The 65,961-nt window shown below is 38.3% G+C and overlaps 1 protein-coding gene and 3 long non-coding RNA genes across 6 annotated transcripts; 2 read left to right on the top strand and 2 right to left on the bottom strand.

Annotated features, from left to right (window-relative positions):
* Nucleotides 1-12,238: 12,238 nt before the first annotated feature.
* LOC105357298 (uncharacterized) lies at nucleotides 12,239-18,199 on the bottom strand. 3 transcript variants are annotated; one of them, XM_023949707.2, is made up of 11 exons: nucleotides 18,065-18,199; nucleotides 16,934-16,994; nucleotides 16,526-16,627; nucleotides 15,930-16,079; nucleotides 15,715-15,851; nucleotides 15,535-15,628; nucleotides 14,104-14,227; nucleotides 13,623-13,843; nucleotides 13,367-13,544; nucleotides 13,051-13,169; nucleotides 12,239-12,895 (listed from the first exon to the last, which is right to left on the bottom strand). In XM_023949707.2, the coding sequence occupies exons 3-11, from the start codon at nucleotides 16,565-16,567 to the stop codon at nucleotides 12,464-12,466; spliced, it is 1,497 nt and encodes a 498-aa protein (XP_023805475.1). In that variant the 5' UTR covers nucleotides 16,568-16,627; nucleotides 16,934-16,994; nucleotides 18,065-18,199; the 3' UTR covers nucleotides 12,239-12,463. The 3 variants fall into 3 exon arrangements, with proteins under 3 accessions (XP_023805475.1, XP_023805474.1, XP_023805476.1); XM_023949706.2 differs by lacking the exon at nucleotides 18,065-18,199 and adding an exon at nucleotides 17,476-17,925; XM_023949708.2 differs by lacking the exons at nucleotides 16,526-16,627; nucleotides 16,934-16,994; nucleotides 18,065-18,199 and adding an exon at nucleotides 16,274-16,387.
* A 6,720-nt stretch (nucleotides 18,200-24,919) lies between these two features.
* On the bottom strand, nucleotides 24,920-26,294 carry LOC144987998 (uncharacterized). Its single transcript, XR_013651695.1, has 3 exons — nucleotides 26,190-26,294; nucleotides 25,748-25,809; nucleotides 24,920-25,115 (listed from the first exon to the last, which is right to left on the bottom strand). It is a non-coding gene; the product is annotated as an uncharacterized LOC144987998 (long non-coding RNA).
* LOC144987999 (uncharacterized) lies at nucleotides 25,199-26,846 on the top strand. The gene is made up of 2 exons (XR_013651696.1): nucleotides 25,199-25,964; nucleotides 26,653-26,846. It is a non-coding gene; the product is annotated as an uncharacterized LOC144987999 (long non-coding RNA).
* Nucleotides 26,847-37,453: 10,607 nt separating this feature from the next.
* On the top strand, nucleotides 37,454-38,726 carry LOC144987895 (uncharacterized). The gene is made up of 2 exons (XR_013651582.1): nucleotides 37,454-37,887; nucleotides 38,531-38,726. It is a non-coding gene; the product is annotated as an uncharacterized LOC144987895 (long non-coding RNA).
* The last annotated feature ends 27,235 nt before the right edge of the window (nucleotides 38,727-65,961 follow it).

Genomic DNA, 65,961 nt, shown 5'->3' with positions numbered 1-65,961 from the left:
AAACTAACATTACTGGAGCAAAAAAAAAAAAAAGAAATCAATATTGAACCTATACAGCCTTACAATATCGAGACAAGGAAAACAAAGACGTACATGGAGTCGTCTACAAGTGGATCCATTGGAAATTGAGAAGGGCAAGGAGCCTGTGAACCAACCAGTGTATTTTCTACTGTACGTCACAAAAATATTTTCATTTGCTCCTGATTCATTTGAATAGAGAAACCCCCAGAAATGCAATTTTAAGCTAATTTTCTTTATATACGTCCTCCATCATCAGAAAAATGCCACAAGAACATGTAAAAAACACCATTTTCATCAAAGTGGGCCTTTAAAAAATAAAGTCAGCAGAGTTATTCTAATATAGAAAGTGTTTGTTTTAGCCTTCAACTGCATATATGGACACAATAGTAAATAAAATTAGCCTGCAATTGTTTTTTTTTTAATTTCCCTGTGCTGCCATCACCACAGTGTCTCTATCTGAGAGGGCTGGATGTGAGGGTTCAAACGGAGGATCGGCTCAGCTTCACAGATTACAACAATGACCATGCTCAGTTTAGCGAAAGCCTTCTTGCTAAAGCAGGGATTTGCTTGCACAGCGAAAAAACCTCGATCCACGGCGCCAAGCAGCTTGCAGAAAGCCCAGCCTGACTCCAGGTCTGCAGCACAGTTTAGGTTTCCTGACAGTAGAGGGCAGTGAGCGCACATGAAAATGAAAAAAAAAGAGTCGCTTGGTGAGTTATCCTCTCTGGTGGCGTTGGGAGACGCTCTACATCAACAGATCAGCTCCAGCTCTTTGTGTTTTGAAAAAAGGGAAACACTGAGGAATAATTGGTTTTTTTCTGCTCACTCAATCATACAAATATGTTTGATGGTACATATGTATCGCGTACATAGCTCCACACACGAGGCCCCGTATCGTCAGGCTGTCATAAAGTTTCTCTGTTTTATGTCACAAGACATTTCATGAAAATCTGTTCTGTATTCCTGCGTAGCTCTGCTTTCTTTCCAAAATTCACAGCTTACAATCTCCTCTCCACTGGAGATGGATTCAATAAGCTCGCGAAGGCCAAATTTAATTTATTTACACAAGCGTGGCGAATTCATTCTGAACTGAAATATACTTTTTTTTTTTTTCAAAAGATACCTGGATTTGGAGTAGGTTTCCAGAAAAACCATAATCCGCTTTTTGTGTAAAGGTGGTAATTGGTATCAAGGCGTGTCCCCTCAGGCTGAGGGATGCTCCGTAACTTAGCTGCGGCTTATTAAAAAGGAATATAAGTAAAAAAGAAAAAAAACTATCTGACACTTACAGATCTGTTTTAACTGCAGCAGAAACACAAAGCGTGGATGATAGAATTTCAAGAGCTTCAGCACAGACATTACTGGTAATGATACACATCATTTCTGCCTGCAGGCCTGCACGGCAGGCAGCATACCTGAGAACTAATGAGCAATGCAGCAGCAGGTTCCAAATATTAATCACATTTTGATCCACTTTATGGCTGAGAGGCTCTGAAAGATCACCTGAGAGTTTACTGAGCTGTACTTTGATCACAAAGTTAGTTTAAAATGGCGGTTTTACAAGAATGTGTTGGAAAAATGAATTGGACCGAAGCTTCCAAGAAGTTCTGGAGAAAACGTTTAGTGAGTCACAAAAAACGTCATTGAGAATGCACTAAAACTCTCTCTGCCTCGCTGGTTTTCTTATCTCCCTAATTATTGAACAGATTGATTTATTGATCCCTGTTCCTGCGGCCTTATCAGAGGGAAACTTGTACATCTGCGGATGAGAGGAGATTATTAGAGAGTCTGCGAGTTTACGCCGTCAGAATCTCAATGTGAGCGTGCTCGGACTTGTCAGAGCAGCCCAGAAACTGTCGAGGAAATTAACTGTGAAGTTCCCATTTATCGCGTTCAAAGACCCGAGCGCCGCTGCAAACGACCTGTCCGAAAAATCAGTGCAGCTTTTTGTCACGACTCCCTGCCAGTCGGGCCTGTTCAATCAAAAAAAGGCATTGCACAGAGGGTGGGAGCTAGAGGGTGGGGGTGCTTCTGCACAGGTTACAGCCCAATTGCAGATTTTAATTCTAAGAAGTCGTGCAGAAAGCGTCCCAGTCGGCCACAGGGACGACTGACACTAAAAGGTTGCAGGGGATCATTTCTGGGAGGAAATTTAATCGCTGTTATATTAGATAGACAACCTTTTGACACCTATTTCATCCAGTTCATGCGGCCATCGATCCCACTTGTTGCCCTCGAGCAACCTTTTCAACTTTTCAGCTCCTGAGGCTCACTAAAAATGATCAGGCTACTTGAGAATTATGCTGAAATTCTTTCTGGAGTGTTAATGTAACTATGTTGGGATTTATACTTCTACTCCCATCATATTTTGATCTATTTTGAAACCTTTCCCAGTGGTCTTTTCGTTTAGATTTTTACTGTTTTTAGCCAAAATCTTAAAAACTTGTGTCATTTTCTATGGCAAAGTTAAAAAAGCGGCAGTAATTCATTAGAAATTCGCCTCTGAGTTGTGTTCAGCATTGTTGGACAGCGTGAGCCTGCCTCCTCATCCCATCATCTATCTGTTTACACTCTCTTATGTTTCCTCAAAGCCTGTCACACCCCCAAGCTAACATTGCAAAAGTGCAGTTTTAAGCAAGATGGCGGCTCGGATGAGGATGCATCAACATGGAGTGGAGCAAGGAGCCTCTATGTCAAAAATAAGCTCTTTTTCTTTTAAATTGTATTTTTTTGTTGACAACAATTTGAATAAATAAATACTCAGAAATACAATTTTAAACCTAATTTTCTTTACATTTGTCCTCTATCATCAGAAAAATGCTGCCAGAACATGTTAAAATAACAAAAACATTAGATTGCTTTATGAAAGGAGCGAAGGAGAGGTTAGAAATGCAGGAACAAGTACAACATTTATAGTTCCACATTAAAACAAAGTGTGGGTGTTGTGCTTTTGTGCTCATGACATTCTCTGTTATCTGAAAGTTTGCACATACTAACGTTTGCTTTCATGCCCCGGAGGAGGCAGAACTTGTGATCTGTGCTGCACAAACACATTTTCTGATTCATCGTCTGAACAACAGAGAAGCACAATTAAAAACACATTTTTCAGTGTCGGTGTCAAACGAGGCAAAGAGACATTTTTCTGTTAAGGAAATAGAATTTTAGGAAAAAAAGTTTGTTTTGTGAAGCTTTTTTTTTTTTTTTTAAAGAGAGACAACTGAATGAGAGAGCAGTCTGACAAAAATGTCAAACGAAGAAGTGAAGACAATTTATCTTTTCATTCTCTTTTTACTGTGGGTTTAAAAGTATTTTGTATTCTTTTCAAGCCTGGAATCAGAAGATTTTCCTTAGATTTTCACCATAACTTCATTTTTCTATAGAAATGTTGAATTGTATTCACACTGATAGGTGATGTTTTAATGCCTCTGCACTTCCCTTGACAGTAAAAGTATTAAGACGAAGACCTACGAGCGGTAAACGTGACAGTTTTATGGAGTGTCAGTGTCGTCTTTGACCCCTTCTGTTATGAAGAAGTGGTTGATGGAGGGCTCGAATGCAGGAAATCAGAAGGCCAAGAGATGAAAACAAATGTATGGATTTGAACACAAACACAAGGAGCTGCTGGGATTACAACAACAACAACAACAAAAAAAAATTTGGATTAGAAACCAGAAAAACTGATTGGAACTCCCGTGACAGCTACAGTTACTGAAACAAGAAGGTCAAAAACCTTTAAAAGTAAAAACTGCTCTACTAAGAAACAAGTTTAACAGTGAATTCATGGGGGGAGCTACAGGGGAAAAGGGGGGGGGGCAACAACCCCCCCCCCCCCCCCAGTAAAAAGTATTGCCCATCATTGCCTCCCCAATTTATGAGTCAAAATGAGCCTAATCATTGACAAATAATACAAAGTAATCAATACAAGCCTATTTAAGCATAGCAAACAATGACAAATAAAATAAAAAAGGCATTAAATCAAATTAAGATTTAATCAAAATACCATTTTCTCATTTGCCAACCTTCCAAAGTTTTTTGCCTCCCTCCCGACCCCCCATATAAAAATTTTTCACTCGGCCACTGAGTAAACCTATGTAAATGTAGAAATTATTAACTTAAAAAAGGCTTATTATCAAGTCAATAAACATCAACTAATTTTATAGCCAAGATAATGACACATTGTAAAGGTCTTCGACCTGAAACGAGTTTCAGACAATAACAACCCCTCCCGAAAGAAAGGACCGCTCCCAGACGTCCTAAAAGCCAGATGAGGAAGGAGGATGTGGGCCACAGCAGAAGTGAGAAAAAGGGGAGGAGGTTAACTGAATACAAAAAATGGGTAGAGTGAGTGTGACATCACCCATAAAATATGGCTTACTTTGGGCTCCAGCCAAATGAAGTCAATCAAGTTGCCATATTTTAGCGATACTGACTGTGTCGTCAACAAGCAGTGATTGGTTCCAATCGGTCTGAGTCAACGTTCTTATGGTCTCTCCAATCAGGAGCAAGCTTATTACATACCCCTTCAATGCAAGCTTGGTAGAATCAGTCAAACATTTCAAATGCGGGGGCCAATGGGCAAGAATGGTTATTTTGACAAATATAATGACAGGTGCGAATAGCTGTTTACTTCTCAACAGAAATCTATAGGATTTTGACTTCTTGGAGCCAGCAGGTACTTCCTATTTGGAACCTCACAAACTTAGTCCAGTTCTCATACAGTCATATAATTCACAAAGAGGAGGGATCCGTCCTGGAGTTTGTTTCGGATCTGGCCTTTAGAAAGACCAACAAACTGAACAGAAATAAGAAAAAAAAATTGACCATCACACTTTCTACTTTCTGTTGAAGAAAAAAAAAATTTGAAAAAAATCGGATGGCATTGACCTTTAGGGAGAACCAGCTGGTCCCAAATATGTTTTTTTTCTCGTCCTTCTGAGTCAACCAGAGTTGATATAGAGAAAATTGTATGTGAAATGTTTGTTTTTTGTTGTTTTTATGCCATTGACAGTAATGGGTTAGCCTGTACAATGTAGCACACTTTCTGATCTAACTGCTTGACTGGACAGTCTTGAAAAAAGACGCAACGCAACTAATTAAAATTTTGGCATAAAGTACCTCAAAAGAAACCTTGGTAACACTTTATATTAAGATTCCTTAACAAGCTTTGTTAACACATTAACAAGCATTATAAATGAATTTATAGGGTGTTAGTAAGACATTTATTAGTACAATAAGTCTAATAAGGTTTATTAAATTACTTAGTTAACACATTTACAAGCATTATTATTAGGATGTTTTTAAGATGCTAATGATGCCTTTACTGATATTATAGGTGCCTAACAAATGTGTCAGTGTTAATAAGCTTAATAAGATTTATTAATAACCTTTGTTAACAAATTAAGAAGTATTATTATTGTTTGGGGTTCTAGTACGATATTTATTAGCATTATAGACGCCTGACACAAGCCTAAGTGTTCATAAGCTTAATAAGTTTTATTAACTAACTTAACAAATTAATAGGCTTTATTAATGTGTCAGATGCTAGTAAGATATGTATTAGCATTATAGATGCCTTGCAAATACCTGAAAGTGTTAATAAGATTTATTAACATTTAAAGTCAGACCATTGTCTTCTAAATCCATATTACTAAACTGCTTATAAGCTTTACAAATGTATTAATTAACTTTGTTAATAGTTTATTAATTGTTTTGCAGCACCTCATCTAAAGTGTGGACGTATTTTACCACAAACAACCACAAAGCATAAAGATTGTAAAAAGAACTTTATGACATTAAAACAGACTAAACATACACAAATCGTTCTGTAAAAGATATATAATAATTTAATTTAGACAAATAAAAAATATTAAAAAACATATAAACTGGTGTTGGATGACTCTAGCATCATAGCTAGTAATAGGATAAAGTATTAGCATCTATCCTGAGTGAAACATTCATTGCAAATCCCATCACCAGGAGACAGTTCTCTGCATTCAATGCCAACTGCATTCAACCACTGTTGCCTTGCTTCAAAGTCCACAAGAAAGTTGTACAAGCCAGTAATTTTTGAAGAACGAAGACAATAAACCTACAGGAGCCATGCTAAAGCTAACACGCTAACCTGCCCATCTTTGATTATGAAAGGAATCAAAGATGGGCAGGTTAACTAATGTCCCCATTGGCTAATGAATCTGTCAATCAAACTCATCAGCAAAACAGGCGTGCTCACTTTCAGCCAATTGAATGGCCTCTTAGACTTTGCTTTCACACAGGTGACGGAAAAAGCCCCGCCCATCTTTGATTCTGTACCGGTCGGTCGTTAGCGTGTTAGCTTTAGCATGGCTCCTGTAGGTTTATTGTCTTCGTTCTTCAAAAATGACTGGCTTGTGAAACTTTCTTGTAGACTTTGAAGCAAGGCAACAGTGGTTGAATGCAGTTGGCATTGAATGCAGAGAACTGTCTCCTGGTGATGGGATTTGCAATGAATGTTTCACTCAGGATAGATGCTAATACTTTATCCTATTAGCTATGATGCTAGTCATCCAACACCAGTTTATATGTTTTTAACAAAAAAAATCATTTGTCTGAATTAAATTATTATATATCTTTTACAGAACGATTTGTGTACGTTTAGTCTGTTTTAATGTCATAAAGTTCTTTTTACAATCTTTATGCTTTGTGGTTGTTTGTGGTAAAATACGTCCACACTTTAGATGAGGTGCTGCAAAACAATTAATAAACTATTAACAAAGTTAATTAATACATTTGTAAAGCTTATAAGCAGTTTAGTAATATGGATTTAGAAAACAATGGTCTGACTTTAGATGATAAAAATTTTTATTAACACTTTCAGGTATTTGCAAGGCATCTATAATGCTAATAAATATCTTACTAGCATCTGACACATTAATAAAGCCTATTAATTTGTTAAGTTAGTCAATAAAACGTATTAAGCTTATGAACACTTAGGCTTGTGTGAGACATCTATAATGCTAATAAATATCTTACTAGAACCCCAAACAATAATAATACTTCTTAATTTGTTAACAAAGGTTGTTAATAAATCTTATTAAGCTTATTAACACTGACACATTTGTTAGGCACCTATAATATCAGTAAATGCATCATTAGCATCTTAAAAACATCCTAATAATAATGCTTGTAAATGTGTTAACTAAGTAATTTAATAAACCTTATTAGACTTATTGTACTAATAAATGTCTTACTAACACCCTATAAATTCATTTATAATGCTTGTTAATGTGTTAACAAAGCTTGTTAAGGAATCTTAATATAAAGTGTTACCGAAACCTTTTGGAACAAAAAGTATATTTGATAACCAAAAATTGAAAAATTTGGTCTAAATTTTTAGTGGTTGGTCTGGTAAAACCCTGACACAACCTCTAAATCTGACTTTTTTTGTAGTTGCTCTGATAATTTGTTTTTTTTTTGTTAGTCTCTTACTCTTACTCTTACTCTGCTTTGTTTAAAGGTTCTAACTGAAGTTGGAGTCAATAAGGACTCTAGTACATCGTGTCCTCTGGCCTGGACGAGCCCACTTGCCATTTGGGACTCATAAAGCCATCAGTTTCCACTTACTCCCCTGCAGGCACCGCTCTCACATTCACCTGCCAGCCAGCGGTGGCAGTGCCAGCGTGTCTGCTGTCCTCCATGCCCTCAGTCAAATTGCCCTTGCCTGCTCTGCTTGTCACCCACAGTGTCAGTCTTGGCCGACAGCAGGTCTAAATCATCCAGCGAACATTTCCTGGCCCTTGTCTGCTCAGCGTGAGCGGAGCGGTTGGCTTGCATGCTGCACTGTGTTCACGTGTTTGCATCGGCGTAGCTTGTAAATACAGTTATTTGGCTCTCAGTGGAAACTCTTGAAAAACTTTGCGTGAATTGTCAGAGGGCCATGTTTGCAACTTGTTTTTTTCCCAGGTTAGCAGGTGTGTGATGACCAGACTGAGTTGAAGACCTTTAATACAGATCGGAATGTAGCCAGAATGAATCACCTCATTGCTTAATAATACAAAGCAGTGAAAAATAGAGAAGCTGTAGCTGCAGATGATGGCAGGTCTGGAGGGGTTTGAAAGATAATAGCAATTTCCAAATTAAAACAGCTTCATTTGGTCTTAAACAGCAATCAGAGCCAGGCTGGGATGCATAGTCAAAAGAGCTACACCAGTTAATGCCTTAGTCACGACTGCCCTTACAGGTGGATACAGGCTATCTGCAGGGGAAAAATGGGCAAACATGCGGTGCATGCTGGTGGTCCACATGAAATATCAAAATCGTAGGCTACTTGGTGAACCTGTGGAAGGAAAATGTTCACATACTTTTTTCCATGTAGGCATGCTGTGGTTGACACTTCTACAACACATAAGGAGAAGTACAGGGATACCGTCGAACCCTGCACACTTACAAGGAGCCCGTTAGTGCTGTTCAAGTGATAAGTGTGTGCTTGTTGTGCATCCCCTCTAACATCTTAGCTGTTAGAAATGAGGAAATTAGATAATAAGAGCATAGTTTGTGTGGAGATTGTATGGAGACTTTCTGTATGCATCACCTACAAACCCCATACATACAGCATTGTCGTTAATGGACCTTATCATTGGAGTGCTGCGTAAAGAGCACCATACAACAGTATCCCCCTCATGCCATAAGCGTGTATTCTACATTATCCTTGCAAATACATCACAATTTACTTACCACAAGCTAGCCAATCGTGAGTTCCATTTTCAATAATGTCCCTCAAGCTACTTTTACAACCCCACCAGCAGCACGTGTTCGTGCAGCCTTTTACAACGAAAAGCATGCAATGAAAACATGCAAACAACCCCAAATGCGTAATAGCGCATTTGAAAAGCTCACATTCACATGTTGCTACGCAATTTTCTACATTTGAACGCACTGAACGCACGTTAAAAGCTAACCAGGTCAACTGGACAACCCAAAAACGTGCACGTATGGACCAACATGCGCTTAAGGCATAACATCAGGAGAGAGAAGTGTGCTACGGTTCATAACAGGGTGTTATTTTAAAAATAAATATATACCAGGTGACTAAAAAGTAAGATACTGAGCCTTTCTCTTGATCTTCTCTGAGTGATATAATTATTTTCTGGGCCAGGTTTGTTCATTTTGTTTTCTTCACATATCAAAGGCTTCTGTGTAACTGGAGTGCAGTTGTGAAGTGCTTTTGTTAATTCTGCGCTTTCACATCTGTTTGCAATGTTGTCGCCTTCTTCCCACATGTACACAAACAAACAGTTGAACTGGTTTTGACACCACCGTGCAAAAGAGAGCACTTTTTAAAGAGAGATGTAAAGATCAGCTGCAGCTCAGAAAGAGTTTTTTGTACAAGACATTTAATGACAAAATGGATGGAAAACACCAACCCTCAGGTTCTGCAAAACCTGTCATTTTCAAAAAACAGTAGAAAAGCCGTTTGGTTTTGCTGATTTGTACACCTACCAAAAATATTTTTTAGTTAATTTTGAAATACATACATCTCTACAAGTGATATATCTGTGAAATTTATTGCATCGTCTTGCTTATTCCTCTCCACATGAGACAAAAAACCTGATTTGACATTTTAAATAATAGCTTACTTAGCAATAACACAACTGGTTTGATCTAAGCTTTAAAGTTTCAGTTTGAAATAAAACTTGAAAACATCCTAATAATAATGTTTGTAAATGTGTTAACTAAGTAATGTAATAAACCTTATTAGACTTATTGTACTAATAAATGTCTTACTAACACCCTATAAATTCATTTATATTGCTTGTTAATGTGTTAACAAAGCTTGTTAAGGAATCTTAATATAAAGTGTTACCATAAAAGGTTGCAAACAAAGAAAAAACATCCTTTCTTAAAACAAAAATAGTCCTGTTTATCTGCTGACTGTTAAGAGATCCACTGATGCAAATTGTTCTTGGTTTTTTTGTGTGTGGCATTTTTCTGATGATAGAGGACATGTGTAAAGAAAATTAAGGTCAAAATTGCATTTCTGAGAATTTCTTTCTTCAAAATTCTGTGAATCAGGAGTGGACAAAAAAATGCAGTTTCAAAAAATAGCGTATTTGTTATGGAAAAAATATGCTGGGCGGGCGAACTCTGCTCCAAGCTCTTAGCAACGGGGAGGGGATGGGGCGGGGTTGCCACGCACCATTAATCACACCCACAACTCAGAGTCAAATTTGTTATGAACTCCTACCGCTACTGCAAAAAATATCTTCTAGAAAGCAACACAGGTTCTATGATTTTGGCTAAATAGGGCATAGGTAAGGGTTAATGGCCGACGAAGTGTGCGTTTATTACTTTTTAAGAAGCCTGAACTGTCCGACGCAAAGCAGAGGACGGTTGCTTCCGCGAAGTGCGTTAAAAAGTAATAAACGCACACTTCGAAGGCCATTTACCCGCTTATACCATGGTCACTTACTAAATCAAAACATATTTACCAGGTTTTAGTCTTTAATTCTTGTTTTTTTTCCCGATTTGGATCGCTTTCCTCACAAAAAGCGGACTATATGTTACGTGATGCTGATCGTCCCGATGGCTTGAATAAAGCATCAGTTCAGAGAGAAAGTTCACCTCTTACCACTTGTTTTTGTCCAGATGATGAAGCAAAAGGTTGTTTTAAAGAAGCCGGCGCAGTGATACAAAACATTTAAGCTAGCTGACCGAACTCCTTTTTTCACTGTGCGGTTATCAGGTTTTAATGCATACCCAGCAGCCAATCAGAATCGAGTATTCAACCGGACCATGGTATAAGTAAGAGTTAACGGCTGACAAAATACGCATTATCACTTTTTAACGCACGCCGTGGAAGCAGAATGGTCACTCACAAAAGAAATAAAGGCACGCGCCGCACCACGAAATAAATTCTCCGCATCGCGCCGCACCTCCGCTGGAGTAAAGATTCAGAGATATTAAGCGAAATGTATATGCTGATCTTTCCAATGGTTTGAATTAAAGCATCAGTTCAGAGAGAAAGTTCACCTCTTACCGCTTGTTTTTGTCCAAATGATGAAGCAAAAGGTTGTTTTAAAGAAGCCGGCGCAGTGATACAAAACATTTAAGCTAGGTGACCGGAACTTCTTTTTTCATCGTGTGGTTATCCTGTGGTATATCACTTTTTAATGCACACCCAGCAGAATAGAAGATTCACCCGGACCATGGTATAATCATAATTAAAAGACCACTGGGAATGCTTTGAAAATAGATCAAAAGGTGAGCAGAGAGGATCTTTGGTGTTCACAGATGCAGAACAGTTTATTCTTTTTCATTTATACACAGCAAAAAGTGGAGTGTTGATTCAACTCCCACAGAGTTAGTTTCAACACTTTTTCAGGGTTTATATAGCTCCACACTTTACGGAGTTAAATTAACCTTTTCAAAATAGTTAAATCATTTAACACCGAGTCAGAGTCACTTGTTTAACTCAATAAATATGTTAAATTAACACTGAGTCAGAGTCACTTGTTTAACTCAATTAATATGTTAAATTAACACTGAGTCAGAGTCACTTGTTTAACTCAATTAATATGTTAAATTAACACTGAGTCAGAGTCACTTGTTTAACTCAATTAGTGTTAAATTAACACCAAGTCAGTCACTTATTTAACTCAATTAATGTTAAATTAACACCGAGTCAGTCACTTATTTAACTCAATTAATGTTAAATTAACACCGAGTCAGTCACTTGTTTAACTCAATTAATGTTAAATTAACACCGAGTCAGTCACTTATTTAACTCAATTAATGTTAACTTAACACCGAGTCAGTCACTTTTTTAACTCAATTAATGTTAAATTAACACCAAGTCAGTCACTTTTTTAACTCAATTAATGTTAAATTAACACCAAGTCAGTCACTTGTTTAACTCAATTAATGTTAAATTAACACCTAGTCAGTCACTTATTTAACTAATTAATGTTAAATTAACACAGAGTCAGTCACTTTTTTAACTCAATTAATGTTAAATTAACACCAAGTCAGTCACTTATTTAACTCAATTAATGTTAAATTAACACCAAGTCAGTCACTTGTTTAACTCAATAAATATGTTAAACTAACAGTCAGAGTTCCTTCTTAACTCACTAAACTTAGCTAGACACTTAAACTATCCAAAAGTGTTTTTTTAATCCAATACTATAATACGATACAACAGTTGAAATTATTTAACCGAAAATGAAATACTTCCCAAAAGATGTAATTTAAAAAATATTTAATATTTCACTCTCATGCAGTTAAATAAAACATATTACATGACAGAATAACAAAAAGACTTGGATGGGAGTGGGAAAAAACAATTTGTTCAATGCCTCTATAAGCAGTGATGAGGTGCTTTCTAAAGCCTGCATAAGTTTGAAGCTGAAGCCTATAACTTGGCTGACAACAAAACAACTTGAACTTTGGTCATGGATAATATCCATGTTCAACTCATATGTGTAATCAACTGCTGGGATAAACTTTCTTGCACAAAAAACATGAGCATTTTGATCAAAATGCCTTTAATTGCCTTGACTTTAAATCTGGGTTGTGAGAAGCACCTCCTGGATAAGGAGTTTGGCTCATGTCTCGAAACTTTTGGTGACACCTTCATTTTACCCATATCAATATTATAAACTGTTGTCTGCAAAAAGGTGTAGAAATTCAGAAGTGCACCATCATAAGACACACTGAAAACAAAATGAGCTTTAAAAAGTTCATCAAATGCCCCAAGGGAGCGGTTTGCCTGGCATGGGATGAGATGGTTGTCAATGGAGATGTAGAATCTGTCGATGTTCCTCTTTTCACGACCAACGGCAAGGAGGTACAGCTGATGGTGGTGCTGATTCTGAAGATGCTCCTCCAAACTGCAGTAAGACTGAGGTTTAAAAGGGACATTGGACACTCAAGTCAGAAATAGCACTGCACAAGTTAACACAAACATTCTATGTTAAAGGAAACTTGCCTAAAATTTGTTTCATTTATCTATTTACCAGTTTTACACATGATCAAAATTAACAAATATAAAATTACCTTGAGAAAGTCAACTTTTTCAACTGCATCAGAGGCGCTGATTTTTGGATACTTTGGCCCCCCAGGTGGTGGTGGAAGGTATAACAGCAACAAAAGCGAGGCCATCTCTGCGTCATGAGCTATGGAACAAAGAATGAATTAATAAAGACTTAAAACAATGATCATTAAAAGTGCAAAAAGCAGTTACTCTGTTGAAAATTTTTAAAACTCTGCATGTCTGTAGAAGATATGTGCCGCAATAAATAATACAATGACAGTACAAAGTACAAAATGTTAATAAAGTATTGAATTGTAAACACAAGAGAGCAAAACTCACTCATTGTCTCATCACTGCCTTGTGGACTCTCTGCTGAATGCAACAGCTGACGAAGCTCTGGAGTTGAAGTGAGCTGCTTGGCCTCTTTGATAATGTTGCATCTAAAGATCGGGTCCCATTTCTGAAGCAGCCGGTTGGATACCTCGTCATTAAACAAGAGAATGAAGTCTTGATTCGCCTATGAGAAAGAAAATATACCACAAACACATTCAGCACAACACTTCAAGTAGTTCTCAACATACCACTGCATACTTACCAATCCTTTGGTATCCAGGAATCTTGGGAAGCATGACAGGATGTCAAGCGCTTTGTCTGAGTCATTGACGAGTTTTTGCCGATGCTGAAACGTCTCTCTCATCTTTCGAAAAATTAGTGTAGTGTCTGTGGCATGGTTGAGCAAAGACATTGCCTCCTGACAAGCATCTCCATCCAGCTGCTGCTCTTCAACTACAACAGATCTCTGGAATTTAGGGCCCCCTGAAGAAAGGAACACATACACTTCATAGAAATCAGGTCCTAGTTGCTGATCAGATAGGTAAATGAAAAAAAAAATACATATATAATTAAAGTCAGTCCAAGAAAATGTTCAACCAATCTAGTTAGAGGAAAGTGGCTTTCTTATGTCAGACAAACAAAATACTTTTGTGAAAGAGGTGAAGGCATGCAAACCTAAAACCCTCTTTGTTCTCTTCTACTACAGTAGCTGACATAAGGTAACCAGTTTGCAGATGTATTACCTTGTCCTTGAGAAAGGCCAGTGAGGCTATTTGAAGTGGTACATTCTCGTCGAATCTTTCTCTGGATGGTCTTAAGACGCCAAGAAATGTATCCTGTACTGCTTGCAGCATCATAGAAGTGTTCCTGAAATGGAAATACATTAACACTTATTGTGCATTGTCTGTCATTTTTAAGAATATCAGAAATCAAAATGCCCACCCAGAACTAGGGTTGGGCGATGTCCCTTAAATAGGCCGTTGACGATGTTTGCTGTCAACCATCGGGATGGACGATGACATCGTCGGGGGGGGGGGGGGGGGGGGGGGGGTATTTTTACATTTTTCGTTCTTATACAACTGCTATTCGTTTTTTTGCTTTTTTCATTTTATTTCCCAATCTGCGATGATCCAGTATAAACTGAGGGAAGTGACTTTAACAAAAAAAAGTAACAAACAAAATAGAAGAGAAGTAGTCCGCTCCCGCACTTCCGGGGGAGTGCGGACTTACAGCTTTGTGTTTGATGGGAAGGGGGGGGGGGGGTACATGAGCGATATGTGTGGGAGATTTAAGACTGCGATCCGTCCCGCAGCTCTAGGGGTACAAGCAACCGAACTCAGAACCGGGTCTAAAAGTGTGTGTCTGTGCACAGCTCGGATCGTTAGCACACACACAGCGGTTTGAGCTTCAAAGCAGAAATGTCGCTCAGTCCTTAGAAAACATTCAAACAATCACGCGGATTTGTGTTTCCAGTCGTGTCCCGACTAAATAAAGGCTGATGTTATTCTTACATGTTTACGTGCAGCCAGCAAGCAGCACCATCCAAAGCTAATGTTGTTAGCCCGTGTTAGCATACTGCTAATCCTGGCTTCGTTCAGAAAAAGCACTGACCACACGGATTAAAATTCAAATGATGAGCGAACAGGTGTTTCATAATAACCGTAACATTATTAAAAGCACGTTTAGAAGATCATCTCGTATTTTACCGAGCTGACATGTCAATGTATATAGCCGCTCGGCGCTGTTTAACAATGTTTTGTATTGAATTGTTACATACAATAAAGTTTGAAGAAAAAAAAGCCGCTCGGCGGAGTTTATATGCTTCCGTTTTTCAAACCCTACTGCGCATGTGCGAATGATTTATTCCGACGGAAAGTGTGACCTTAGTGAACGTTTTTATATTCTGAAAACATTTTTCTGGGCCCATGTACACGGTTGGATTCTAATCCGACCATTGATCCCATCAAGATATTTTGTACATGTAACCGCGGCTTATGGTGTCGACGCGCAACGTGGCGGGGGCGTGGCATCACGATGGTGGTCTCTCCATCGGGATGTCAGTCACCCATCACGATGGACGATGATATCGTCCATCGGCACAACCCTACCCAGAACCCAACAACACAAAACATAAATACTATCTCAACAAATATTACAATTATAATTATATATACATAGCCTTTCTTGGAGTATGGGTCTTTCAGGGATGGAAAAAGTGTCACTATCCCAAGAGCATATTCTTCTCTAACAGCTTTGGTGGGGAGATGTCTGGGAAGAGATTCAATTGGGATTACTATAGTAAGCTAAACAGTTTTTATTCTTTTTTTAAGTGTAAAAAAACTGGGCACATTTACCTGTGTTTATCAATCATGTGGGCCACTATTGTATTGACCAGCTTTCTTCTGGTAGAATCTTTAAGAGTCTGTGATGTGTGATATTCTTCAAGGACCTCCTCACCACCTGAACTGGTTCCAAGTACAGCTTCGATCAACTTAAAGAAGACAAAAATTGTAATTAAACGGAAAATAACAAATGTTGACAATTAAAGATAAATGAGCTTTGTTCCAACCTTTTTTGCAGAAACTGCATTGATTGTTCCTTTAACTCTTGATTTTTTCCTTGGGATCTCATCTAGAAGTATAGTTGATGCACTTGCACTTGAACTTGAAGCTTGAGTCAGACCATTCAGATGGAGAGGACAAGGAGCAATCGGTAAACTCTAGGAGAAAAAATAAAATTCAGAAATAAAAAAAAAGACAGCTTTGTTCACATGTGGCAATTTTTTTGCATCTTGTTGGATTCCACATTATACTACAAATTGTTTTTTTTTCTTTCTGTAGACTGATTTTAGAATTCAGGTTCCACCATTTGACACTGAATTGCTTCATGTAACTGACCCTTTACATTTCTCACCATCACTTGGGAAAACTGTTAAAACAACGCTGCCTTGGCTGACAAGGTCATTGAAAATGTCTTAGTCAACTTCTGTCCCTGTTGCATCTTTGTATACTATTTTGCGTCAGGTGGCAGGCAAAACCTCTCGATGACTGGAAAAGATGAGATATTTCTGAGAGCACCTTTTAAGCCAGCACTATTCTCACTTCACAAATGATTAAACTAATTTGGATAAAAATCACCTACACAATCAAAATTTTAAAAACTAACCTTTTTCATGCAGTTGCATGAAATCAAACTCTCCAACTTCATCCACCTTCATCCACCACATATTTCTGCTGTTGGTGGTAGCGAACCTGAACCAGCAATTTACTGAACCATACCAAAAAGAGAAAACATGACAGAAATAAGCATTTTATAGCATACAACTTAAACAATTCATATGAACACAGTAAACCTATATCAACCATGTTATACACTAGAGGACTGAAACTTTTAATACACATTCAGCGGATTCCAGAATAATGTATGTGAGGCATGTAATATGCATAGTCAATTATGTAATCACCAACTCTGGTATATGTTAGAATGAGCCTTCCATAAAAAACAAGAAATAATCTGAGGGGGAAAAAAGCGAGTGGCCATGCTGACACTGCTAACATGACTATCAAGACTTACCTAAATCACTTTAGGTTTACCAGCTGAAAACCTCTGAAGCTGAAGAGCAACACCAATAGACCTACAAGAGTTAGATTATAAAATTTAGTTACATTTACAATGTGGTGTAGAGATTGATTAAAGCAAGGTTGCTTTATAAAATTAAATTATACTTAAGTAACACCCCCTCCCCCACAAAAAGTGACAGCCCATATCTTTCTAAAGGACACAAAGATTGACTTATTCGTAAATGCTAGCGTTAAATCATTCTCCATGGCTCGAAATAAAACAAACATACAAATTTTTTTTATACATTTTGCTTTTAAAATGCATTTCGCAACACATCTAAAGGTTAAAATATAAATATATTCCCCTATTTAATTTAATCATCTAGATAACGTGACATCCAGCTATTACAAGCAGGAAAGGCATACTTATTTATTAGATTATTTCAAAAAGGTAAAAATAATAATAAAACTAGAGGATCTTTTTTGATATTTTCGCGGTGGAAATAAGAAAATATAAAGCCGCGGCGGCTCTCTGTCTGCCGCCAACCAGCCTACCGAGGCGGGGGCGGACGTGGAGCACTCCATCCCCATCATGGGCCCTGGAACAAGCTGGTGACCTGTCTAGGGTTTTCCCACCTTCGCCCAACAGTATCCGGACGTGCTCCAGTAACCCAGCGGCCCCGAAAGGGATATAAAGCAGGTTAAGATGGATGGATGGATGGACGTTCGGGATTAAAATAGTGACATCGAGTCGCCATTTTGTATTTGTACTTCACCTGCTCATGGAGTCACTGAACACGTTGAGTCCCAGATTGCTTAAAACCTCGCCAACGTCTCTCTTTTTTTTAACTTAGCTGAAAACGTGCTGCGCTCAAATTGCGTCGCATATCCTCTACATTGAGTTGATATTGAAACTCAACGTCTGTGTAAATGAAGCATTAGCTGTTCGGGTAAAGCTGCATTTACACCTTCTGTTCTGCCTGTAACGCTTACATAAACATGAACGCCACGTCCCGCTGCCGGTGTGAAAGCAGCTTAACAGCAACAAAAAAGCGTAGAAAAGTTATACAGTTTTCCCTAGATACATCATGTATACACTAACTTTCATTTAATATTATCTTCCCCATAAATTACAGTTACTTACCACTTGTGAAGAACTTTTTCCAGCACTGATGAAACCTTCTGCAGCTCATGGAAAATTACCAGCACGATGCACTTTCTTCCACAGGGTTTCCGAGGCGGGAGCCCAGGGGCTTTGACTCTCTACAGTGTTCAATGAGCTTGATTTGGCTAAAATAACTCCAACACTGAACATTATTTGAATCACAGTGAGTTAAAATAACACTTCAAGAGTGTCAGTCCGTTGTACTTTCTTGCACAGGGTTTCTGAGGCAGAAGCCCAGGTGCATTAACTCTCTGTAGTGTTAAATTAGCTTGATTTGGGTAACACTGATAAATAACCCCAACACTGAACACCATTTGAATCACAATGTGTTAAAATAACACTTCAAGAGTGAAAATCAACTCTGGTTTGTTTAACCCCGAAATTTCAACTCTCCAGTTTTTGCTGTGTACATTTTGATTTATTTTTCCCCCTATAAAAAGCTTCACATTTCAGCAGTTTGTTTTATCGTCACTTTTATGCTACAATCATACCGTCCTCTGCAATGAGAGTTAAAGTGACCACTTACAATGAAAAGTCTATATAAACATGCATAAATGCGGCCTCTCGTGTTCAAAACTCTCACATTCCTACGTATTGCTACAGAAGTTTCTACGAACACATGTTGAAAGTTAAACCAGGTCAAACTTTGGACAATCAGGGTCTCAGATTTCGTGGTGATGCATGGATGGGGTCCTTTTTTAAAGTACACAAGTGCAAACCATTTAAAAATTGACCATGCAGGAGAATTTAATAATTATGGCTTGAACCCGATCAGAATTATGTGACACCAGGTCTTTTATATATCAGAATAGAGCTGTTAAAGAAAAAGCCTGAAGCAAAATTCACGAGATTTTCACCACTTCCACATTTCGCTCCAAACCTCTTTCAATAGGTTCCGGACATGCGCATGTAAACTGTAGAAAAAGAATAAAACCCCTCCCCTGCTTATCCAGTGATAAAAACCATATGCTAAACGCTCAAACACGCTCTTGAAAGCACGTCACATGCGTACCGTGAACGTAGCATTAGGTCTGTTGGATGGTGTGTTTTGATTTCTCCACCATCTAACATTAATCTCCTTCCATTACGTAACTAGAGACAACCCGGATCAGTACTTTTCAATTCATGCTTTTTGTGAGTTGTATAGATACTGCTTTTATGCAGTATTTATTTGACCTTAGAGTGAAAAAAAATTGAAATTTCACAGTACAATAACTAAAAATAAATGACTTTTTTTTACTTATTCAGCTTTACAAAGACATCAAAGCATCTCTAAATGTTTTATATAATAAATGTAGTTTTTAACTACATTCATTTATTTGACGTTAAATGTTTTTACAGTAATCCAGAACCTTATGTTTTAATCTTCCTTTAAAACATTTATACAGCTGATAAACAGTAAAAAGCAAACATTATTTAGTCGGAAATGGTTCTTAAAGCTGCATTTTTAAAATGCATAGAGCACACAAAGCTGTCTGATGGTAAAATCTTTACCAATCTCCCATATGACTCTACATTTGCTTCAATATTTCATAGAATTACTTAAAAGTGGTATGTCGTTAATTCCTTTAGGATAATAATTACATTCCATGTCTACAATACTGACTATATCTTAGTTGCTGATTTTATTACAAGTGGACCATTACATCCTTTAATGAATGTACCTTCCAGCTGTTCTGTGCCAATTAGGGGTTGGTCTGTCCCAAAAAAACGTTAAAAAGAATTCTGGGGGTAATGGGTGGTATTACAGAGTTAGACAAGTCTATCTTCAAATGCAGTTAGATGGCCAGGGGTGACTTTACAAAGATGGGGCCAAGAATCTATTTTCAAAGGCCAAAAACACTTCATCGTCAGCTGCCATTTCAGAGAATATTGCGGGGAGAATATTGCCACTGCTGGCACACTCTATTGCCTCATGGAGGCAGGCTGAAATCTCTCTCATCCCTGTTGAATATTTATCCAATCTCTCCACTGCTACACTGTTGAAATAAGGGGAGATATTTATGATCTCCAAAATAAAATGGGTCTATTTATCCATGCTGTAACTATGGTGCACTTACTGCCAGTCCAGGCATGTAAACAGATTTCTCTTTAGGAGGAAGTCTCAGAAATCGTCTTCATGAATAATGGGAACTGTGTGTCACTTCAGTGAATTCTGATGCTTTTGTTTACATTAAAATAAGTTGAATTAGATATGTTTTTCACATATTTAGGCAGATTAAGGGTCTTTTTAAAGACCCATTACAATAAAAATGGTGTTTTTGGTATTTTTAACATGTTCTTGTGGCATTTTTCTGATGATGGAGGACATTTAAAAAAAGAAATTAGGCTCAAACAGTATTTTTTTATTTCAAATTATTGGGAATTGGGAAAAAAGCAGTTTAAAATTGATGGTATTTGGGACGTAGAAAATACCGACACAAGCACTCCGCAACAGGGAGGGAAAGGGGGGGACAATTGTAGTCCTAAAGCGAGAAGATATGACACTTCTGCAATGTTTCTCAAACACGCTGGTTCACTTTAAAAAAGAAATGTTGTTCACCTTTTGGGACATCCCATCAGGCATGGTTTGATGGAGATTTTTATCCCGGATGCCCCTCCTGACACAATCATGTATTTTATCTGGGCTAGAGACATGCACAGGAAAGTGTTGATATTAGCGTTTTTTGTGGTGTCTTTTTAATCAATAATAGTAATTGTGATGTTTTTGAGCTCATTTATAATGATTTACTGAGAAATTGCTTTTGTTTAGAGCTTTTTCGTGTACTTTTGGACCAAACTTTGGATGCCATCATGCACTACAAAACAGGCTATAGTAAAAATGACAGAATGTGCCTTGGTACAACCCAGAAAACTTTTCTAGGCACTGCGAGCCCTTCCTTTTTCCAATCATGAGTGGATGGAAAACCGATAAAAAATAAAAATACTACACATCCCCAGCTACTGTCTGTGGTGTATGAAACAGCTGCATCTGCACTCAAGGCTAAGACCGTAATGGGCAGTGAGTGCAGACGATAGATAAATCAACAGCGATAATGGTCTGGCACACATCTGTGGGTGCAGGCTCTCATTTTACTGCAGGCAGATTTAGTGTTTGTAAATCACTGGTAGTTTTTTTTTTTTTTTTTTTTGTAGAAACACATGCTTCAGATTTCCTCGTCTGTTTTTTTAAAAGTCCAAACAAAAAGTGTTGACAGACTTGTCAAACTGACATTCATTTTTTTAAACCTTCTTAATTTATATTTTGTGATTTTTCTTTGGTAAAGGATGTGTAGTTGCACTTAACAAGTGTCTTTTTAAAAAATTGAATCACAAACAAGCATAACTAAATGATGCTAGTGCTGCTATTCAGTACTTATTACTGGCAAGGTCCTGATTTGAGAGAAGTGCTATGAAAAACAAACACTCAAAGGACCTGGAAACATGAGATAATTCCCGCATTACGTGCTTTTCCCTTCTGCCTTCCTAATTATTTGCTTTTAGCCACTGCAGAAATAAAAAGCACTTGATTAGATTGAGGCTCTCAGCAGTGTGTGAGCAGTCACAGCAGGAGGAAGGACGTCAAAAATTAGCACAACAGCGTACTTATAAAGGAAAAGTTGGGCACAAACTTTAAAAGAAAGTGTTTCAAAGGGTAGATGGAGAAAATTTCACAAGAAATAAGATTTGGGAAGGCCACGTTGATGTAATTGTGCAGCAATAAGTTGAATTAGATGTTGCTTGTCAGCTAAGCAGCAATTTAGGGCTTACCATCCATTCCATGACCAAGTCTATTTAATATTATGGTTTATTTGGTTGCTATGATCACTTTGGTGTAAAAGTCCAAATTTAACAACAGTTGGATTTAATACGACAATCAAACAAAGTTGCAGCAAATTCTTAAATTTTGTGAAATAGAAAATCTGAGTCGCGACCTGTGGTTGACATAAGGAAATACCAACAACAATGTACTACACTGGTGTCTTTGGTGACCGGGCTCGTAGGGTAAAGGGGTATTTTGTGTGCCAATTGTGGATAGGACCCTCCTTTCTTGTTGATGGACCAGTTTCGTAGCTGCGTTTCTATAAAAGAGCTAAGATTAATCATGGTGCCAGAGTCCAGGCGTTAAAAAAACGGCTCTTTAGGTGAAATTAGCAAAGTAGGCAGCTTTAATTTTTTTTACAATTATTATAGATGTTTTATGGTTGTTAACAACCCTCACTACTCACTTAATACACTTTTCTCAGACACATATGAACTTTTCTCTCATTTAAACTCTCAAAGTTCAAACCATCATAAAAATTAAATCCAGTATTATAGAATAAAAAAGCAAAGAAAAGAAAAATTACATTAAAAAAGCTTCAATGAAACTGTGAAGCTGTGAAAAGTGAACCATGTTAAACCGAGGGGCGACTATGCACTACTAGTGTGCTGCGAGGTCTTCAATTTCAACTAACTGGCATTTAATGCATTTACAAGTACCAGGATATTTGCTTGGTGTTCATCACAACAGGCTCAAGTTTTACACTGAGTACAGGTTGAAATATGAAAATACTTTTTTTCTTTGTGTTCATTTGATTCTTATTTAAGACACTTTGATAAGAATGACTGTATAATGTTGATACAGACTATTTATTTTTTAGTTTTTTTACATTTTCACTTGAATAGAATAGAATAAAATAGATTAAAACCTTATTGATCCCACAGAGGGGAAATTGCTCTATTAAAACAGCGGATAGATAATAACTAACAGTAAAAACACACTAAGAAAATTAATGACAGCAATAAGAATTAATTGTTATTAATTAATAGTAATGAATTAATAACAACAAACAACCCGTCTCAGCTACTGTTGGGCGAAGACGGGTACAGCCTGGACAGTCTGTCGCAGGGCGGATGGAGCTGGAGCGATCACGATCACCATTCCGGCTCCTGGGAGGCCAGCTGGTAGCCAGACAGAGACCCGCGGCCAGATGAGGAGCCAGCCTGCTCGGGCCTCCTGAACTTTATGATGCTTTTCTTATTTTCCTTGAGGCAATGATAAAAAAAGTCCCCTGATTTTATTCTTGTTTTTATTTTTACCCTCTCTGGTTAATTTGGGACAGCAAGCCTTCAAACTTGGTCAGAGCAAGAACACTCTAAATAAATAAATAAATAAATATGGATAGGATTTTCATTTAATGAAAAAAAAAAATCTAGCCTTGGACGCACTTAATTTACGTGAGGGAATTGCAGCAATGTGCCATCTTTTCTTTTCTCACACCTGAGCTTGTGCACACTGGACAGGGCAGATCGGGGAGCTTATGCAATGCTCATGCACTCTTGGGCCATTGTGACATCACAACAGCTCATTAGTTCAAACCGAGCGTCTTTGCCACTGTTTGATTTACATCTTTTTACTAACTATATAGGTGTTGTAGAATGAGTTTGTGCATGTGTGTCAGCGCGTTGCGTGTGTAAAAGGAATGAGCACGTCCCGCGCGAGAGTGAGTGAGAGCACGCACAAGTGTGTTGGGGGTGCGCTTTCATGTTCCCAGAAGCGCTTGAAGTTTGAACACAGGACTTGCAGAAAAAGTATTAGCAAAGATGAATGTGTATACGGTAACGCTTTCTTTTACAGTACAGTACTTACAGTGTACTTAAGTGGTATTTACATGTTACTTATTGTGTAACTACTGGGTACTTTCAGGGTACTTACATGGTACTTTTTATGGAATTTACTGGGTACTTACAGTGTGTTTACATGGTACTTTCTATGGGACTTTACTGGGTACTTTCATGGTACTTTTTGTGTCTACTCTGTATACTTACATGGTACTTACTGTGTATTTATATGGTACTATTTGGTTCAGACCTATGTGGTACATACTGGGTATTTATAATATTCTTGCTGGGTATTCACATGTTGTTCAAAGGTGTCTTTTATGGTACTTACCACATGTAAGAACAAGGTAAGTACAAATAAAGTACCTTGACCTTTAGGTCTGCACTCGCTGCATGTTTCATGGTATTTTCCATGAATTTACCACAGAAACTACCCCTTAAGTACACTGAAACTGTACTGTAAAAGAAAGTCAGCCCTATTTCCACTCAACTACATGGTACTTTCATTACTAAATACCGGGTATGTTCACTTGAATATTACTTGGTACTTACCCCTTAAGTACACTGAAACTGTACTGTAAAAGAAAGTCAGCCCTATTTCCACTCAACTACATGGTACTTTCATTACTAAATACCGGGTATGTTCACTTGAATATTACTTGGAACTTACCCCTTAAGTACACTGAAACTGTACTGTAAAAGAAAGTCAGCCCTATTTCCACTCAACTACATGGTACTTTCAGTAGTAAAGGCTGGGTATTTACACGTATTACCTTCCTGTGCAGTGTACATACATACACACTTGGTCGTCTGACCTCACCAAATGAGACAATGCTAACTTGTTGGTAAGGGTAAAGTAACTACATTCTAAAAACATGTTCTGGCCTGATTACTTCTTGTAACATGAGGCAAGTTTAAAGAGAAACAAGACAGCAGTGAAAACAACAATCTTTAATATGATACATGTCTGCAGCATACAAAGTTAATTAATCAATTATCCTCATTTATAAACATGATAATAAATTATTCAAAACTTAACTTTTTTTAAATATTACATGGTACTTTCAGTAGTAAATGCTGGGTATGTACACGTATTACCTTCCTGTGCAGTGTACATGAACACACTTTGTCTTCTGACCTCACCAAATGAGACAATGCTAACTTGTTGGTAAAGGTCAAATAACTGCATTGTAAAAACATATTCCTACTTCTTGTAACATGAGGCAAATTTAAAGAAAAACAAGACAGCAGTGAAAACAACAATCTTTAATATGATACATGTCTGAAGCATACAAAGTGTCATCACAATGAAACATGTTTTAAGTACAAAACAGTAAAAAGGAGCTTTCCAAAAAACACATTATTGGCCCGAGGGTCGTGCTTTTTGTCCGTCAAAATTCTTTCAGCTGAGTTTGGTAACAGTGCAGGACTTCTTCAGGGTTTATAACTGCAAGAAAATTCACAATAAAAGCTCAAATTAAAATAAAAAGCATAACGACTTTGATGAAATACAAAATAAATTTTACTTATTTAATCATTTCTGTAATGAGTTTGATAAATCTCTGTGTATTCTTTATCGCTTTGACTGTAATGCTTGAAATTAATCAATTATCCTCATTTATAAACATGATGGATTATTCACAACCTTATATTTTAGTTACATAAACAAGAACAACAAAAAAGAAATCAAAGAAAAAAAATCTTAATTGCCATAAAAAAATCTAATTTGTTTAGACAAAGAATGACAAAAGTAATGTTTTAATTGGCAATTGCTGTGTGTATTTCTTCTTTTTTAAATATTATTCGCACCTACAATTTCCATCAGCATGAAAAACATCGCAGTGTAAAAGAAAAGGAAAAAAGAAATAAATAGGCAATTTCAAATTCAACGCAGTTATTCACAAAAATATGTTTTAATCTTCAAACAGTTACATTCACTTTTGGGTGGTATTGTTGTCTCTATCATATTTCATAATAAATAAATACATAAAAATAAAATAAAAACGGAGAAAGAAAAGAAAATGCAGTTAAACTCTTCATTAATGTAAATAAAATGTCCACTTGGTGGATTTAACTTACTTTAGCTTACTCTCCTGTGGCTTCACGGATTCGTCTGGAATGTCTTCTTCACCAGAGCTGATCTAAAGCGGTAAAAAGACGGAAGTACGTCATCATCATTTTAAATAAACGCCTTTCTTTGATTTTCCCAGAAAGACGTGCGCTCAGTCAAAAGAGCACAGAACAACAGACTTTATCATTTAGGCTACGTGCTTGTTTTACAGGTGCCTCTCTCCTGGTAAGTAACAACAATGTTTGTAGATTTTCTTTACAAACTTCGAAAATTTAAACATTTTGAAATAACTGAAATTATTGCAGTAACGTAGACATGCTCTTACGTCACGTTTCAAACACAGAGATAGCGGCTTGAAATCACGAGGTTAGCTTCTTTATAAAGTTTGATCAGTTTAAATATTTACATGTAATTTATCCAATATTTAAAAAAACAAAAACACTGGCTTACCTGCCAGATGAAGAGAAATTCAAACTGTTGCACGCGCCTTGAGGCTCTCCGGATTAATGCACGTTCACTTTGGGGGTAGTTGTGCTGCATTCAAGTGCGCTGGGAATTTGCAACTTTACTCGCCCCGACCTACTTAACAAAAACACACACTCGGGGGGTTTTTAGTGTTAAAAGTAAATATTTAGCCTTGTTGTTTTACATATTTTCCTGACATTATATATTAAAACAAGTTCATTTTTAGAACAATATTTAAAAAAAGTTAAGTTTTGAATAATTTATTATCATGTTTATAAATGAGGATAATTGATTAATTTCAAGCATTACAGTCAAAGCGATAAAGAATACACAGAGATTTATCAAACTCATTACAGAAATGATTAAATAAGTAAAATGTATTTTTTATTTAATCAAAGTCGTTATGCTTTTTATGTTCATTTGAGCTTTATTGTGAATTTTCTTGCAGTTACAAACCCTGAAGAAGTCCTGCACCGTTACCAAACTCTGCTGAAAGAATTTTGACGGACAAAAAGCACGACCCTCAGGCCAATAATGTGTTTTTTGGAAAGCTCCTTTTTACTGTTTTGTACTTAAAACATATTTCATTGTGATGACACTTTGTATGCTGCAGACATGTATCATATTAAAGATTGTTGTTTTCACTGCTGTCTTGTTTCTCTTTAAACTTGCCTCATGTTACAAGAAGTAATCAGGCCAGAACATGTTTTTAGAATGTAGTTACTTTACCCTTACCAACAAGTTAGCATTGTCTCATTTGGTGAGGTCAGAAGACCAAGTGTGTATGTACACTGCACAGGAAGGTAATACGTGTACATACCCAGCATTTACTACTGAAAGTACCATGTAGTTGAGTGGAAATAGGGCTGACTTTCTTTTACAGTACAGTTTCAGTGTACTTAAGGGGTAAGTACCAAGTAATATTCAAGTGAACATACCCGGTATTTAGTAATGAAAGTACCATGTAGTTGAGTGGAAATAGTAATAGTAATAGTTCAAGTCATGCACCATATGCAGAACCTTCAAAAAAAAAAGAAGAAAAAAAAGAGGAACGTGTGGCTTTGTGCAATCTACCTGCATACTCTACCATGTTGCCCTATGCAACTGTATTTTATTGTAGAGTGAAAAGTTTATTTAATTTGTTTTATATTCACACCGTGCTTGCAATATGTCAAAACATTGCTGTTTATTTTTCTTAAAATAACTTCTTTGTTCGTGTATTTTACTTTTCAAGTTGGAAAAATGTATAATGTAAAATGGTTTGTTAAAAAAACAATGCTGTTGCATAATGAGGAAATAAAGCACTTTATGTTCTTAATTTGTTATTTATTTATTTGTTTTTCATCCTAAAAAAGTATAGATAAGAGTATCGTTAAAATACCGGATCGATAAGTAGAATCAATGAGTAGCAGTGCCCTTAAAACCTTACTGTTACGGCTGTGGCCGTATTTGATTTTGTTTTGTTTGTTTGTTCTGTGTTTTGTGTATTTTTGTATCAGAGTGGGACTTCTGTGTTTTTGTGCATCTTTGTTTCTGCTAGTTTGTTATTATTTGCAGGTGTGGTTCATGAAGGTGTGGCATCTAATTGGACCAAAGCTGGAGGAGGCAGCCTTAAATCACCCCATGGACCTCCACACTGGGGGAAGGGAGCCTTGCTGCAACAGTCTCCACTGCAGCTTGGCCCTCTTCTCCACTTTGTTTTTGATTTCACCTCTTGTTTAGTTGTGTGTTGCACTTCAGTATTCTGTGTTAGTTCTTTGTAGTCCTTCGTAGTTCTGTCTGTGCCCACTCTGATTAGTCTTTTGGTTTATAGTTTTGTTTAAGTGAAGCTGTAGGGGTGAACTGCCATTTTCTTTAGTACTTGTTTTCTCCTGTTTTTATTAGGTTAGGGAGGTTAGTATTTGTCTTTGTTTTCCCTTTTCCTTTGTACAGGTAAGAAAACAAGTTTCAGTTAGTTGTGGTTTTGTTTGTTATTTTGGCCTGGGTTCACCCTGAAGCCTTTGCTTCACTTTTAGTTCGTATTGATTGTTTGTGAATTTGTAAATAAATTTGATATATTTTGTTTGGAGACATTCGTTTGGTGTGTGTTAATTTAACTTTGGTTGCCAAACCTTTACTTTTTTATGTTATGCCCCCTCGTCGCCCCTAGACATACAAGGGGGCGTAACACTTACCGATACCCATCCCTAGAGTTGATTTATACCCTTTTCTTCATACAGCAAACTTGTATTGTTTGGTTTTATATAAACATATCAATGGTGCCATAAGAGTTGTGCAAATACATTCTAATTGTTCTTGTCAATCACTCCTATTTTCAGTGAAAGTCACTCCACAGACACTGTGAATACATGACTCCCACATGAATTATGGATGATCCAACAGTTCAAACAATGCACCGAAAATGTCGGGCGACCTGGGGGCCTTTTGAGTGGGACTTCCCTCACTCGACAAATTCAGTCAGAACTGACTTTAGATTGTCCTTGATATTTCAAATGTGAGTTCTTGTGTGAATATCACGAGAACGTGCACAACAATTCAGAAGTCTTTTTTTTTTTTTTAAATATCTTTTTGGGGCGGTTTAAATTGGAGCAGTCTGTAAAAAAGATGTGTGTTTGTCATGTGTGTTTGTCATGTCTGCTTGTTTTCTGAAGTGTTTGCCTTTTTCTCACTCAAGCGCTCTTTTCAACCAAGACTCTGTTTGTTCCAACCGATTTTGAAAGTTTGGAGTTGGGATTTTTTACTGTTGTTGGGTCTGAAAAGCTTTTTTGGTTTACAACAAATCCAAAATGTGTATATATATATTCGACCACGTGGGCCTATTATACTTGAACAGTTCGTGCCCGGAGTGGTGAGACGCGGTCGGAGCGGACTAAGAACAGTGCAACCTCGTCGACAGTTGTGCTGGTTTGTGGGGTCCCACGGACAGGAAAGAGGCCATAGTGATCTCTTCAGTCCATGGCCCCAGTACGGTGAGGTCGCTTTAAAACATGCGGTGGCCGAGCATTGTCGACCACGAGCCGGTCGCGACGTACTGCTGCAGAGGATTTGCAGCCGGTGGTCTTGGCCTTTTAATTTGATGTGCCCTGCAATTCAGAAAATATGGTAGATAGTTTTGCATAGATTATTAAACATTAATTACATTTTAATTGAATTAATATTGGGATATTAACCAACATAAACTGCTACAAAAACTATTTTTCTCATGCTCGGCCGTGACGATAACAGACCCAAGTGCTGAAACCCAAAGGACACGCACAGAGAATGGCGAGAAAAGATTAATTTAAGTCTGTGGAGGTTGGCGAGGAGTCAGTGGAATCATCAACGGAGGAGAGGTCTGCAAGACGAGGTGAGTCTTTCTTTGAGCGGGGACTTTGACGAGGCAGCTAGTGATGGAACTTGGTGCTGGGAGTAACGTGGCTTGGTGTGGTGTTGAACGAGGTCGTGGCTTGACTTGTAGTAGAGGAGGAGTCGTGGCGGACTCGTGGCGTGGCTGGTGGCTTGAGCAGGCAAGGTAGACTGGAAGATGAGGAGCTGTGACTGAACCCAGGTCGGCACCAGTGGCAAGGAAGTTCTGTAGGCAGAGCGAAAACCTGAATGAGGAAAAATAGCAAAAAACAAGACAGGCTTGGTAACGAGGTAACATTCAACCAGGTACTGCAACATAGAGGGCAACGAACTGGCGATGAATACTGGAAGGAGGCCACCATAAATACAGGACAGGAACAGGAGATGAGGGAAGTGCCAACAGCTGGGTTCAATCTGTGCAGGAAGCAGAGAGGGGAGGGGGGTGGAGAGGACTCCCGGAGGTACCATGACCTTTTTCCTTTAAATTAATTAACTAATTAATAAGGATTTCCTCACTTAAACTTGTGGAAATTGAAATTTCACTTTCTTAACCACTTATTACAAAATTGTATAGGCAGTTATCTGTGAAAACCACAATTTATACATTTAAGACACTACAAAAATATAGAACTTTTTTACTGATACTAACTCTTTTTTTTAACATATTTTTTTGACAAATCATTTAATTTGCATTCAAGTCTTCTCCTGCTCTATTCATGAGTTCCCATTCAATTTGTTCCCCCCAACTTAAATGATTTAAAATGTACAGCTCACATTCAGGCATTGGGAAGTGTTCTTTTATAAAGTGTAACAATTGCTTTGATTCTTGCCTTTTTGCAAAGTTTCTCCCACATTTATTGATAAGCTGGGCCTCCTTGACATCTAAGAAAAAACTTGAAGAAAGTTATTATTTGTCATATAATAAAGTACCACTTTTTGTAAGAAAAAAAAAAACATGCCGACTTAATCTTATATTGACAGGGTGTGTGGATAAAGCAGTGGTATTCAAACTGGTTGGATTTGTACAGGGACATTTTAATGAATTTGTCCTTTTCTTTCTTCTTTTAAAGGTTTGCAAACGGGAAAGGCTGCTTTCTTTCCCAGATTTTCTGCACTTCATGGTGTATTAGATTTAGTCGAGACTTGAGACTGTCGGAAACTCTTAACACTGACAGCCGTTGCTGCTCAGTTCTCATTTCCAAGGTGCATTTCACCCCTGCAGCTTTCAGTCAGTGTTTCAATATTTCATTTTATTTGTTAGAAATGCAATAAAAGATCCCATTGAAGCAGCTAAATGTTTTCAGCATATTCATATTACTCTGTGAACTGAGGCCTTCTGGCCTTTTCCCAAACCATTTCACTGTCATTTTAATGGTTTGGAGGATTTGGCAAGTCCTCAGAGCCGAACGTGAAACTCCACAAACCGCATACAAATGAAGCCAAGTCTCTGTAAGCTGCATTTTGAAGAAAATTACCAAGAGTTGACACTTATAGCATTTTCATTGTTTTGTCGTTTTTATAACCAAGTTGGCATGAGTGAATGAGCATGGAATTTGTTTGTGAGAGGAGGAAATGATAGATCAGCAAGGCAGGATAAATCAGGGACAGCCTCTCAGCTGTGGCGGTATTGGATTAATTCCCCTGTTAGTTACCGGTACTCTGCAGTCATGCTGGAGCGTGATCATCCACCATCTTTTCTTTGTTTTTTTTTTCTTTTTCATGGGTTCGACTTGGTTAAGATTACTGTAGAGAGTATAAGTTGCGATTTTTGGCAAAGTTTGGCTGAGGGTGCGACTGAAACGTCGAAGTATCTAAGTCTGTTTCCAGGCTCTGCGTACAAAACGCGCAGCAATTGAACGCACGCTAAAAGTTAAACCAGTTGAACTTTGACCAATCAGGGACTCGGCCTTGGTAATGACATAAGGGCGGGGTAGTGTCCTTTTCAAAAGATGGAAGTGCCAATCGTTGTAACCCTTGTGCTATCCTAGGCACTTTAATATTGGGAGTTGGGTCATCTAGACCCACTAGACAGTGCACTGAACCTTTTTTCTTCAGGGATTTGTGATCTTCACTGGTGTCCATGGATTACATGAAATTTTTCCACCTTTGTCATGGTAGGGAGAACACAACAATGTCAGAGTGGGATCATCTAAGATAGCACAAGGGTTAAAATTACCCAGATGGGATCCTATGACACCAAGTCTTTTATATATCAGGATAGAGCTGTGAAAGCCTGGAGTAAGATTCATGAAATTTTGCACCAAGCCATTTCTAATAGTACATGTGCTAATATTGCATGGCGAAGGACCAGTGTGAACACCATGCCAAAGCTGCATTCAAAAACCTGAATTCAGTGCATTCTTCAATGCATCACACATGCCTGTGTGAAGTTACAGAAAGAGTTTAGTTGACCTGTTAGAATGTTCTTTATGCTATGGTTATCGGAATAATTGTTGCACCTTCAAGCAATTTTCTGCGTTACATGAAGCATATATTTAGTCTATTAATGTTACCCATTCCAAGATTTGCCTTTCAAGATGTTCCTGTGTTTTCTTAAATACTTTTTTTCCCAATCATGTAGTTTTTGGCTGCTGCGACTTATACTCCAAAGTGACTTCTAGTCCGAAAGATACAGTACATCCCACTGCAACATGATTCTCTGGGCTTTGTCAGGAATGCTGCTGGAGAAACACACACACATACCGTATTTTCTGAACTATAAGCCGCTACTTTTGTCACCAACTTTCAACCCTGCAGTTTATTCAATGATGTGGCTAATTTATGCTTTTATTTATCGGCCGCCAGGAGCTCTCCGGCAGCCTCAGAGTGGAGACTGCCAGCATAATTCTATTTCCAGCAACAAGCGTGATTGCTTTGAAACACACTCAAGCAGCCAAACAGCATGGTCATGACTTCAGTTGTTAGACACTTAAGTCATGGTGCATTAAAAGAAACAGCCATGCCCAGCTGCATCCCACAATCCTTTGGTGCCATTAAACACAACGTGCACGTGACCGCCACTACAATATGACGCAGCTTTCAAGTTAAAAGCAATCGTTAAAAGCAGAGTGAAAAAAATCCACCATCACCAACGGGTTTTGAAAAGCCGGTCTGCTGCATGCCAGAAGTTTCCTTCACTGTTGTGGAAGGAAACTTCTGGCGCACGCGATGCGTAGAGCGCGCATAGTCGCGTGGCGCGCGCTTATAAGTCACCGTGCTCTCTTTTACTGGCATGTTTTTTTTAACCAGCCCTGTTATTTTCACATTGCTGCCATGTTACAGGCGGAAGGAGGGGAGAGCTGCTCTCACATTCTACAACACAGTGTGGCGAACCGGGGGTTAGCCCCGCCTTAAACCCCTAAGACTTATGGGAATTGAATTGCCTCAACATTGCATCAAGAATTGCCACAACATGCAGCTTGTATACAAGTGTGGCTTGTGTATGTAAAAAGTGGTAAATCCTCATTAAATTGGGAGGGTGCGGCTTGTAATCAGGTGCGCTCTATAACCCGGCAATTACGGTACCTACACACAAACACACACACACACACTTCAGGAGAGTCTGAATAACACTGCATGCAAAGATCATTAAGGCAAAGATAGAAGTTTCTTCACCAACAGTGTTGCTGTGAAAATAGTGGTTTTCAAAGTAATTAAAAAGCCATTAGTGGAATGACTCTCATAGGTAATTCACCAGGTAATAATTCACCACCCAGTTAAGAACAAGGAAGGGCTCATTTTGAAGAAATGGCTGTTATTAGATGAAGATATTATATCAAGTTGCCTAAATGAGAAAGCTCCTTCACAATCTCTTGGCTATAAGCTAAATTGCTGCCATTTGTAAAGATACGTTTTCATTTCTTTTGGCATTTTCTCATCAAACACGAGGACCTTCGGAGAAGAAGTTCTCCCTATTTTGTCAGGGAATGTGAATAAAGATGCAATAAAAAATGCCATTAAGTCTGTGTCATAAGTCAACAGCGACTATAATGTTAAACAGATAAAACAGAGAGAAGGAGGCACTGAAACATTTCAAAAGAGAGTAGCAGACAAGTGTTTGTAAAATGTTTTTTTTTTGCTCTCAAACAAATGAAGAAAATGAAAAATTAAAAAATAAAAGGCAGAAACTATTACTGAACTCTGAGATGCCATTATTTTGGTGTCATTCATGAGTGCTTCCTGGATAGTGCGCGGGATATGAGTTTCTAATGTACATTTGCACAAGATTGATCCTAAACTGTGCATCTGTTTCAAATTACAATCAAGATGTAAATCTATTTCCATTCATGCTTTATTGGCTTTAATTTGTTATATCAAGCTCCATTATTTTTTGAAGATTGCTTCTTTATAGGAGACATTGTGGTCTCACCAACCAGCCTTTGTAGCAAATTCAACAGAGGGATGCAAAGCTGGTTCCCAGAGATCAGGCGCACACTCTCTGCATTCAGCGGCTGTAATGCCCCAGTGTGTTCTCTCACCACCTGAATCCAAAATGTCCCCCCTTTTTTGCCTGTGCTTGGAGAATCTCAATTTTCACTTCCCGCCTTCATGTCGTGCAATTCAATCTTTTCGTCTGACCGGTTTTATTTGAAATGTGGATCTATTTCCCCAGACCGAGACGCACAACACTCATGCTTCCCTCGCAGATAGGAGGGCACATGGCTTCCAGGTGCTTTGATCATTGCTTTGACACAGTTGCTGATCAACCACAAGCGTGTCCACTTTTGGAAAAACCAATGAAGGTGGGGCGTCCTAAGAATTCACATCTTAAACTTACGAGGAGGAAAGAAGTCACAAGGGAATAAACTCTTGTGGGGTCATGAAACCGTGCAATCCTGAATCCATCATACGATGCAAAAGTTTGTTTTCAATTGAATTTTTTGAAAAGTTGCCAGTTTAAGCAGGAGAACTTATCAATTTATAGCAAAAATGAACAAATTTTGGAATTTTTTTGATCATTTAAAACAATACAATAGTGGTTCTTCAGTATCAACAAATTTATGTTATTTTTTAGTGAAACAGCACTGGAACATGACAGCAATTATACAACAAAATGAAACACCATCATCAGCGTAGGTCTGAAGTGGAAAAGCTAATTTTATTCCTTCTAAATCTTTTTTGTTGTAACAATGAGTATGTCAAATGATTTGAGACAAATAAAGTGTCTCAAATCAAAAAGCACAGTGGTGTAGTGGATAGCCCTTACTTCAGAGCAAGAAGGCCCTGGTTCAAATCCAAGCTGGGTCTTCTCTGTGTAGAGTTTGCATGTTCTCCTCGTGCATTCAGTGGGTTTTTTATTTCCAAGAACCCTGGATTTCTTCCCAAGACCAAGAAGGTGCTTCATAGGATACTAGATTATTTTATACTGACTGTATGGTCCTGGTGTAACCTGCCTTCACCCAAGAGCAGCTGGGATAACCTCCAGCATCCCTGTGACCCCAAAAGGGATTGAGCAGATTTAGCACATATTTCAACATTTTGTAAGCTTTATTTGTATTATTTTTGATAGAAGTACATGCTTTCTTGTTTGTGAACGTCACAGACCATCCGATTACTACAGAAAACTTTTTGATTGCAAAATTGTTCAAGTTTGGTCAATATGATAAAATGACAATAAAGATTCTTGATTCTTTGATTGATTTTTAGCTTTAAGGGAAATTGAAAAGTCCCAGCTTGAAGCAGACGTGAATATTTCTCTGGTAAATGGCTTTTTTTGGGGATCTTATGAGATTGGATAAGAGTGATTTCCTTCAGACCTCAAACTTTATTAATGTTCCACCGCTCGTTTTCTCTAAAGGATTCATGACTGAAAGACAAGCCTCCTCCTCCGATTGTCACTTGAAGAGTAAAAGCCAAATTTCCACCACAATTTCCAGACCTCAACATAGATACAGAGACTTAATTCTTGAAATGTCCTTATATTAACCTCCACTTTTCCTCCCATTGAGCTCAAGAGCCACTTTAATCAGCCAGATTCTTCTACAAGAGTAAGAAAACCATGATTGCAGATGGCTTTTAAACACACATCTTGATTATTTTAGTGTGTTTCACTCTGAATTTTTTCTCAAAATTTGAAAGTAACGATTGCCATTTTGTTCAAAGACAAATGGAGAAGAAATTATGTAAGTCTGCATCTGTCAATATTCAAATTAATGTCTTCAGAAAGTAAAACACAAATAAAAGAAGATATTTCCTTGGACAAAGAGTTTCCAATAAAAGACAATACCTAATTCTTTATCAGTAGTTTTTCAATTTACGACATTATTCAATTCTTCTTCTTACTAGATTTGAGTGGATAAAAATACAGTTTATCTTTTGGTAACGCTTTCTTTTACAGTACAGTACTTACAGTGTACTTAAGTGGTATTTACATGGTACTTATAGTGTAACTACTGGGTACTTTCAGGGTACTTACATGGTACTTTTTATGGAATTTACTGGGTACTTACAGTGTGTTTACATGGTACTTTCTATGGTACTTTACTGGGTACTTACATGGTACTTTTTGTGTCTACTCTGTACTTACATTGTACTTACTGTGTATTTATATGGTACTATTTGGTTCATACCTATGTGGTACATACTGGGTATTTATAATATTCTTACCTGGTATTTACATGTTGTGCAAAGGTGTCTTTTATGGTACTTACCACATGTAAGAACAAGGTAAGTACAAATAAAGTACCTTGACCTTTAGGTCTGCACTCGCTGCACGTTTCATGGTATTTACCATGAATTTACCACAGAAACTACCCCTTAAGTACAGTGAAACTGTAACTGTAAAAGAAAGTCAGCCCTATTTCCACTCAACTACATGGTACTTTCCTTACTAAATACTGGGTATGTTCACTTGAATAGTACTTGGTACTTACCCCTTAAGTACAGTGAAACTGTAACTGTAAAAGAAAGTCAGCCCTATTTCCACTCAACTACATGGTACTTTCATTACTAAATACCGGGTATGTTCACTTGAAAAGTACTTGGTACTTACCCCTTAAGTACAATGAAACTGTACTGTAAAAGAAAGTCAGACCTATTTCCACTCTATTACATGGTACTTTCAGTAGTAAATGCCACTTATTACCTTCCCGTACAGTGTACATGAACACACTTGGTCTTCTGACCTCACCACATGAGACAATGCTAACCTGTTGGTAAGGGTAAAGTAACTACATTGTAAAAAAAATATACTGGCCTGATTACTTCTTGTAACATGAGGCAAGTTTAAAGAGAAACAAGACAGCTGTGAAAACAACAATCTTTAATATGATACATGTCTGCAGCATACAAAGTGTCATCACAATGAAATAGGTTTTAAGTACAAAACAGTACAAAGGAGCATTCCAAAAAACACATTATTGGCCTGAGGGTCGTGCTTTTTGTCCAGTTTGGTAAAGGTGCAGGACTTCTTCAGAGTTTGTAACTGCAAGAAAATTCACAATATGAGCTCAAGTGAACATAAAAAGCATAACGACTTTGATGAAATACAAAATAAATTTTACTTATTTAATCATTTCTGTAATGAGTTTGATAAATCTCTATGAATTTTTTTATCGCTTTGACTGTAATGCTTGAAATTAATCAAGTACTATCCTCATTTAAAAACATAATAAATTATTCAAAACTTAACTTTTTTTAAATATTGTTCTAAAAATGAACTTTTTTAAATATATATTATATAATGTCAGGAAAATATGTAAAACAACAAGGCTAAATAATTAGTTTTAATACTAAAAACACCCCGAGTGTGTGTTTTGTTAAGTATGGCAGGGGAAGTAAAGTTGCAAATTCCCAGCGCACTTGAATGCAGCACAACTACCCCCAAAGTGAACGTGCAGATTAATCCGGAGAACCTCGAGGCGCGCGCAACAGTTTGAATTTATCTTCATCTGGCAGGTAAGCCAGTGTTTTTTTTTTTTTTTTAAATATTGGATAAATTACATGTAAATATTTAAACTGATCAAACTTTATAAAGAAGCTAACCTCGTGATTTCAAGCCGCTATCTCTGTGTTTGAAACGTGACGTAAGAGCCTGTCTACCTTACTGCAATAATTTCAGTTATTTCATGTATACATTTTCAAAGTTTGTAATGAAAATCTACAAACATTTTTGTTACTTACCAGGAGAGAGGCACCTGTAAAACAAGCACGTAGCCTAAATGATAAAGTCTGTTGTTCTGTGCTCGTTTGACTGAGCGCACGTCTTTCTGGGAAAATCAAAGAAAGGCGTTTATTTAAAATAATGATGACGTACTTCCGTCTTTTTACCGCTTTAGATCAGCTATGGTGAAGAAGACATCCCAGACGAATCCGTGAAGCCACAGGAGAGTAAGCTAAAGTAAGCTAAATCCACCAAGTGGACATATTATTTACATTAATGAAGAGTTTAAATGCCGTTTCCCCATTTTCTTTTCTTTCGCCGTTTTTATTTTATTTTTATTTATTTATTTATTTTCAAATATGATAGAGACAACAATACCACCCAACAGTGAATGTAAATGTTTGAAAATTAAAACATATTTTTGTGAATAACTGTGTTGAATTTGAAATTGCCTATTTTTTTATTTTTTCCTTTTCTTTTACACTGCAATGTTTTTCATGTTAATGCAAATTGTAGGTGCGAATAATATTTATAAAGAATAAATACACACAGCAATTGCCAATTAAAACATTGCTTTTGTCATTCTTTGTCTAAACAAATTTGATTTTTTTATGGCAATTTTGATTTTTTTTCTTTGATTTCTTTTTTGTTGTTTTTGTTTATGTAACTAAAATATAAAGTTGTGAATAATTTATTGTCATGTTCATAAATGAGGATAATTGATTAATTTCAAGCATTACAGTCAAAGCTATAAAGAATTCACAGAAATTTATCAAACTCATTACAGAAATGATTAAATAAGTACAATTTATTTTGTATTTTATCAAAGTCGTTATGCTTTTTATGTTCACTTGAGCTCATATTGTGAATTTTCTTGCAGTTACAAACCCTGAAGAAGTCCTGCACCGTTACCAAACTCTGCTGAAAGAATTTTGATGGACAAAAAGCACAACCCTCAGGCCAATAATGTGTTTTTTGGAATGCTCCTTTGTACTGTTTTGTACTTAAAACATATTTCATTGTGATGACACTTTGTATGCTGCAGACATGTATCATATTAAAGATTGTTGTTTTCACTGCTGTCTTGTTTCTCTTTAAACTTGCCTCATGTTACAAGAAGTAATCAGGCCAGAATATGTTTTTACAATGTAGTTACTTTACCCTTACCAACAGGTTAGCATTGTCTCATGTGGTGAGGACAGAAGACCAAGTGTGTTCATGTACACTGTACGGGAAGGTAATACGTGTACATACCCAGCATTTACTACTGAAAGTACCATGTAATAGAGTGGAAATAGGTCTGACTTTCTTTTACAGTTACAGTTTCAGTGTACTTAAGGGGTAAGTACCAAGTACTATTCAAGTGAACATACCCGGTATTTAGTAATGAAAGTACCATGTAGTTGAGTGGAAATAGGGCTGACTTTCTTTTACAGTTACAGTTTCACTGTACTTAAGGGGTAGTTTCTGTGGTAAATTCATGGTAAATACCATGAAACGTGCAGCGAGTGCAGACCTAAAGGTCAAGGTACTTTATTTGTACTTACCTTGTTCTTACATGTGGTAAGTACCATAAAAGACACCTTTGCACAACATGTAAATACCCAGTAAGAATATTATAAATACCCAGTATGTACCACATAGGTATGAACCAAATAGTACCATATAAATACACAGTAAGTACCATGTAAGTACAGAGTAGACACAAAAAGTACCATGTAAGTACCCAGTAAAGTCCCATAGAAAGTACCATGTAAACACACTGTAAGTACCCAGTAAATTCCATAAAAAAGTACCATGTAAGTACCCTGAAAGTACCCAGTAGTTACACTATAAGTACCATGTAAATACCACTTAAGTACACTGTAAGTACTTTACTGTAAGGGAGACGTGTTTATTTAAGGAAGCCAGAAAAACAAAATTAGTTTTGTTTTTGACTGGAAAATGATCCTTTATCTTCCAGACACATTATGAAACAAGTGATGAAAGATTACCAAAGCCGCTGAGATTTTTGCACAAGATAAAAGAAAACATGCTGTGTTATTAACAGGAGACCACTTTTAATCACACAAACCTTTGCTAAAGAGCTGATGCAAGATACAGGTAACAAGAGCTGCCACTGCTGAGTAAAGATCTTAGAAAAGAAACTATTTTTCTTGGTAGACTTATTTTTATTTGTTTCATTCTTTTTTTTAACTTACATATGGAAAAAAACAAGAATATTTTTTATTTAAATATGTTTTAAAAGTTTCTTTTTTGCATGTCCGTGCAACCCATTTTTTAGGTTTAGCACTCATACTTTAACACTAGCAAGGTAAAAACAATCCTTTTTTTCATTAATGTTTGTAAAATTGTCCAGAAGTTCCAAAATATCTTTAAAGTTAACTTCTCTATTAGCAACTCTGCAAATTAACTTATTCCAGTTTCTTTGTGATAAAAATTGAACAAACTAAAATAATTTTTAAGGACTTTCAGATGTTGATTGTTTTTCTCTGACACCTAAATCACATTTTATTTTTATTTCATTCAATCGTATAATTTAGTTATTCCTACCCTATTTCTGTCACAGGCTCCCCGTTGGTTTCTTTTCACTCATCTTTCTGTGTAGGACAACTTGAAACACAAAAATACGAAAAGTCACCACCCCTTGCCCTGCCATTTCTAACAGCCCACTTTCTTTTTCTTATTTCTTCTTTTTCATCCAGTCCAAGAAAAACAAAAGTATACAAACATAATCAATATAAACAAAGTTAAGCCTCAAATACAACAGGGGTTTATTCAAATATACACCTTGTGTTCCAGAAGGTTCATAGCCTCCTATTGTAACAGTAATATCTGTCCAACTCAAAAGGGCTTCAGCTCTTATCCGTTCGCTCCACTGTTGGACAGGAAAAGTTAAAAAACTTGAAAAATAAACAAAGTTTGGCCCTTTTATTCAGTCAGACTGAATATCCATGTGGCGCCTTGAGCTTCTACTTTTTATGGAGGGGAAGAACAACCAATGTGTGCTCACTCCTTTAGAGCTATAAAATAGTGTACCATGTGAGCCTTTTATGCAGTGATGGAAATGTGGCCCAAATGATGTGACTAGTCTTAATTTGGCTATTTTCGGTTGTAAGAAGCATAATTCATGAAGTTATTGAAATAATCTTTTCACGACGGTAAAGAGGTTGGAGATAATTGAGTTTCCAGGTCGTTCTGACTCAGACAGGAAGCTTTTTTCACACTAAAATGACCTGAAAGATGCAGCAAGATTTCAAAACATTAGTCCTTAGTCACAACTGCCCTTGGATACGGGCTGTCGGCGGGCGCAAATTGATCTCGCCATTCACCTCTCTACGACCTTCCACGGGCCTGGATGACCCAAAAACCTGCAACACTCGTACAAGTCAACCTCCCCATACAGGTGCATGTAACCAAATCTTAAGAACAAAGTTTCTCCATCATGCAAATGGATGATGGATTGTATAAAGCTTTCAAGCAAATGCTACATTAGTGGCAAACACCTCTTAACACATTTTAAATGATGTATCTCTGTTCTAGTCTTAGTCGAGGTGTTTTGTTTTGGCAAAAATATTGACAATATTTGACCTCGTGTAAAACATGAAAATAATAATTTCAGATTAACTGAGGAAAAGTGAGCATAATCCCAGTATTTCATCGCAAAGGCGGTTTTCTTATCATCGGTGAGCTGTCCTCCTGAGAATCCCTGCTTTGCTTTGGCTGGGACCAAAGATATCTCAGAACTCCAATTGGATTAGGCGCATGGAACGATTGGAATCGGAATACCTGGAATAGAGCAGCTGAAAAAAAAATTTAAAAAGCGTTTTTATTTCTCAGAAAGCATTAGCTCAGCCCATGGGAGACAGAGTGTGCTTCTGCTGTGTGGAAGAGATCAGAGAGAGGAGATCCTTCTCCGCTCCTCCATTGTAGTCCAGGTAGCACAGATCAAACAGAGCAATCCCCACAGCTCCACAGAAAGTGCTTACAGGGAGGCAATCGTAGGCAGCCCCAAAAGAGAGGCATGGCATATGGCCTTTTGAAGATAGTGATTTGAGATTAGAGCATATCCTGAATTTGAGGAGATCAGGAGGCTGAACTGAGTGTTTTGGATAGAGGAAAAAGGTTGAAATCCTTCCAAATTAGAGCACACATGAGTAAAAAAAGAGGCCTGTTTAGATTCTAATCTGCTATACCTTTGAGATGATGCAAACACAATACAGATTGAACATAAATCTACTTCTTTTTAAATTTTCACAAAGTTTGTCTCATTTCTAAATAAATTCCTCATTCAATATTTTTTAATTAACCTTTCTATCTTATGGCTTTTAACTACTGGAGCAAGTTCATTTGGAGCAAATACATACATTTCAAGTTAACGTATATTTCCACCTCGGTAGGAAAACTCTTGGTGCATGATGTTGAAGCGGTGCAAATCTCCTGAATCTTACTCCAGTTTTTTCTTTCACAGCTTTATTCCAATATATAAAAGACTTGGTTTCGTAGAATTCTGGTCTGGCACAAACCATAGTTATTAATTTCTTCACCATAATGATGGGGAATTGCTAATCCGAGTCCCTGTCTGACCTGGTTTAACTTTTAGAAACGTGTGTTCAATCGTCGCACGAGCCTGAAAACGGTCATAGAAACTTGCGTAGAAACGCATGAACGCAAGATTTTTGAATATGGAAGCCTAAAATGTGCATTTGTTTGAGCTTAAATAGACTTTTTCATTGGAATTGGTGGCTTGAACATGCGTTGTGAACTTCATACTGAGGTGCGACTTTTATGTAAAAAATAAATAAATTGCAGGAACCACTAGAGGGCACTGTAGGTGTGTGCATCAGTATTTGCAATTGACCGCAAAGCAGAGGAAGCGCCACTCAGCCTTATGGTGGGTTTAGTGGGATTGATCCGAAGTGACACAGGATGAAGAATTCAATGGATTTAGGAATTTGAGGTGATAAACAGGCCGAACCGGAATTCTTCCCCTACCCCTACGGCTTCTCCCTACCCCTCCAATTGCTTTTTGTTTGCATGGGTGTGCTCTGATGCACAGAAGTTTACAATTAAATGGAAATAATGACTTTTTGTTTTACCATGACCTTTTTAAAGTTATAAAACTGATGTTACGTATTTCCGAGCGCTGGCAGCTTCGTGCTTACATAGCTGACCGGCGACTATTGATGACATCATTGAGTGGGACTAATGTCCGAATTCAAAGACACCATTTTTCCGTTTGGAGGGCTGAATGTAGGGGTAGGGAAAAGCTGTATGGGTAGGGGAATACTCATATTTACATGTATATATATTTATATTTTATACTTTGTGCTTTTTGTTATCTAATTTTATTCTCTTCTTAAATTTTGTCTTGCTCTACATTCACCCTGACCTGAGAGACGCCAAAGAAAAACTCTGATGTACTGCATGTGCAAATGGCAGTAATTCTTAAACCTTGAAGAATTTGGATTTGGCCAAAGAGTTTAGTTGACTTGTTAGTATGTTCTTAACGCTCGGTTATCTGAATAATTGCTCATATGTTGCGCTAAAATACTAGATTCTCCCCATGATTCATAAAACTAAATAAGCATCAATGTGTCACAGTAGTGAAGCCTGAATAAATTTAGTTTATTAGTTTTTATCCGTTTTTTTGTTTTGTTTTGTTTTTTAACTTGTCCTGTCCAACAGCTGGGCAAACAGATGAGAGCTGAAGGCCTCTGGTGTTGGACATATTTTACTTTAACAACAGGGATTTCTGAATAAACCTCTTTTGTAATCGAGGCCAAACTTTATTCATTCTAATAGTATTTGAGGATTTTTTGTGTAGGACCGGACGGAAAAGGAAAGGAGGGAAGAAGAGAGAGAGATGTTAGAGATGGGGGGGGGGGTGGGGGGGTGGTAGAAGGGGGGGGGTAGAATTATGGGGGGAAGGGGGGTAAAACCATGAAGCAGCATAAAGCAACACGTTGCTGGATGTTTATCAATACGGTCAGGTTCAGATGTAATACAAAACTACACTCAAAAAACGTTCACTTTGAATGAACATAAAAAAATTATGGAAAGGATTTCCACATGATTAGATTGCGTTACTTGAACAAAAATGAATCATGTTGGTCCTACTTAATATATTTAGGTTGGGTCAACTTAATGTATTTAGGTTGGGTCAACTTAATGTATTTAGGTTCAAACTAATAAATTTAAGTTGATTCAATTTAAATAGAGCAGTTGCACCCAACTTTAATTAATATTGTTGCTCACTCTAAAAAGAAAAAAAATTGATCCAACTTAATTGAATCACTTCAATTGGTCACACCTAAGCAAATTAAGTTTATTTAACTTAAATTTCTATTTTTTTCTTTAATTTTATTTATTCATCTGTAATCGATATGTTGTTCCAAAGTTACATCCAATGGGTTTTTTAATTTTCACATCAACGACATGAATTACTCAGCAAAGTCCCACATCACAAGGCAGGAGCTCAAATACCATGACCACCGTATCATACCGTGTCAAGTATTGGAACATTACCAATTTGTCACACAAGGGGGTTGGTCATCATCCTCTACCAAACTTTAACTCATGGTGCAAAAAATAAATAAACATAAAAGTTTAAATCACTAGTTAAAACAGAGTAAAACAGCTAGACAATAAAACCCATGGAAAAAAACTCACACTTAAACCCCAATCTGCCCAGATAGACAAAGAAAATGGTATCCCACAATTCCTTGCGATTACTAATGCATCCAATTTAATGGTATCATGTTGGATCAACATGATTGAAATTAGTAACTTTTAAATGGATTATTTTTATGTACAATCGACATGATTCATTCACGTAAGATTTACAAACATAAAATTTTCTGGTTGAAATGACAAGTTACTTTTTCGTTAACCTAATTGGCTGGTAATTTCCTTTTTTTGAGTGTAGAAGGGGCGGGGCCTGTCCACACACATACTCAAATGTTATAAACACACCTGTTGGCTGCAAAAATGTCCACATGTCAACATGTACACAATACCGATAGTGTTCACACACGCATGCTTATGCCTTCAAGCCAACTAGTGTGAAATATTTCATTCAATCACGCAAAGTGTTTGTACAAAGGTGAGCTAACACCTGTGCTCAATTGAGTGTTTATGTTCTTCTAAAATGGATGGTGGAATGTGCAAAGAAGGAGGGAGAGTTCCCAGCCATCCCCACACCAAGACCCCCGCCGCAGCAGGTGCGCCAGCACCGTTTTCAGGATAAAATGTCAGTTATTGTTCCCTCATTTTTTAAAATAACCTTTTCCCAAAAGTGTAACTCCTATGATTTTTTTCTACTTCAATATGAATTTTTTTGCTGATGCGACTTTTATTAGCGACTCCAAGTCCGAAAAATGCTGTACTTTTTAACATAACACGTCATCAATGTGCTCATATGGGCGTCTTTTCCTCAATCATTCTATGTCTAACAGGTTTTCTGTGCAGAACTCTGGTGAATCGCTTACCACTGAGAATATGCTTTACCTTCGAAATATCTTGGTAATGGAAAATTTGCTTCATTGTGTGCCAAGGGGTATGATATAAAGGCACTTCAATTGGCCGCGACTCTATTTGTGAAGAGATGTTCTGGTGATATTTTGTAAGATAAGATGGCAATTTCAATAAGAGGTTTCACCGGCCTGTAGGCCCCTGTGGGCTTTGGCTCGAGTAGAAGAGAATATTTCTCCCCGAAGGAAGCTTGATGAAATGATGGGTGAATGATTGAAAAAGTGAGATCAAACTGTCATTTTTTTTCCTCCTCCGTAGACATTTTCTCAAGATGTCATAATAAGTTGCCTCTGTAATGTGGTTGGAGGAAAAAGACATGAAGATGTGGGACACACTGTGGTCGGTGCTTCATCGCTATTCCACTCCAAAAAAAAAAAAAGTTGATGATGATGGTTTACTGTGCAATTTGAGGATTTGCCAAGCCCGAAATTAAGATGACAGCAATGACAAGGCCTGATGCCGAACAGATCTACCCCACTGATGCAAGCCGAGGCTTAACAACCATGTCTGTCCCTGAGCCTTGTGTGTGTGTGTGCGTTCGTGTGTTTGATGTACCGTACCATATGTGCGCTTGTTGACAAGATCATGTAGACTCAGTGTCAAGCTCGACAGTTGATTGCTGGCTGGAATAAACACCTGACATCACTCATGTCTGCAGCTGAGGTGACTCACTGCACACCAGTGTCAGAGTGAAAGCAGAGAAAACGATATCTGTGGAGAAACACGAGCTGAGTTTTCTCTCACTCAAATGGTCCCGCTGCCGGTGTGGAGCGTGTACTTTTTTTTTGAACAGAAACTGAATCTTCTATCGATTCCTTTCCTTTTATGGCTATTGCTAATAGTTGTAATTTGGACGTCTAGGTAAAATGAAAAGATTTTTGTTCAATTTGTTATTTAAAAGAAAAAAAAATGTTCATAATCACCTTTAAATTTATTTTTTTTAATGCCTTTTGAAAGGATAACATCTTAAAGCTGGGAAACAAGTAGTTGCCTAAAGTGGCAACATTGAAGTCTGACACTACATTCACACCGCCCTTGTGTTCAAGCGGCCTCTTTCAATGAAAAATCTAGGTAAATGTGGGTGAACACACATTTCGGGCTTTAAAACACGCATTCAAGAGGAGCTATGCAAGTTTCTATGGGTTGTGCATACAAAATGCACAACTATTTAAGCTAAACCAGGGTTGAACCTTGACCAATCAATGACTTTGATTTGGTAATGATGCGATCACTAAGGAATGATGGTAGTAGAGAAGTAGAAACCTTCTTGCATGTTTTGCAAGTCGGTTGAAGTCCAGGAGGTAAAGCAGGAAGGCAGCTGAGAAACTGTTTTTTTTTTAATCTAGGTACGGGGAAGACAAATAATCGTTTTTTAATGCGTGCTTAACAGCCTGAAAAAGGACATTTGCGTTAACGTGGGAAGAACATGTTAAAAGTGAAAGCCCTTGTTGCTAGTAGCTTAACGTGGCCCCTTGCCTGAACAATGCTGGACAAAGAGCGGCGTGGCCGCATCACAGCCAAAATAACCAGTTAAAAATCATGTTGTACTTAGGAATGCAAAGGTATACAAACATTTTGGGAAGAAGTGAAAGTCACAGTAGAGAAAATTACTTTAAGCAGATCCCACTGGATCCAAAGCTTTTTTTATTAGGTATATTTCTAAAAATACATAACTACAACAAAGGTGAGAGGGCGTTTATAAATCTTAGCTTGAGTCATGCAAAAATGTGTATTGCCAAACACTGGAAAAACCGTCACAGTCCATGCAGAAACCAATGGTTCCAACAAATATTTAGAAAGGATTACATATATTTTAAAAGACAAAGAAGAAGAATTTGAAAATATAGGGAAACCTTTCATACATTTTGTAAAGAATAAAGGACCCTTTAGAATAGAATGTTGATCTTCTTTTGGATGGTATACCAGACCTCTGTTTCTACGCTTTTACTTTGAAGTTTGTCAAGTTTATATTTATAATTTTGTTAATGTCTAGGAAGAGGCACTCTTTTTCTTGGGTTGAGGTGGGGAGTATAAAATAAGTCTTTTAATAAGAGAAAGCAGTAAAAGCAGTACCTAGATACAGTTGATAAAAGTTGCAATGCAATTGGTGATGGCTGAATCAAGTGGAATTTAAATGAAAGTTTCTGTTCTTTTTCTTGCAATGAAAATGTAATAAAAAAAATCCTGTTGCATTAAAAAAAAGCCTGGGGAAGAATCCAGCCTGGCAGATAATCAGGTGATCCCTACTGTGAACATAGCTTTAGAGATAACCAAACTCACCAGACATAAACTTGGTGCTGAAACATCCTTTTTGTTCAAAATGAATGGGGTTTTGTCAAAATGGACACTGGATGTGGGTGGCTAACAGCTTTATTCACACTGCGAGTACATTTGTCATGGCTGTAAGACACTTCCACCACATTTTAGGCAAAAAAATAATAAAATAAACTTTTGGGTACAACAGAGACCTAAAGACATGTCACTGTAGCTCAGAGAATATGTTTGACCAAAGGATGATGTTACAGGAACAAGCAGAAAGCTGCTCAATCTTCAGAGAAAAAAAATTCCCATGAGGGAAAGTAAAAAAAGCTTTAAGTAGGCAGAAAGAAAATTGTGTTCTGAGAGACGTACACTGTTGAAAAGAATATAATTATGACCCCCCCTTGCCCCCCACCCCACCATACTGCAGCAGCAGGGGGTTACAACATAAAATTATGGGGGTGGCCTTTAGGCACACACCATTCAGAGCCAGCGTGTTCTAGCTTTTTCAGTTAACTCAGTATGGACACTGTTTTTAGAAAGCCAAGTCAGTCATAATTATTAAATGTTTTGAACTGCTTCACCATTGCCACAGTTGCCCGAGCAACTGTGGACGTACCACTGACTGGGAAATTATGGCTTTCAATCATTTGTTGAAAAAAAAAAAGGTTTTAAAAAGAGAAAGTAATAATAATTGATGGCCTGTAGTTTCAAATTCAAAGAGGGTTTGTACAGCGACTTGGGCTTTTATTGATTCATTACCACTTTTTCCGCAGCTTCCCAGTCTGAATCATTTTACCTGCTTGAAGTAATTACCCTTCGCAGTCTTCCTCCTGAAAACGCCTCAATGTGAAGCTTTGATCGTTTTTTTTTCCTCCACTCTTTGCAATGACAAAGTAAAAAACATGCAGCTTAGTTATGACGTAAAATCCAAATCCTTTACTTTTTTGTTTCTTTCCTTCTGGAGTTCTAAGCACTGACCTCTTCAATGATGACCATTTTTTAAATATGGAGATTTAAAAAATAGTGGAGATTCCTTCTTTTTTTTTTTTTTTTAACTTGTCCTGTCCAACAGCTAGGCAGGCAGATGAGAGCTGAGGGTCTCTTGTGTTGGACATATTTTACTTTAACAAGAGGGGTTATTAATCTTCAGACAAACCAAAGGTATGACTGAATAAACCCCTTTTGTAATTGAGGCCAAACTTTATTAATTTCAACCATGTTTGAAAATCTTTGGTGTTGGACCGGACGGAAAAGGAAAGAAGGGAGAAGAGAGAGGGATGTTAGAGAGGGGGGGGGGTGATAGTGAGAGGGGGGGGGGGGGTAAGACCATGAAGCAGCATAGAGCAGACAGGTTTGCTGGTTGTTTATCATTACGGTACGGTTCAAATGTAGTACAAAAAGGGCGGGGCCTGTCCACACACACTCAAATGTTACCAATACACCTGCCAGCTGCAAAAATGTCCACATGTCAACTTGTACACAAAACAGACAGTGCCCACAAACGCATACCCATGCCTTCAAACCAACCAGTGCGAAATCTTTCATTCATTCAATCATGCAAACTATAAGTGCAAAGTGAGCTAACACCTGTGCTCAGGTGAGTGTCCATGTTCCTCCAAAATGGATGGTGGAATGCGAAAAGAAGGAGGAGGAGCGCCCAGCCACCCCCACACCCAGACCCCGCCGCAGCAGCAGCGGCAGCCGGAATCCCCCCAACGCCACACGGGAACAGGCAGGGAACAACCGCCCCCCGGGCGACCAAGACCGCCACCCAGGCCAGGGCCAGCAGGACCGCCGCAAGGCCCCCAGAGCCAGAGAGCAGGGAGGCACGGAGGGAAAGAGAGCGCCGCCCCAGCCCAACCAGGAAAGCAGCCCCCCCGCCGCGCCGGGAGAGCCCAACGCAGGGCCCCACCGGAGAAGGACGCCCACAGCCCCAGACGAGCACCCCACCACCACCCAGGAGTTCCGGGCATCCCCCCGCCCCAACCCCAGGTACGAGCCAGGACCCCCCAGGGGAGACCCGCTCTGCACTCCACGCAGCCACCCACCCGGCCCACGGTTGGTCCAGGGAGGAGCAAGGCAGGGGCCCGCCGCCCCCGCCCAGGAGGGGGGAACCCCGGGGAAAAAAGGGGGCCCACAAGGGGTGTTGTAAATATGGCCCGACCAGGCTCGGCCACTGTTGGAAGTTTGGCGGGGCCCAGCGCTCAGGGGCAAGGACCAGGACCCACCCCCCAGGGACAAGAACACCCCTGGCTCAGGTGTAATGTGAACCCCCCCACCGTGCGGAGAGAGCACCGCCGGGCCCAGGAAGCCGGCACCCAGGGGACACGGCCGCCGTCGCCAAGGGGCCCGCACCCCCCACCAGGGAAGGGGTAGGGGACAGATGGACCCAGGTCCCACCTTCTTTGCAAAATGTGTGTGCGTGTATGTGTGTTTGACAGGGTGTGTGTGTGCATGTGTGTGTGTTTATGTTGGAATGTATATATTGAAGGGGGAGGGGTGTGTGTACTAAGGGGGGTGCAGTTAAAATTGGCGAGTAGGGCACTAAGGGGACATCTCCTGATTACTCACAGTGATGTCCCCTCACCCTCCCCACCAAGGACCCTACATGTCTAAGGTGCAAATAAAACCGAAAGAGGGGGGGCCCACTCCATACGGCAACCATAAGAGGGGGGCCACTGCCAAGTAGCTCCCCCCCAAGGCGCATCGCAGGCTAGACCCCCCACCCCCTCACCCTAATATGAGGTTATATGAGGAAGGGGGTAATTTGGGGACAGCTGGTAGACTGTCCCCCAGCCCCGCCCCCCCCCCCCCAGCAAACGGGCCAGGCCCACCCAGCCCAGGGGCCCCACCCCCGGAGGCGCCGACACCCCAGGCCCGGCACCACCCACCCCACACAGAGAGAGAGGAGCCAGAAAGCGTCGCCCCCCCGGAGCAAGCCCAGGCCCCCACCCCCAAACGCCGGCCCTAGAAGAGCTCTGGTCAGGCCTTGACGGGACCGAGGCAGCCAACCGGCCGAGGCAACCACCGATTGCCTCAGCGGAGACCCCGACCCGTCAGCCCCCCCGCCCCGTACCAATAATGGCCCCCCTCCCCCCCAGAACGCCCCCCCCCCACAGGACAGGGCCGACAAGCCCCCCACCCCGCCCCACCCCAGACCCCGCAGCCGAAGCGGATGACACCCAGAGCGACCGGGGGCCCCGAGAGGGTTGTCCCGTCCCAGAGCCAGGGAAGGGCCGATCCCAGCCCCAGGCGCAGATGGGCAGCCCATCCAGCGCCGCTTGGATGGGCTGGAGATTCCTTCTTGTAGTTGTGTCAGACAACCATCCATCAGCACTATCTTCTTGTAGAATAAAACTCAAGTATGTCCTGAAGTTGATTAAAGGCATTGTGCGCCTTTCCTAATCACGTCTTTTCCTGAAAGTGAGCCGTGAGCAGGATGTGTTAAAATAACACAGCTTCAGGGTACGGTCAATACAGGAAGCAAAAAATGAGGAGGTGAGAGATGGGAGTCTGCAGTCCTGCTCATCAAAAGTGCATTCAGCTTTACCCCCTAATGTACTGTGTGTCTTCAGTAAGTAACACAAACATGAAAATTCCACTGATTATGAGACATTTCACAAAGTTAAAGTATTGGAAAGAAAATGCTGAAGCTACGTTCACATCAGCCACGCCATCAAGGGGCCACTTCCAGGGAAAAGTCAATAAAAAGTTATTTTGGGTTTCCGCATTCTCTGGGCTCTACCTAGAAAATTGAACACTCATCAAAAGGTAAACCAGGACATCTTTTGACCAATGAGGGACTGGAATTTGATAGTGACGTCCAAAAAACAAACAAACAAACAAAAATAAAACCACAAAGTTTCCAAATACATTTGTCTCTGCTCCCAACACTTTGTTTGGGAGTGAAACATCAGAATAATTGAGCTTTGAATTTATCTGAAAACTATAGGACCCTAAACATGACTTAAAATATATAAAATGGTGTCGCCTCAAATTATGTCTATGAAGACTCTCATTCATCCAGGTTGATTCCATCATAGTAGCAGGTTTAGAGGATGTCATCTGGACTTAGTTTTTAAAGTTAGATTTAACAATTATAGAATGAATTAGAATTAAAAAGTTAGAATTAATAATTCAAATGAATTTATCGACAATAGCAATTTTTGTGCATCAATTTAGCCTTTTTGTATATCTTATTTTAGTATAATCAAGTCAATTGTGCACACAAAATACTAATTTGTAGCCACAAATGATTAATTTAAAAGAACATTTTTTTATGTCATATCCAGGGCTCCATATAACAAACAAAACTAAAGCTGATTTTGGTAAAGCACAATAAAGCTGATAGTTAGTTTAGTTTATTGTTTTTGCACATTTAAAACACAACAAGAAAACCATTAAAAGAGGATTAAATGCAAGGAGAGGGATAAACCCTAAAAGGCTTACCCTTGTGCTATCTTAGATGACCCCACCCTTACATTGACGTGTTCTCCCTACCATGACAAAGGTGGATAAAGGTGGAAAGATTTCATGTAATCCATGGACACCAGTGAGGTTCACAAATCATTGAAGATAAAAGGTTCAGAGCACTGTCTAGCGGGTCTAGATCAGTGTTTTTCAACCAGTGTGCCGCGGCACACTAGTGTGCCGTGGGAGATGGTCAAGTGTGCCATGGGAAGTTGTCCTCATTAACTGATCTAAAAACATTTCCCATCTCCAGGATTTCAGCTCTCTGTTCATCCAAACAGGCCCTGATAAAACACTGAGGAGTTAGGAATATAAAAGATGTAAAATACATTTTCTTTGAGTTTATTTTATTTTATTAAAGACATTTTGATAAGAATGACTGTACAGTACCGCGACTCAGCTGCACCTTCGGCTGTATTTTGGAAAAGTCCCGTCCCTTTAACTGTCTCCACCAATCATTCTTGGGGAGCTTAATCACATGTCATCGGTCTGACCAATCAGAAGTGGTTAAAGTCTTCACTTCCTTGTCCCGATTTAGCTCGTAAAGTCGCTCAGTTCTAACAAAAATAGCAGCTAAAGCTCGTCTTTAGCGGTGTAGCTTTGCACAGAATCCGGTATCAGACCGTGGAACAAGTGAACAAAACACTGAAGCTCCGAAAACCGATCTCCAGCCGTTTTATGCACTACATCTCTCATGATGCATTGGGTCATGAGATTGACAGCGCACAAGGAGATCTGTTGTTAAACGTCTTGAAACAACGAACACACATCAATCTGTTTTTAAATCTTCTAACTTACCTTTTATTGCATTTTTTAGGAAAAAAAACAGCTGCAGTTTCCAGCTTTTTCTGACACAATTATATCAAAAATGCATGTGAGATTGTGGAGGGACTGTAGATCAATACAGACCATGAGTTTCTCCTTTTTTTTTTTTTTTTGGATGCTGGTGTGCTGCGGGATTTTTTTTAAGGTTAAAGTGTGCCGTGGCTCAGAAAAGGTTGAAAAACACTGGTCTAGATGACCCAACTCCCAACGTTAAAGTGCCTAGGATAGCACAAGGGTTGTGGCCTCCAACTAATGTAACTCAAAAATATAGAATATAAATAGAAAAAAAAAAAAATTTGGACAATATCAAATAAAACACCAATACAAATACAATGTAATTATTATATGTACAAAATATAAAATAATTTGTATTAAAACTATGAGTAAAACCCTTAAAAAATAACAATGAGTTATTATAATTGACAAAAGACAGGATAAACAGTGAATACATAACAGAAGTTATCTCAGTAAGTATTCTCTTAGTTAAATACCAATTCTATACAATCTGCACTTGTGAAAAATGATGCTGCATCTATGTTATTGTCAGCAAAGTTCTTTTCTGAGAGGGCAAACTCAAAAAAAACTCAAACTGGCAAACATTAAGTTTCTGCAGCAGCAGTGTTGAGAGATTCTGAATTTGTTCGGTTACCATCTCTGCAAATACTTCGAGCCAAACACCAAATCAAAGCTATCCGATGTAGGCGGGTTAGCAAAGCCACTGCCACACAGAAATGCTGGAAAAGAGCAGTTAGGCTTTTTTGACTCCACTGAAATAAAATAAAATAAAAACATCAACATGTTTGATTTCATACTTATGGATCTGAGTGAGTCCTTGAGAAAAAAAATCCCTTTGGAAGTTTCGAGCACATTTTTTTCTTGTATTTTGACCTAACGAGCAACAAAATAAAAGCCTTACTTGTACATCTTGTATGATTCTGTAAACCCTTGAGGGGTTTGGGTAGCTAAAGTCCTGCGGCTTTCAAGCGTTTTCACTGGTGCATTGAAAAGTGAATTGAAAAAATAAGAGAACGAAAATATAGTGGAGTGAAAATTTGTAAACTAACTCAAGAGAAGGTCGCAGCTGAGGGCACGCAATGCTTCACAGGAGATTGGGAGTTCAGAGGCGATGAAAATAAACCCAGCAGATCATATCATTTATGCATTGTCTTGTCTTCCTCTGTGATAGAGCAAAATCACGTCAGGGATAAACACAGTATGAATTTTTAAGAGGTCCCGCTTCTTAGTTTTATTCTGCCTTATTTCGCCTCTTCTGAAAGTGACCTCTGATAATCTTCAGAGGTGAATATCGCAATTTTCCCCAAAATCTGAATATGAAAGAAGATTGTGAGCCGTACCAGGGGAGCGGAGACACAGGTGCTGAATATAACAGTAATGTATTTCATTAGCAGGTGGCAGTTTGAGTGATTTGGGTGCACATTTTAGAAACGGTACAGGTCGCTCTGAATCGTAAAAGGCTACGTTTGCTCAAAAAAGGGTAGTGCAAAAATCAAATTAAAAAAATGGATGTGTCTTAAAGAATTCAAAAGTGATGAGTGTTTTCCAGAAATCTGATCAACTTTTCTTTTTCAGCACACAAAAAGCGAGAAAACAACAACATTTTTGTGTCACCACACAATGGTGAGAGTGTAAGATAATTGTGTGTGCAGGCAGCAGCTATTCTGTTTCCGCGCTGAAACTTCTCTGAAGAGCAAACGCACAATTACTGTAAACAAATTAGAGCCAAGCATCCTGCAAAACCTACTGTTAGTTTTCTTTTTTCAAGCAACACTAAAGGTCTAAAAAAAACATATTCATTAAGAGATATTTAGACATTCATTTTACAATGAAAGCTGCTTTTCAGTACGAAGAATATCGCAATGGGAGTCCCAAAGCCTTTTGCACTGACTTAAAAAAAAAAAAAAGTTAGTTGCATTTTTCTATTCACAATAACGCCCAACCACACATTTTGACAGAGCGCAGTGTGCCTCTGAATAATCACAATCGGAATTAATACAAATATAAAGTGCTCCAGATTTTAAAGAACAATCTTGTTATTGTTGAAAATATGGTACTGGAGATTTGAAAGCCTCTGCAGAAATATCAAAAGCATCAAAATAAAATAAAAAAATTAAAAAACGTTTTTAATTAATAATTATTTGTTGTTGGAAACTTTTTGAACAAGCCATCTGCACTTTTTTGACTTCAAAGACAAAGACCCATAATAGAAGCTGTTTATTTTATTCTCCACTTACTGCACACTCCGCAACAATGACTAAATGAATGTTAGGTGTCAAAAGACAATTAGATGTGGTCAATGAGTTTTCATGTCATTACACTTTCTGTTCATCTCAACCACTGGTAGAATAAAGCAGTTATCGCTGCTCACAGCATGTCCGTGTGAACGCCTATTTATTTAGTGCTTTGATAAACAGATTGTATGCTCAAAGGAAAAAATAAAATGCGTCTGTCATGTCCGGTCATTTAATCTGTCATCGATCGGATGGAAGATTTGGTTTTCTTATGTTGACGGGTCAATAACCAGACCCCCCCTTGAAAGGATGCAATGTTTAATGGTCCAATTTTACATAATAGCAACTTAATGATGATGTTATAAACTGTCAAGCATAATTCCCCCAAATGCAGAGAAGCAACTTCACTTCAGCTAAATTAGTTTGAAAGAGGCACAGAACACTGCAAACCTTAGAAATAAGTCAAATAGTTTTTACTCCATTGACAGATTCTCTTCAAATAAGCAAAACAAAAATATTATTTTATTTAAAAAATTCTAGTCATGAAGACATGTTTTGTCAAACTAAAATAATGTTGCTATTGAAAAACTGTCTACATAAGATTGCTTTTCTTGCAAGACAGAAAATCAGACACATTCCAATGAGAGAAGGGTCTTTTTACTTTCTTAGGATTCAGCTTTTGCAATGTAGGGTAAAACAATATTAATATGTACAGCAAGTTCTCTCAAAAATATGAACTCAGATAATTGGGGAAATGTGGGGTCTGATGGGTAAGGGATCAATTGGAATTATGTCAAAGCACCTTAACAAGGTAGTTTAAAACCATCAAGAAACTTTCCCAGAAGTCATGGAAACAAATTCAAAAACATCGAGGAATATCTTTCTCAATGCCTTATTTATGCTAAGATATGATGAATTTTGTGGCATTTTTTCAAATATTTCATTGCTGCTCAGGTCAAACAATGCTGGTACTATTGAAATTTCTGCTGGCTCAGTCTTATGTGAACTGTCATACTGCACAGAAAAAGAATTATTGCCTTAATCACAAGCGTCTGTGTGGGACAACCCTGGACAGATTTTGGGTTGTCCAGGCCCATAGAAGGTTGTTTCTTAAAGGGAGACTAGGTGTGTCCATATTTCCCTCAAAGTGATGTCATAAAAATGGAATGTGCCATTGTCGTATTTCTGATAAGTGTATTTTGAAACATTTGTAAGGATAATGTAAGTCACAGTTATGACATACGGGTGATGCTGCCATATGGTGTCCTTAACCCTTGTGCTATCCTAGGCAATTTATCATTGGGAGTTGGGTCACCTAGACCCACTAGACAGTGCTCTGAACCTTTTTTCTTCAATGATTTGTGATCTTCACTGGTGTCCATGGATTACATGAAATCTTTCCACCTTTATCCACCTTTGTCACGGTCAAGGTAAGGGTGGGGTCATCTAAGATAGCACAAGGGTTATATAGTCACACACTGTGCCCAGATTTTCTTCTTTCTATCAGTCAGGCTACAAACACAGAACGCACAATGGGTGTGCAAGGAGTGTGCACTTATCACTTTGAACAGCACTAAAAAGAAAAACCTGTACGACACGCCTGCGCCTCGCCCATTTCATCCTTACATACCCTTTAGTGTTGTGTTTGCTATGCCTGTAAATGTGTCTTTTACCTCATACAGGTTTAACGAGTGGTCTATGGTCTTAAAATTTGGTGCAGTCCAACTGCGTGCCCCGTACAGCTTTCCTCATTTTTTCACTCGAAGGCAGTAGGGGCAGTTGTGACCAAAGCATAAACGGTTGAAATGTTTTTTTCTTTACTAATTTGTTTACATTTTAATGTATTTTGCTAATATCTCCTTCTTTTTGAGTACTTCTTTTTAAATACTAGCATAGATGATTGCATAGCTAAATAATTGTCCTTTTGACACATTTAGGAGTTATTTGTAGAAATCTTTACTGGTAAAATTCAGTTTTGCATTTGTTCTTTTAAACTGTTCTTGAGCGATAGTTAGTTTTTAGAAAGTTACCTGGAGGTTTAAGCAATTTTCTAAATGTTCTTCGGTTCTTAATCGTTAAGACATTGAGTGAGATGCTTCAACTTGGAGCCCTCGCACAAGCACACAATGCATTTCCTTCCAGTTTCAAAACATTTTTTGAGGTGTTTTTAGTTTTTTTAGGATAGTTTCTGCAGAGCGGCAGGATTTCATGAGATTTTTGCCTCTTAGTTGTGAGAGGAACTGTCGGTGCAGAGTAATCCTGCTCCCCTTCCCATCATCCATCCGTTTACACACTCATCTGCAGCCCCTCACACCACCAATCTAACCTTACAGAAGCAACATAAATGGGGAGCAATATGGGAGCTATCCAGTCATCCAGTTTTGAGGCGGACATCAGCTCAAACAAAGAAAACGAAGACGTAAATGGATCTATTTGTCTGCAAGTAGATGCATCAGAATGGAGCGGAGCAGGGAGCTTATTGCTTGCTGTAGGATCTTTACATCACATTTACAAGCTTTGTCTTACAACATTTTTTGCCTGCTCCTGATTCACACCAATTTGAATAAAGAAATACTCAGATATGCAATTTTGAACCTTAATTTTCTTCCTCCATCATCAGAAAAATGCCACAAGAACACATTAAAAACGGTCTTTAATGACGCACACGAAAAATGCCAGTCATCTAAATTTAAACTTCCCTTTTACCTTGATGAACAGAGTAGGTATTTACAAAGTAATCAAGTAAAATGACAAAAGCACACTAGGATAGTTTGAATCATTTATTTTGTCATTTGTACCAAAGGAAAAGAAAACTATGAAGGAACAGGTCATTGGGTAAGTGTAACTAAAGGTGTTCGATAAAAGCCAATGGACTCTAATTAAAACGACTGCTTAACTTCTGATTGGCTCGTTGGCTTCAGTGGAGGCGTCGAGGAGGTGACCCTGTCTCACACGGTGGAAATGTAATTTCATGGCTTGTTAGATACTGAACTCGAGGAGTAAACAGAGAAGTGTCAGCACTCATGTCTTTTGGGGGCACGATCAGACCACAACACCACTCCAGTGGTGGCTCTTCTAGTCTTTGATGGTAGATGAGGAGCTTCCCTAACAGAATCCTTTGGATTTTTGTAAAAAATACTTAAGGAAACCATCTACTTTTCTGAATCACTGATGTTTGAAACCATGGATAAATCTACCTGAACACAACATAACAAGGGTCTTCTAAGATGATGTTTGAACTAGCAAAGTAATACGTTTTTTTTTGTTTTTTTTTTCCGTATACTTTATTTATCCCTCAATGGGGAAATTCTTCTCCGCATTTGACCCATCCCCTGGGGGAGCGGTGAGCTGCAACTGAACTGCGCTCGGGAGGCGGTAGCGTTAAGGGCCTTGCCTAAGGACCCTCACTGAGTGATGTTAACTGCTTGTCATTGATATGGTAATTGCCCCCAGTACCATTGTTTCTTCCCCTCCGGGAATCGAACCCTGGATTCCTGCATGGTAGCTGCTCACCTTACCAACTGAGCTACTCAGCATCAATGTAGTGTTCTGAACTTGTCGTTCTCAATAGCACTCCATTCATAATGAATGGACAAACGGGGATGCATACTTAATGAATTTAAGGATAGTGGCCCAACTTGAAGATCTGCTTGCCTTGTAAAAAATTGAGTGAGTCTGCGAAAGAAGAATGGGAATAAAAAAACAATTCAAGGCCTTTAATGAGTCTCTGAAGGCATCAAAATCTGAGAGAAAACAGAAAAACATATCAAAAATTGATTTTGGTTTCATCATAGGCTTTCCATCAAAATCGCTAAAATTAATTATCAAGAAGTTGCAGGCTGCTCATTTCTCAAATGTTAGAGCGTGTTACAAGCCGTGATAAAGGATTTAATAATTTACACAGTTGACCTTTGTTGAACTTTTTTTCATCTCGGGAAAGCCCCCCCCCCTAATCATTTCATCTATGCAGCTCATAGAGTTCAAGACAATTTCTGCCCCAGCAGAAAGACAAGCCTGTCACAATCAAATAGTTCTGGCAATCAGCCTTTGAATGTAAGTGCTATCTTGAAGGTTTGATGGGGAAAAAAAAATCAGGTAGATATGGATAATCGCATTGATTTTTATTTTATTTTTTAAATAGAAAACATGGAAAGAAGATTGAAATGGATTTTGTTTAAAAAAGAGACATCCTTTCCTTGTCTTGAGAAAAGAAAATCTGCTGTATCTTTGCTGTATCAAAAAAATGAAAGGAGGTGTTGCAGCAACAAAAAATAAAAATAAATATATATCTATAAAGGGACATTCGAGAGAAGGAAAACAGAGACAAATTCTCAAACAGTGCGTCCTTCAGAATACAGCCTTTGTCACATGCATCCTTATGGAGGGTTGACGCCATCAGATGCTGCAGGCTTTTGGCTTGGAGGGTCGTAGAGAGGAGCGGATGCATCTGAAGCCTGAAGCCATGGTTGATGTACGTTATTGCATGGTCATGGCACCTTTTATATAAAATAAGTGTTATACATTTATATTAGAAAGTAAAACAGAATTTTTTATTTCATATTTGCCATGAAATGGACACATTGACAGACTAAATTTAGAACTCCTCCATAAGGCTTGTGTTGCGGAGGGAAGGACATCAGACGCAGACATGATGGAAGCCATGTAAATTTTCCAGTTGATTTTTCTGTCAACGCAACGGAGACGGACCGCAGACAGACCTATAAAAACCCACAGCACCCTTACCGGTCAAACCCATGCAGGTTCTCGGATTGTCCGGGTCTGAAGAGGGTTGTGGATGGGAGGGGCCACATCTAAAGGGAAGCACTAGTGTGTCTTACAGTTACCTCGAGGCTCATACAGTCACCTTAAGGGACGCCATGAAAATGGAACGTACCATTCTCGTGCGTGTGATAAGTGTATCGTGAAGTATTTGTAAGGATAATGTAATGACATATGGGTGATGTTGGTGTCCTTGTGTAGTCGTTAGTGAAGTGTGAGTACTGGCTCCTTACCAACTGCGTGCAAATGTCACAGGTACGTTGTGCGCACAGCATACAAAGGTGCCCGTAGGGCGCCCAGACAAACTACACTCTGTTTATTTAATATCCTCACTTCTAATAGTTGGACTGTGCACACGAGACAGGCACTTGTCACCTGATGGGCCCCTTGTGCAGTTTGCATGGTTTGTGGGGTTGAAAAAAGGAAAAATCCAGACTTGTTGAGCCTGCAGCATGCCTAGAAAAATATGTGCATGAACATTTTCTCTCTACGGGTTCACCTGGCGGTCTACGACCTTGATATTTAACAGATTTGCCCATTTTTTGCCCGCAGAGAGCCTGTATCTACCTGTGAGGGCAGCTGTGAATAAAGGAAAGACATTCGGAGGGACCAAACTTTTTTTAAAGCTCCTGATTTTAAAAAGCACTACAATTAAACTCAAGATTTTGATTAAAACTTTTATTTTAAATCTGGTAGATTAAATGAAAAAAACAAACCTCCAGGACTGAAGGGGCACACTCGGGCTTCTACGTGGGAGTTTAACAAACAGGTAAAACACAAACTCAGGAGTTAATCTTTCTCACAGGTCAACAAACACATTATTGTAAACTTTTCAACAGTTCAGGGGTTGAATGTGAGTCTCCTAAAAGATGATGAACACAGACGCTTCTGACACTTCAACAGGCAGGGCGAAAAAGCTGGAAGGTTACCCACACAGTCTCACAAACCCTCTCTGTGATCCACAAACTCCTCTTCATGGAAAACCGCGTACAAGCAGTTCACAGGGTCAGCTCAGACACAAAGATCCAGAACCAGAAACATATTCTTTTTCAAAAACCTAAAAGACAGAAAATGGGTAAAACAAACGCACAGGTAGACAAAAAAGAAGAAAGGAAGGTCAAATCAGTCTGCTGAAAAGAAGACCCCAGCTGGAAGTTCACGGTGAAGCCCTGCAGACGCTCTGAGGCTACTCTGAAGCATTCCTAAATAAATAATATGACATTTAGATTTGTATGCTCCACTTACATTGACTGAAAAATACTATTTCAAAGCTTGAATTTGACAGTTTAGGATATTAGTCTTAACTTTTAGTTAATTTTCCAGTGCAGCGAAATAATGGAGAAGTTTGGATTTGGATGGCTCAGAATGTTTCCTTTGATTTTTTTGTCAGGAAAAAAATAAATAAATTGCAAAGTCAGATAGTTATTTTTGTCAAGGTCCAGATTTGTACCTTATACTTCTCTATCCTGTGACTCAAAAGCCTCCTGCATCTCTTTTTTCTGCCCTTCATGCTGCTCCTCTGGACACTCAGGCTATCCATGACCCCACGTGGGCGGAGATGGGAGCGATATGTGGGAACACAAAAGAGCTAGCTGCTATTAATTTTGTGCAGGCAACCTTTACAATAATCCAACAAGACAGCCATTTAATTGTGCTAACCCTGAGCCTGCAGCGAGCTTTCCAGTGCCGGCATTCTTCTTTCTCAATGAATATCAAGGACCCATCTCACCCTCATTAAAGCAGCAGGAAGAAAGTGTTGCGAAAGAAGTCTGAACAGTTGGAGGTTTAATTTCACAGCTACTTTTTGTTCTATACACTTTTTTTAAATTCATTTTTTAAGCATTATTTCAATGCTCTATAGGAAAACCAAAGGAGGTAATCAGTTGCCATAGAGAGAAGGTTGTTTTTTTTTGATCAAACTCTAAAGAACTGTATATTTTTGACTGTAAAATGCAACTTTCTGCAGGGTCACACTTCTGAAGAAGGAGAAAGCGATGTGTTCTCTTAAAGGTTAAAAGTGTTAGAGTTGAAGAGGTCATAAATACATGCACGAAGGCCTCGGAGTCAAAATATTTAGAATTTGACATTTTTGATTCAAATGTTCACATAAGAAAAATTCCCACATGAAAAATGCTTAATGAATTTGAAGTGAAATTTGCCTAATTTCTGACCTTCAAATTAATTTTTGAAGAAGAGTGATAAAAATAATAAAATAGAAACATGGATTTTTCACCATGAAACCAAATCTTCAATGAAGTTTGACTTTAGTTGGAATCTGCATGTCATTAGAGAGCTGTGCTTGCTAGCAGCTCCTCGCAAATGGTAATGGACAGATGAAGAGAGCTGGAGGCTGGAGAGCATTTAGCAGGCTGGATGTGGCAGTCTGGCGAGTTGTGTGAGCAGGTTCTTGGTAAATGCTTCAAGATGTGTGGCAGGTTGGAGAAGGAGTAGTTAGTAGAGGAGTGGAGAACAGAGTGAGACAGACAGGCTGCACGGCTAAGGAGGACGAGGTTAAGGCTGTGCAAGTAGAAAGGAAAGAAGGCAGCAGACGTGAAGAAATTAAAAGACAAATTTTACAGAAGTGCAGCTGTGGTTTGGCTTAACTAGGAGAACTGAAAGCAGAAGTTAGTTTTATGGGGATCTTTAGTCTATTGCCAGACGATAAATCGAAATTTTGTTTTTTAAAATTCAATTACAAAACTGCAGAATGTTTGAAAATTACAGTGAGGCAAAACATTTTTTAGTCAGCCAACAATTGTGCAAGTTCAATAACAAAAATTCAACTCAATACTTTGTTATAAACCCATTTTTGCAAGTGACAGCGGTCAAACGTTTTCTGTAAGTCTTAACAAGGTTTTTGCAAACTGCTGCTGGTGTTTTGGTCCATTCCTCCATGCAGATCTCCTCTACAGCAGTGATGTTTTGGGGCTGTTGCTGGGAAACACAGACTTTCAACTCCCTCCAAAGATACACCGTGTATCTGCCTCAATTAATGGTTCAAGTCTGTATATGTGAGGAAAAATACTATATGCTAATACTAAAAATTCCTTTTATTTAAATTTTATTTAATGTTATTTAACGTTTGTTGACCTTTTCAAGACTTCTGCCAAGGAAACCTGGTTGTTTAACATTTCCTAATGTCCTAAACAAGCCCTAAACAAATTTCCCTCTTTGAGGTTAGTTAGGTTAGTTAGATAGGTTAGAAGTTAAGTTAACGGCCTGAACATAACAGCTCATGTTGTGTATTTTTGTGATAAATGCAGGGAGGCAGATTGAGATAGTTTGGACACATTGAGAGGAGGAACAATAGCTGTGTTTTCATTGACTGAAAAAGCACAAAATGGATTTGCAACAATAAATTGACCTAATGGAAACGCGACAATTACAAAAAAACCCTCATTTATTGAAAATAGGTTTTTGCATGTGGCGGTTGAGGCATATCAAGGTATCTGAGAGTCCAAGAAGCAGAAAGAAGAAACGATTTTCCCTTAAGACAAGTTAATATTATTAAATGCTCCATTTTAAATCTGCATTTTCTGATCTTTCTAAATAGCTGAAAGAAAATAATAAGTATGCTAAATGAAAAAGAACGTCCCCAACACTTTCTCTGATGTTTAGAAAAGAGTTGTAATCTTAAAAAAAGTAATTTGTTAAGGCTCCATTTTGATCATCTTTCAATCTCTTTTAAAATCTTTCCCCGTGGTCTTTCAGTTACAATGTTGCCATTTTTAGGCAAAAATTGAAAAATCTACGTCGTTTTCCAGGACGTAGTTTCTGCAGAGCAGCAGGAGTTCGTTAATGGTTGTGGGCAGAATCTTTGTAGTGGAGCAACGCCGGGAACTTGTGCCCCACCCAGCGGATCCTTTACATCACAAAATTTTCACAGCACAACTATTTGAATAAAGAAACACAATTTAAGGCTAAATTGTCTTTATACATGTCCTCCATCATCAGAAAAATGCCCAGAGAACATGTTAAAAACACTTCTATTTTAATTGGAATGGGTCTATAAGGATTTTCTCTTTTTTAGGCTTCAGATGAAGTGTCCAGAATTGGTTAATGAAGTCATCTTTTGACGTATAACTGGGTCTCAAATGAGGAATGTAATAGTTCCATGAAATAAATCAGGTCATTCAAGGACTCCATAGCGGCAGAAAATCCTCTTTGGACTTGAGGCCGATCAGATAAGTGGTTCTTCATTCTGTCAGTCGCAACTCCCCCATCTTCTTCAGAAGCTGCCCCCACACTGCAGGTAATTACGATTCAGCAGCGCCACGGTCAGTAAAAAGGAGAGTCCAACCACCCAAAGGAAAAAGTGTATGATCCATTAGCTGAGTGCAGGGCTCGGCAGCCCATTCCGCGTTCCCATTTGTCTTTCCTTAACCCCTCTCTAAAACCCCTCTGCTGCCCCTGTCATCTTAGAAATCTCTCCTTTCGATGCTTCATCAAACCTGCAGGTTTGAGCAAGTACACAAACGTCCTATCTTTTGAAAATGTTATCTTATTTTTGCCTTCAATAAAATGAGCTGTAACGCAATCACTGACTGCATGACATATTCATAAAATAAAGCGCTACTGCTTCAAATTCACAAATCTAATATGCTTTTTCTTTATGAAGTGTCTGCAAATAATATAACTGCCCCTACTGAGAGGTGCCGTCTTCTGAATTCTCGATTTTTATTTTCGCATCCCTTCCAATTTCGTTTGCTATTTCACAATGACAGAAACAAACCCAGAGAGAATCAGGCTTCAAAAGAAAAATCTCACAATTATGTCTTCTTTTTCACTCTTAATAGACTTCCTGCTGAGGCAAAAAAATACATTCCACATCTTTGAATGAATGACGGCATCTTGGAAACAGACATCATTTCTTTACGGCCCTCTGCACTGCCTTTCTCTCGTTGCACGCTGCCTGTCACGCTGACACCAATCCCACTGTTGTGATTTATGACTCCTTTTGCTTGTTTCTGAAGGGGAAGGACAAAAAGTTTAATTCATGTAATGACCTTTTCACAGCTAACTTGTTAATCCATTAGCAGAGCAAAGACGGATGTAAAAAGAAAAGCCACGGGAGAATCAGCTTCCTGTCACATCCAGGAGTTAACTCCTCTTGTCTTGTTTAATCAGGCGTGAAGTGTGCGCTGACGGATGGCCCCTTCCTGCAGGTAAAGAACCAACGGATCAGGTTGCTTTCTACACAAATCTCACCTGCCTTATCTGCACTTGCCTGCAGTCATTGATGGACAAAAGACATGTCAACATCAAAACAGGCATCATTGATGTAGAAAGTTTTTCAATGCAAGTATTTTGCATTGAAAAGTGGAAATATGGATTTGATTTTTAAAACTCCTCTATCAATTTTATGCACTTTTTTTATAAATTGAAAAAATATATACATTCAGTCCACTTTAGGAGCAAATGCGATCCGCACCAAATCAAACTAAATCAAATCGAATTAAACCAAACCAAATCAAACTAAATCAAATCGAATTAAACCAAACCAAATCAAACTAAATCAAATCAAACTAAATAGAACTAAATCAAATTAAATAAAATCGAATAGCATTTATATAGAAATTCAATTGAAATAAAATTTTACTAAATCAAATAGAACTGATTAAAACTAAATGAAATCAAATTGAATGAAATCAAATAGAACAATATTTAAATCAAACTAATTCAAGTCAAATCAAATTTAACTAATTCAAACTAAATTTAAATCAAACTAAACTAAATCAAACTAGAGCAAACCAAATCTAACTAATTCAAATAAACCAATTTAAACTACAGCAAATCAAACTAAAGGCAAACTCATTCAAATCTAATCAAATCAAACTAAATGTGATGACTTGAAACCAGTACTTTATTTGTCTTTCCTGCTAATATAACACAAAGTACTTTATAAAAAAATGATCCAATTCTAAACATCGAAAACAAGACAAAAAAACTTTTTTCCTCTCAAACATGTAAATTGATTCCACAAAAGCCTGAACAAGTAACACCCAATAATTGCGTATCAAGCCATCAATGATGACCTCATTGCATATTGTATGTATAAATGCATGTCTGTGAATGCAGCAGCGAGTTTCTAAGAAATCTGACCATGAAAGATTAAAACCATTGTGCTTTCATCTCCTCTCTGGCTCCTCCAGCCACAGTGTTGCTCGCTTATATTGCCAACCTGCAGAGAGGA

The sequence above is a fragment of the Oryzias latipes genome, chromosome 19 (genome assembly GCF_053564925.1).
Source record: "Oryzias latipes strain Hd-rR chromosome 19, Olatipes_Hd-rR_3.1".
NCBI classification, from domain to species: Eukaryota; Metazoa; Chordata; class Actinopteri; order Beloniformes; family Adrianichthyidae; genus Oryzias; species Oryzias latipes.
The sequence above is the reverse complement of the archived record's forward strand: the minus strand, read 5'-3'. Positions and strand labels throughout refer to the sequence as shown.

Bases quoted from the DNA above. Each gene is read 5' to 3' on its own strand.
- LOC105357298 (XM_023949707.2), bottom strand. From the start codon at position 16,567: ATGAAGTTGGAGAGTTTGATTTCATGCAACTGCATGAAAAAG. The intron at 15,629-15,714 runs GTAAATGTGCCC...ATCTCTTCCCAG, and splicing joins CACATGATTGATAAACACAG to ACATCTCCCCACCAAAGCTG. The intron at 13,545-13,622 runs GTAAGTATGCAG...TCTTTCTCATAG, and splicing joins TCCTGGATACCAAAGGATTG to GCGAATCAAGACTTCATTCT.